This window comes from Aquarana catesbeiana, linkage group LG01 (assembly GCF_042186555.1).
Source record: "Aquarana catesbeiana isolate 2022-GZ linkage group LG01, ASM4218655v1, whole genome shotgun sequence".
In the NCBI taxonomy this organism is placed as follows: domain Eukaryota; kingdom Metazoa; phylum Chordata; class Amphibia; order Anura; family Ranidae; genus Aquarana; species Aquarana catesbeiana.
The window spans coordinates 726,279,565-726,351,653 of NC_133324.1; the positions used below are offsets into that span (position 1 = coordinate 726,279,565).

Genomic DNA, 72,089 nt, shown 5'->3' on the forward strand with positions numbered 1-72,089 from the left:
CTATGGAATGTAGCCATTATTTTGTCTGGATTTTGGGTGAGGGTGTCTGTGGGGGTGCGTATTTTGGGGAATGAAAAGGAACAAGGTTTAGGTATTAGTCTGTTGGCAAGTCTCGGACCTACCCTATCTTTCAGTAGGTAGTGCCGGGCGTTAGCCCAGCGCAGGTCCTTTTCAACGTGAGTGTTGTGTGCAATATTGAGGGAGAGTCTCGCTGCTTCTAGTTGTACTGTTGAGGAAGCTGTTGGGTTACATTTATGGTTTCTGGCTATTAGAAGGAATTATTTTTCAAGATTGTTAATTTCGGCTCTTTTGTCATGTTTGTGCTGTGAGGTAATCTGTATGAGCTTACCCCTAATGACAGCCTTGTGAGCAGCCCAAAGTGTTGTGGGAGAAAGTCCCTCTGTGTCATTCAAGTCAAAAAAGGACTTGATCTCTTTGGATAATCCAGTAGCCTGTATTGGGTTGCTTAGTAGGGCTTCATTGATGCGCTATCTAAAGGGGCCGCGATGATCTTGGAGTTTCACGACATCCATCAAGACCATGGCGTGGTCTGATAATCTAGAGTCTCTGACAAGTGATTTAGAAATGCATGGGATCGCAGCGGCAAAAAGAAAAATGTGATTTATCCTGGCGTAGGAGCTATGCCGGGCAGAGAAGTGTGTATAGTCTTTTGTGGAAGAGTTTATTTCCCTCCATATGTCTATTAAACTGTGGGTGTTGACTAGTTTAGCTATGCGAGTGCTAAATTTCGGGGGACGGCATAGTCGGGCTCGGCCGTTGTCCGACTTATCGAGAGTCTGGTCCAGGGCCACATTCGAGTCACCTCCCATGATCACTGTACCCGAGAAGTGTCGGGAGAGAGTTTCTAGCATGGAGGGAAAAAATTCTGCCTGCCTCGGTTTGGGGCATAATATGAAATCAGTGTAAATGTGGAGCCAAGGATGGTACCCTCTAACAGTAGAAATCTACCATTGGGATCTGATATCTCCTTAGAGAGGGTGAATTAGGTATGTTTAGAGAAAAAGATTCCAACCCCTTTAGTTGACTCCTCCGCATTAGGGCCCTTTCACACTGGGGCGGGGGCGGCGTTGGCGGTAAAGCGCTGCTATTGTAAGCGGCGCTTTACCGTCGGTATTTCGGCCGCTAGCGGGGCGGTTTTACCCCCGCTAGTGGCCGAGAAAGGGTTAAAAACCACCGGAAAGCGGCGCTGCAGAGGCGCTTTGCCGGCGGTATAGCCGCGCTGTCCCATTGATTTCAATGGGCAGGAGCGGTGAAGGAGCGGTATATACTCCGCTCCTTCACCGCTCCGAAGATGCTACTAGCAGGACTTTTTCTCCCGTCCTGCTAGCGCAACGCTCCAGTGTGAAAGCCCTCAGGGGTTTCACACTGGAGAGACAGCAGCGGCTGTTTCGGGTCGGTTTGCAGGCGCTATTATTAGCGCAATAGCGCCTGCAAACCGCCCCAGTGTGAAAGGGCCCTAAGAGAGGTAAAACTGAGGATATTTGTGGTGGATATACGAGGGTTTGTAACTTTTAGGGAAGTGCGTTTCCTGTAAGAGAAGCGCATCTAAGTGCTGGGAGTGGTAGGTTTGGAATAATTTGTGTCTTTTTAGAGCTTTATTTTGGTGGTATGTGATCACCTCTGCAGTTTTTCTTTTTTTTTTTTTAACTGTAAACAAAAAAGCAACAATTTTGAAAAAAAAACCTTACTTTCTGCTATAAAATGTATCCAATAAAAATCCCAATAAGCGTATATTGATTGGTTTGCGCAAAAGTTATCGCATCTACAAACTATGGGATAGATTTAGGGACTTTGTTTTTACTAGTAATGGCGGCGATCTGCGTTTTTTAGCGGGACTGCAACATTGCGACGGACAAATTAGACACTGATGCCGCGTACACACGATCGGAATTTCCGTCAGAAAAAACTTGAATGGTTTTTCTGACGGAATTCCGCTCAAGCTTGTCTTCCATACACACGGTCACACAAAAGTTCTCTGAACTTTTGACCGCTAAGAACGCGGTGACGTACAACACTACAACGAGCCGAGAAAATTAAGTTCAATGCTTCCAAGTATGCATCAAATTGTTTCCGAGCATGCGTGTTTTTTTTCGTGTCCGAATGCACGAACCCATTTTCGGATAGGAACTTTTCCCAACCGAAAAATAGAGAATATGTTCTCAATCTTTTGCTGGCTGGAATTCCGCCAGCAAAAGATCGATGGAGCATACACACGGTCGCATTTTCCGACAAAAAGCTCTCATCGGAGTTTTGCTGGCGGCATTTACGATCGTGTGTATGCGGCAAAGGTTACACTTTTTGGGGACCAGTGACACCAATACCGCAATAAGTGCTAAAAAAAAATCTTTAGTTGGATGAGGTACAACTGTATAAAAGACACTGGCAGGGGAGGGGTTAACATCAGGGGCAATCAAAGGGTTAAATGTGTTCCCTATGTGTGCTTTCTTACTGTATGGGGGATGCTGACACTAGACAGAGAGATCCCTGATCTGCAGCTGCACAGATCAGGAAATGTCTCACTGCCTGTGATTAGCGATGTGGAGTGTAAGCTTCCTGGCGGGCATGTGGAGTTGCGAACACTCCTGAGCTCATCCTTACTGATTAGTAGGAATCACAGATCTCTCTTCGTCTGTGATAGAACAACAGTCTGCCTTGTTTACATTGGCAGACCCACCGTTCTGTCATTCCCCAAATGGTCGCGGCTGGCCCGGCGGGCCCGCTGATTGGCTACCGCTGTGTCCAATCACAGCGAGCCCGAGACCAGGAAGCACGAACAACGTACAGGTACGTTGCTTCACGCAGCCAGGCCGCCCTGCCGCAGTATATGTATGGTGTGGGCAGTCCAGAAGTAGCTAAACTAAGTAAATCAAGCCGAGTGTTCTAAATGAGGTCCAGCTAAAGATCTGTATGGAGGAATCAGATTTCCCTAGATGTATTATTTTGCATATAAGACACAATTTTTTTTTTTAAAGTGTAAAAATAAAAAATAAAATGTAAAATAAATAAGAAAAAAAACATTTTAAATGCGCTTCGTCCCGACGAGCTCGCGTGCAGAAGCAAACGTATACAGGATTAGCACCCACATATGTAAAGGGTGTTCAAACCACACATGTGAGGTATCACCGCGATTGGTAGAGTGAGAGCAATAATTCTAGCCCTAGACTTCCCCTGTTACTCAAAACATGCAACCTGTAGAATTTTTTAAACGTTGCCTATGGAGATTTTTAAGGGTAAAAGTTTGTCGCCATTCCAGGAGCGGGCGCAATCAATTTCAAAGCGTGACATGTTGGGTATCAATTTACTCGGTGTAACATTATCTTTCACAATATAAAAAAAAAATCAGGCTAACTTTACTGCTGTTTTATTTTTTAATTAAAAAAAGTGTATTTTTTCCAAAAAAAGTGCACTTGTAAGACCGCTGTGCAAATACGGTGTGACAGAAAGTATTGCAACGACCGTAATTTTATTCTCTAGGGTGTTAGAAAAAAAATGTATAATGTTTGGGGGTTCTAAGTAATTTTCTAGTAAAAGAAAAAACCTTCCCGACGGCCTCACGCAGATATACTGCGGCAGAAGGGCACGTACAGGCAGATTAACGTACCTGTACGTTGCCCTTTAAGAGGCGGCTCGCGGGGAGCTCCGTGACCGCGAGTCCCGTGGATCCGATGTCCGCGGGGATACCCGCAATCATCTCACAGTGAGGAAGAACGGGGAGATGCTAATGTAAACATGCATCTCCCCGTTCTGCCTAATGACACTGTCACGGATCACAGCTCCCTGTAATCGGGAGCCGCGATCAGTGTAGCGTCACACACAGCCCCTTCCACCCACAGTTAGAAACACTCCCTAGGACACACTTAACCCCTACAGCGCCACCTAGTGGTTAACCTCTTCACTGCCAGTAACATTTTTACAGTAATCAATGCAATTTTTTAGCATTGATTGCTGTATTAATGCCAATGGTCCCAAAAATGTGTCAAAATTGTCCGATGTGTCCGCCATAATTTCGAAGTCACAATAAAATTTGCAGATCGCCACAATTACTAGTAAAAAAAAAATAATCAATAAAAATGCCATAAAACTATCCCCTATTTTGTAAATGCTATAACTTTTGCGCAAACCAATCAATAAACGCTTATTGCTATTTTTTTTACCAAAAATATGCAGAAGAATACGTATCGGCCTAAACTGAGGAAAAAAAAACGTTTTTTTAAATATTTTTGGGGGATATTTATTAAAGCAAAAAGTAAAAAATAATGCGTTTTTTTTTAAATTGTTGCTATTTTTTTGTTTATAGCGAAAGAATAAAAACCGCAGAGGTGATCAAATACCATCAAAAGAAAGCTCTATTTGTGGGGAAAAGAGGACGTCAATTTTGTTTTGGGAGCCATGTCATACGACGGCGCAATTGTCAGTTAAAGCGACGCAGTGCCGAATCGCAAAAAGTGCTCTGGTCAGGAAGGGGGTAAATTCTTCCGGGGCTGAAGTGGTTAACTTGTAAACAACAAATCTCAGAAAGAGGCTCGGTCCTTAAGTGCTTAAAGGAGAATTGTAAAAAAAACAAAAAAAAAAACAAGATTGGTTAAACCCACAAGTGCTTTTTTTAACCACTACAATTCCTTTATATTAGCTTTTGGAATTTACTAATGCAGCAATTTAGAAATCAGATGAAAGGTTTAGCACTGGGAAACACTTTTTAATAGATAAAAGTGCATTTTATATACATCTAAATAGATCAGACCAAAATGAGGGACAAATGAGGAGGGAGGAGGAAAGAGGGACATTGTCACAAATCAAGGACAGTCCCTCGAAATCAGGGACAGTTGGGAGCTATGGTTCCAGGAAGAAATCTGTACATGATGTACATAACATCACAGCTACCATATCTGCTTCCCACCTTCCCGATTACGTCAGTGGGCTTACGCCGCAATGTGGGCGGGCCAGTTCCCTTTGTTTTTCGTTTTACCCTTTGGCAACGATCCAATTGGCTGCCACAGACAAAGTAATGAAGCCGCGTCAGCCATCTTTTTTCCGTGCGCTCTATTACTGCGATTGCCGTAAAACGCGAGACTCGAAAAACCACCGAGTAAAGCCACAACCCCCGATATACTCAACGGTTCACCGGCAACGGCTAGAAGGCTAAGCTTACGAAGGAATAGCTCGTGACGGGACAACGGCTTTGTTTTGCCCATAGTAAAGATGTCCGCTCAGTGGATCACGTGATGAGGGTCTAAGCGACTGCTGTAGAGGGATGTTTATGGCAACGGGAGCTGAGAGAGAGGACTGCAGGGCAGCCGCTGAGCCGTCCACCAATCACTGAGCGCTAGGCGAAGCTCCGCCTGGAGAGCCCGGCTGGGAAGGAGCAATATGGCGGCGCTGTGTGTGGGATCGCAGAGAGGTGGCGCTTACAGAGGATAGGAAAGGAGGAGACTCCATAGACATAGGAAGAGAGAGCGGCCGGCGTACCTTGTGACTGCTCAGTAAGTGTGTGTTTGTGTGTGTGGGGCAGAGAAGCGGGTATGTGATAGACTGAGGGAGCTGTGTGTACTAATAGCCGGGCCGCACGTTTCCCGGCATGCTGCGCGGTGGACAACCCTAAATCTGTCCAGTCATGGTGTGTGTGCCATTGTCACCATGGAGGAGGCTGTGACCAGTCTGTGAGGGCCACACAATACACATGGATGACAGAGTGAGGGGGAAGGGGAGCCTCAGTAGAAGAGGAAAGCTCCTCTTCCAATCCCCCATCCCTCACTCTAATTCCATTACTTTATGTTTGAGGAGCAGCTGGCACCTTTTTTTTTTTTTTTTTCCTCGGGTACCCTCTTCCACTTCCTTACTCGGCGAAGATGACATCACACCTTTTATGACATAACGACACATCCCAGGAGCTCAGGGGATTTAGTCTTCCTGTGTGCTGGGGAATGCGGAAGCCGGTCATCTGTCAAAATAGCCAATGCATCAAGATCTCCAATGACGTCACTCCCGGATACTGTAAACTGCCAGTAATTGGAAATTTAGATGACTTGCTGCTTTGACACAACACTGCCAAGCGTATACACTCCAGGACACATTATGAGCAGATATTGTTAGTCCGCTCCGATACTAACCAACAAAATGGCCGCCTCTGTGGAAACAACAACTTTTTTCCTCGTTACGTGCTGTTGTGTCAAAACAGCAAAGTCTTCATGTATCGGAATGTGCACATTTGCTTGTGTTGTGTCAAAACGGCAAGTCATCGAAAGCTCCAATTTAAAAGTGGAACTTCCGCTCATTTGTCTCCTCTCCCCCTCCGGTGCCACAATTGTCACTGGAGGGGGAGAGGAGAACAGGATGAAGAGAAGGGGGGGGGGGGGTAGGATACCTGTCTTTGACAGGTATCCTGTTCCCACTTCCGGGAGCCACAGCCGCGGCCCATGACATCACCGCTGTCACCGGGCCACTAGGAGAGAGGAGCGGGGCCTCGCGCATGTGCAGTAGGGTTCCCAGCTTGAAGCTGTAATGCTACATTGCCGGGTACCCTTACCCGCAATGGCGGTGGCAGCACCTGACAGCTGATGGAAACATCAGCTGCGGTGCCGACATCACTGGACTCCAGGACGGGGTAAGTTAAAAGTGCTATGTGAGTGGATGCGCTGCTCCCATCTGTGCTCTCTATATTGCCTGTGTATGTGCTATCTCAATAGCCTAATTTGGTTCACCATCCACCTAACAGGTTATATCTCATTTATACAATAATCATATGTTTGTATAATTCATCACATGTGAACAACAACTTAATCCAAATACTTTAAATCATATAAAAAGTCCAGTGACATATGTCACATCATGATAGACTCTTCTTCATATGTGTTGCGAATCATCCGTTATAATTGCCGTGGGCGGCGTGCTCTTGTGTGTGGTATCAGATTAAAAGTGACTTAGTGCTTCACCACCACCTGTGAGATTTGCCACTCACCAGATTAATCTTTAAAACTGCACCTTTGGTTCATTAACAGGGATAACCACTCCACTCAAAGGAAACTTTTCTCCAATATCTATACCAGGTCCTCAATGTTCCTCATGCAAACGGATAAAAAACCATCATCGCGCAATAACGTTTAAAACCTTTATTCCATACATAAAAAACACTTTGCACTCACATTTCCAGGACGGGGTAAGTGTCCGATTTATTTAAAGTCAGCTCCTGCAGTAAATGTAGCTGCTGGCTTTTTTTGTTTTGGCGGAACAGCACTTTAAAGACAGTTTACACTAACCGGAAGTGACGTAATTGGAGATTTTGATTAATTGGCTATTTTGACAGAACACCGGCTCCCAAATCCAAGATGGCAGCACCGGGAACCCACAGTCCTCAGATGAATCAGCTGCAGGGAAGACAGCGGCGGACTCTGTGCTGGTAAATGCTGCATTTTATCTTGTACCCACAGGTAAGCCTATAATAAGGCTTATCTGTAAGTACTATAAATATCTCCTAAACGTGGACCATTTAGGAGATATTTACATATATACAGCCGGTGACATCACCGGTACACTGCGCTCTCAATGGATGAGATGCCACCCATTGAGACAGCTGTGCCGTGACCCCTGCACTGACGTTGTCACATCTTGGCCATTCAAAAGGCCTACATGCCCAGAAGGAAGACTGGGTGAAGATCTATTCCCTGTTAGTGGGGACTGCATGCTACTGGAGGGATCTGTTGTTTAGGCAATGTGCTAGTAAGCGGTGCATACTAGCACATTATAACATAAGGCTGCGAGAGGATCATTTTTTTTTTTTTTTTGCGTGGTTTACTACTGCTTTAATTTTCACATGCCGGGCTAAAGTTCCTCTTTAACCATTTGCTGACCGCCCACCTGTAATGTACTACTGCTAGAGCTGCACGATTAATCATTAAAAAAAAAAAATGTGATTTCGGTTCAAACCCCCCCCTGCACACGATCTCTATGCAGAATTTCCAGATTCATTCATGTAACAAGTGTAGAGAGTTCTCTGCTCACTCAGCTGTCAAAAGAAAAAAAGTCAGCCTGCCAAGTTTTTCACAACATTGTTGCTTGTAGATAACTATAAACATTGTAACTTTTTAGTCTGTAAATAAGGGAAGTTTAAACACTTAACCCCCTTCCTGACCAGTGCACTTTTTACAATTCGGCACTGCGTCGCTTTAACTGCTAATTGCGCGGTCATGCAATGCTGTACCCAAACTAAATTTGCGTCCTTTTCTTCCCACAAATAGAGCTTTCTTTTGATGGTATTTGATCACCTCTGCAGTTTTTATTTTTTGCGCTATAAACGGAAAAAGACCGAAAATTTTGAAAAAAAATGATATTTTCTACTTTTTGTTATAAAAAAAATCCAATAAACTAAATTTTAGTCATACATTTAGGCCAAAATGTATTCGGCCACATGTCTTTGGTAAAAAAAAATGTCAATAAGCGTATATTTATTGGTTTGCGCAAAAGTTATAGCGTCTACAAACTAGGGTACATTTTCTGGAATTTGCACAGCTTTTAGTTTATGACTGCCTATGTCATTTCTTGAGGTGCTAAAATGGCAGGGCAGTACAAAACCCCCCCAAATGACCCCATTTTGGAAAGTAGACACCCCAAGGAAATTGCTGAGAGGCATGTTGAGCCCATTGAATATTTATTTTTTTGTCCCAAGTGATTGAATAATGACAAAAAAAAAAAAAAAATTTACAAAAAGTTGTCACTAAATGATATATTGCTCACACAGGCCATGGGCATATGTGGAATTGCACCCCAAAATACATTCAGCTGCTTCTCCTGAGTATGGGGATACCACATGTGTGGGACTTTTTGGGAGCCTAGCCGCGTACGGGGCCCCCGAAAGCCAATCACTGACTTCAGGATTTCTAAGGGCATAAATTTTTGATTTCACTCCTCGCTGCCTATCACAGTTTTGAAGGCCATAAAATGCCATGATGGCACAACCCCCCCCCCCCCAAATGACCCCATTTTGGAAAGTAGACACCCCAAGCTATTTGCTAAGAGGCATGGTGAGTATTTTGCAGCTCTCATTTGTTTTTGAAAATGAAGAAAGACCAGAAAAAATTTTTTTTTTTTTTCTTTTTTCAATTTTCAAAACTTTGTGACAAAAAGTGAGGTCTGCAAAATACTCACTATACCTCTCAGCAAATAGCTTGGGGTGTCTACTTTCCAAAATGGGGTCATTTGGGGGGGGTTTGTGCCACCTGGGCTTTCCATGGCCTCCGAAACTGTGATGGGCAGTGAAGAGTGAAATCAAAAATTTACGCCCTTAGAAAGCCTGAAGGCGGTGTGGTTTTCGGGGTCCCGTGCGCGGCTAGGCTCCCAAAAAGTCCCACACATGTGGTATCCCTATACTCAGGAGAAGCAACAGAATGTATTTTGGGGTGTAATTTCACATATCCCCATGGCATGTTTGAGCAATATATCATTTAGTGACAACTTTGTGCAAAAAAAAAAAAAAATTTGTCTCTTTCCTGCAACTTGTGTCACAATATAAAATATTCCATGGACTCGACATGCCTCTCAGCAAATAGCTTGGGGTGTCTACTTTCCAAAATGGGGTCATTTGGGGGGGTTTTGAACTGTCTTGGGATTTTATGCACAACATTTAGAAGCTTATGTCACACATCACCCACTCTTCTAAACACTTGAAGACAAAGCCCTTTCTGACACTTTTTGATTACATGAAAAAATTATTTTTTTTTGCAAGAAAATTACTTTGAACCCCCAAACATTATATATTTTTTTTAAAGCAAATGCCCTACAGATTAAAATGGTGGGTGTTTCATTTTTTTTTTTTTCACACAGTATTTGCGCAGCGATTTTTCAAACGCATTTTTTGTGGAAAAAACACACTTTTTTAAATTTTAATGCACTAAAACACACTATATTGCCCAAATGTTTGATGTAATAAAAAAGATGATCTTAGGCCGAGTACATGGATACCAAACATGACATGCTTTAAAATTGCGCACAAACGTGCAGTGGCAACAAAATTAATACATTTTTAAAAGCCTTTACAGGTTACCACTTTAGATTTACAGAGGTCTACTGCTAAAATTACTGCCCTCGATCTGACGTTCGCGGTGACACCTCACATGCATGGTGCAATTGCTGTTTACATTTGACGCCAGACCGACGCTTGCGTTCGCCTTAGCGCGAGAGCAGGGGGGACAGGGGTGCTTTTTTTTTTTTTTATTTATTTTTTTTTGCTTTTTTATCTTATTTTTAAACTGTTCCTTTCATTTTTTTTTTTTAATCATTTTTATTATCTCAGGGAATGTAAATATCCCCTATGATAGCAATAGGTAGTGACAGGTACTCTTTTTTTTGAAAAAATTGGGGTCTATTAGACCCTAGATCTCTCCTCTGCCCTCAAAGCATCTGACCACACCAAGATCGGTGTGAAAAAATGCTTCCCCAATTTCCCAATGGCGCTGTTTACATCCGGCGAAATCTAAGTCATAAAATGCTCGTAGCTTCCGGTTTCTTAGGCCATAGAGATGTTTGGAGCCACTCTGGTCTCTGATCAGCTCTATGGTCAGCTGGCTGAATCACCGGCTGCATTCTCAGGTTCCCTGTTGAGACAGGAGAGCCAGAGAAAAACACGGAAGACGGTGGGGGGCGGCATTCCCTCCCACTGCTTGTAAAAGCAGTCTAGAGGCTAATTAGCTGCTAGGATTGCTTTTACATGAAAGCCGACCGCTGGCTGAAAAGAATGATACCAAGATGATACCTAAACCTGCAGGCATCATTCTGGTATAACCACTCAAAGTCTTGAATGGCGTACCTGAAGACAAAAAAATGGTTAACAATAAAGCACAGTAAACGGTAAAGTATAAAAAATTGCATACCTGAAAAGCAAACATGATAAAACATAATAACAATAAAACATTGCAGAATAGAATACAGTAAAAAAAGAGCAGAACAATAGAGAGAGAGAATAGAGAGAGAACAATAAAACGACAACTATTTATTTTTTTTTATTTTTGTTTGTGGTTTTTTTTTTTTTTTTTTTTTTTTTTTTTTTTTTACACTTTTTTTTGTAACTGTAACTTTTATAACTGTAACCGGTTCCAGGTTCGGGTCTCTCAAAATGCGATGGCATCTTGGGAGACCCTGTGAAAGTGTGCCTAGTCTGTGCAATGCTGTACCCTACGCTAATACTCAACTAGTGAATGGTAGCGTTCAAAACATTCACCAATGCAAAGACCAGGATTGTCAGGACAGGAGGGACAATAATAGCGGGTGTCACGCCTATATCCGCGCTTGCTGCAGACACGACATCTTTTTTGGGGGGGTTCGTTGGGTAGGGGTACTCGGGAGGACATAAAGAAAATGCCTCTCATGCAGCCGACTGCATTTGGTTGGGGATGTGAATGGGGGAAGTACGGGTGCTGCAGAAGTGGTGGGTTCCCAATTAGGATTGGCGAATGCAGCAGGAAGGGCATTATGGGCACAACGGGCCTGTGTTTGTCTTCTTGGTGGCAGCGTGACACTATTTGAGCTTGCCACCTCACCAGCTTGAACTGCACTTATGGGACTCGCCACGTCACCAAGTGTTACTGCAGTGCTGGTTTGACTACGACCGGGGTGTACTAGGCCGCTGGCGCTTGCCAGTTCACCAAAACGCTACAAAAAAAACTGTTAGTGATCGCAGGGATCAGGCCTGACTCTGCGAACACTGCAGTTATGTGTTTAGTGTTTTGTAAGTGACAGTGATCGATCGATACTGCACTTGGGTGGGCTGGGCTGGGCCGGGCGGAGGGGCAAAACGCAGGTGCTAGCAGGTATCTGGGCTGATCCCGCTAACACTGCGTTTTTGGGAATCCTAAACTGCTGGGGACGCTAGTATAGATCTGATCGGATCAGATATTGATGCGTTCAGATACTATACCTCTAAGGGAGGTGTACGGTGCGTGCGTGGGTGTTAGCGGTACTGGCACTAACCTGACGCTGCCTGGGGCTGGTGCTTGCCATTTCACCAAAACGCTACCAAAAAAACTGTTAGCGATCGCAGGGATCAGGCCTGACTCTGCGAACGCTGCAGTTATGCGTTTAGTGTTTTGTAAGTGACAGTGATCGATCGATACTGCACTTGGGTGGGCTGGGCCGAGCCGGGCGGAGGGGCAAAATGCAGGTGCTAGCAGGTATCTGGGCTGATCCCGCTAACACTGCGTTTTTGGGAATCCTAAACTGCTGGGGACGCTAGTATAGATCTGATTGGATCAGATATTGATCCGATCAGATACTATACCACTAAGGGAGGCGTATGCTGCGTGCGTGGGTGTTAGCGGTACTGGCGCTAATCTGACGCTGCCTGGGGCGACGCAGATCACCGCCGGGCGATCAGGGGGCTAAACCTTTATTCGGTAATAAACGGCGGGTGCCCTGACACTATAAAAAATAAACAAACTAACCAGCGTCACCAGTAACGGTTATACAGTGATCAGTGGTGAAAGGGTTAACTAGGGGGCAATCAAGGGGTTAAAACATTTATTAGATAGTATATGGGGGTCCCTGTCGCTATAAAACGCTGACGGCGAACCTAAATATTTACCTCACTAACTAGCGTCACCAGCGACACTAATACAGCGATCAGAAAAATGATCGCTTAGCGACACTGGTGACGGGGGGGGTGATCAAGGGGTTAAAACTTTATTAGGGGGGGTTAGGGGGGTATCCTAGACCTACAGTGGGCTAATACTAACTGCCCTACCACTTCTAACTGTCACAAACTGACACCAATCTCAGTAATCAGGAAAAAAAAAAAAAAAAAACAGCTTGGTGTCAGTTTGTGACGGGGGGGGGGGGGGAATCGGGGGGCGATCGGGGGTGTTTAGTGTGCCTGGCATGTTCTACTGTGTTGTGTAGTGTTTTACACTTACTCGGATGTCTTCTCTCCTCGGCGTCGGAACGGAAACTGCCAAGCCGAGGAGAGATGACATCACATCCTCTGCCTGTGTGTACTATACACAGGCAGGGGATGTTTCTCATTGGCTGGGAGCGATCGCGAGGGGGGGGCCACGATCGGATGGCCTCCCCCTCATCTCTGATCGCTCCTAGACAAATGCCGACCGCCGCTGGCACCGGGAGGGGGGTCCGATTGGACCCCCGCCCGCGGGAAGGCAATCACGTACCAGGTACGTGATTTTGCCTGCCCGTGCCGCTCTGTTCACGTATATATGCGTGAGGCGGTCGGCAAGTGGTTAAAGTGACACTAAGACCCCTTTCACACTGAGGTGCTTTTCAGGAGCTTTCACGCTAAAAAAAAGCGTCTGAAAATCTCATGAAAACCTATTTTCATTAAAATCAATGAATGCTTTCACACTGGGGCAGTGTGCTGGCAGGGAGGTGAAAAAAACGCCCCTCTCCATTGAAATTAATGGAAAGCACTTCAAAAGCGCCTGAAAAGCTCTTCAGAAGTGCTCAGTGTTTTACTGGCAGTTAACAAGCGCCTCAGTGTGAAAGGGGCCTAAAGCTTTGTTTTTTGTTTTGTTTTTTTAAATAACAAACATGTCATACTTACCTCCACTGTGCAGCTCGTTTTGAGTGGCCCTGAACATCCTCTTCTGGGGGCTCTCACGGCTCCTCCCCGCATTAGGTAACCCCTAGGAGAAGTGCGCTCCCGAGGGAGTTACCTTGCGGGCGCGCTCCCGAGTCATTCATTTAGCGTCCATAGAAGCCGAATGTATGACTCGGCCCCGGCGCCCGAGTCATTGGATTTGATTGACGGGAGCCAATGGCTGTGCTGCTATCAATCCATCCAATCAGGACCCGAGACACCGGCTTTTGCTGGTGTGCTCATCCCTGGGACGAGATAGAGGGGGTACAGGTAAGTAAAACAGGGGCTTGGGGGTGGGGGGGGCCTGAAGAATTACAGGAGGTTTTTCACCTCAATGCAAAAAACCACGAAGGTTTACAACCCCTTTAACCACTTTCCGTCCGCCATATAGCAGAATGACGGCGGCAAAGTGGTTGTGATATCCTGACCGGACGTGATCAGGATATCACAGCTGGCGCGCGCCCAGCACGGCGATCGGAGGTGCTGTGTGTCAGTCTGACACACCGCAACTCAGATCGTGGTATGAAGCTTCTGACAGAGGCCTCTTACCACGTGATCAGCTGTGACCAATCACAGCTGATCACAGCGTGAACCAGGAAGTGCCGGTAAACGGCTTTCCTCGGTTCATGCTGACAGGGAGAGCCGATCGGCGGCTCTCCCTGTCGGGGGGGGGGGGGGGGGGTCTGTGCTGGTAATCAGCACATTGATTATCAGCGCAGCCCCCATCAAAAGGTGCCAATCAGTGCCCAACACCTGCCAGCCTGTCCCCATCAGTAATGCCTGTCGTTGCCCCATCAAAGTGCCACTCAATAATGCCTGTCAGTAGCTGCCTATTCAGTGCCCATCAGTTTTTTGTTTTTTTTTAATTGACGGCCTTTTTTTGTTTAGCGCAAAAATTTAAAAACGCAGAGATGATCAAATACCACCAAAAGAAAGCTCTATTTGTGGGAAGAAAATGATAAAAATTTAGTTTGGGTGCAGTGTTGAACAGCGCTGAAAGCTAAAAATTGTCCTGGGCAGGAAGGGGGGAAAGTGCCTGGTATGGAAGTGGTTAAAGACTAAACCTTTTTCTGACACTTGTTTCTTTCAAAGTTAAAATCAGTATTTTTTGCTAGACAATTACTTGGAACCCCCAAACATTATATATATTTTTAGCAGAGAACAGGAATGAGAAACCGAGATCTTTAGTAAAAAGTAGCACACATTACATATTATTAGACACACTTTGAACCCCTTGATCGCCCTAGATGCTAACCCCTTCCCAGACATTGTGTGTCAATACAGTGACAGTGTATAGCCCCTTCCCGCCGACCGTACGCATATGTGCGTACTCGGCTTTTGGGGGTTATACCGGGATGATGCCCGCAGCTGCAGGCATCATCCCGGTACCGTTGTTTCGAGCGGGCGATCAGCTACCCGTATATAACAACCGATGTGGCTAAAAGCCGCTCGGCTGTTATACCGGAGGAGCGGGACGTCCCCGCCGCTCTTACACGGCCTCCCGTGCGATCGGGAGGCCCGGTGTCCAATCGGCTGCCTCCGGCGGCTGTGGGCGGGCTGGAACGAAGCTGTGGGCGGCTTCGTTCCAGCCTTCTCAATGTAAACACGGAAGCGACATCACTTCCCGTTTACTCGGCTGCCAATGGCGCTGAATTTTAAAAAATACACAGTATTCAGAATCGCCGTTTTCGGCAATCTGAATACTTTGAAGTGCAGAGGAGGGATCGAGGGTCTTTTAGACCCCCGATCCCTCCATAAAGAGTACCTGTCACCACCTATTACTGTCACAAGGGATGTTTACATTCCTTGTGACAGCAATAAAAGTAAAAAAAAAAAAATTTTTTTTTAAAACACAATTTATAAGTCTAAAAATAAATAAAATAAAATAAATAAAAAAAAAAATAAATACATTTTAAAGCGCCCCCGTCCCCGCGAGCTCGCGCAGCGAAGAAAACGCATACGGAAGTCGCGCCCGCATATGTAAACGGTGTTCAAATCACACGTGAGGTATCGCCGCGATCGTCGGAGCGAGAGCAATAATTCTATCCCTAGACCTCCTCTGTAACTCTGACCTGGTAACCGTAAAAAAAATTTAAAGTGTCGCCTATGGAAATTCATAGCTACCATAGTTTGTCGCCATTCCACGACTGCGTGCCATTATAAAGCGTGACATGTTTGGTATCTATTTACTCGGCGTAACATCATCTTTCACATTATACAAAAAAATTGGGGTAACTTTACTTTTTGGATTTTTTAAAATTCATGGAAGTGTCCCTTTTCCAAAAATTTGCGTTTAAAACACCGCTGCACAAATACCGTGTGATATAAAATATTGCAACAATCTCCATTTTATTCTCTAGATTCTCTGCTAAAAAAATATCTATAATGTTTGGGGGTTCTAAGTAATTTTCTAGCAAAAAATATGGATTTTAACTTGTAAACACCAAATGTCAAAAATAGGTTTAGTCATGAAAGGGATAGTATTGTATTGTATTATGGTAATGTCAGTGGCAGTTAGTTTTCCCCCCAGCGTAATTAGTGTCTGACCGCCGGACTATAAGTCGCTGATCGCAGTCATTAGTAGTAAAAAAAAAAATAATTAAAAATTCCAGTATATATCTCATAGTTTGTAGGCGCTATAACTTTCACGCAAACCAATCAATATACACTTGGGATTTTTTTTTTTTAAATCAAAAACATGTAGCAGAATACATTTTGGACAAAATTTATGAAGAAATTTAATTTGTTATGGGATGTGTTTTATAACATAAATAAATTATATATATATATATATATATATATATATATATATATATATATATATATATATATATATATATATATATATATATATATATGGTCTTTTTTTGTTTATATCGCAAAAAATAAAAAACCCAGTAGTGATCAAATTACACCAAAAGAAAGCTGTATTTGTGTGAAAAAGAGAGAGATTTTGTTTGGGTTCAGCGTAGTATGACCCCACAATTACCAGTTAAAGTAGTGCAGTGCAAAATAATGGCCTGTTCATGAAGGTTAAAACCTTTCCAGTTAAGGCTTGGTTCACACCTAAGGGTGCAACTATGTGTGTGTTCTGCACGACACCTCTAGGGCAGGCCATTCATTTCAATAACCTGCCTTGCATGCCAGAAACGTGGGGAAAAGAAGATTTTCCCAAAAATTCGCTATTCTGAATGGCATGGCGCTGCGGAACCAGGTGGTTTGCAGATGCATGGGGATGCCATTAATAATAGAACATTTCTGTGCGTGTCAGGAAAGCGCAAGATTTTGTGCACATTCAGTCCACACTAGTGTGGACTGAAGAGAATTTCACTCACCAACACAATTTTTTGTTTTATTTAATCCCTTTAATTTTTTAAGCTGTGTTGTCTTCAATTCACATCAGCAAATCCAGCCTCATCCTTCTGCGTTCCTCTGATCGGGTGCCACAGATCAACTCCAGAATGAACTCTTTAAAGCGGAACTTCATCCACATTTGGCACTTTTTGTAGGGGGGAGCAGGTACCTGATGGATATGTTCCGCAACGATCTGAGCCAGAAGTTTGCCCCCACCCCCCTCCTTACTCTGCAGTTGTCTGAGACACATCACAGGTCCCTGAAGACTATGGGACTATTCACAAGGTGCAGCTCACGGATGTGCAGTGGGCGTGAGATACTGGCGCCTGCACCCGAAACCGATTGAAGAATCAGCTTGGGTGAGGACATCACTGGATCCCTGGACAGGTAGGTGTCCTTATATTAAAAGTCAGCAGCTACAGTATTTGTAGCTGCTAACTTTAATTTTTTTTTTTTTTTTTTTTGTCGGGGGGGGGGGGGGGGGGGGAGGGGGAGCCTGGAGCTCCTCTTTAAAATCACAAGACACCTGGAGTTGTGCTTTAGACACTTTCACACTGAGGCAGTTGGGGCATCGGCGGTAAAGTGCTGTTATTTTTAGCGGCGCAATACCATAGTTTTAGCGGCGCTTTTCGGCTGCTAGTGGGACACTTTTAACCCCTGCTAGCGGGCGATGAAGGGGTTAATGGTCGCCAGTGTAGCTTTGCAGGTACTTTGGCGGCGCTGCCCATTGATTTCAATGGGCAGGGGCGCTTTACTGTACAAAATAAGGTCCGTTGGCATGAACCATAGGGTGAGTACATGGATTGAAAACTGGCTACAAGGGCGAGTTCATAGGGTGGTGATAAATGGGGAGTACTTGGAATGGTCAGGGGGGGTGGGTAGTGGGGTCCCCCACGGTTCTGTGGTACCAATCCTATTTCATTTGGTCATAAACGACCTGGAGGATGGGATAAACAGTTCAATCTCTGTATTTGCAGACAATACTAAGCTAAGCAGGGCAATAACTTCTCCGCAGGATGTGGAAACCTTGCAAAAAGATCTGAACAAATTAATGGGGTGGGCAACTACATGGCAAATGAGGTTCAGTGTAGAAAAATGTAAAATAATGCATTTGGGTGGCAAAAATATGAATGCAATCTATACACTGGGGGAATCTAGGATGGAAAAGGACCTGGGGGTCCTAGTAGATGATAGGCTCAGCAATGGCATTCAATGCCAAGGTGCTGCTAACAAAGCAAACAGAATATTAGCATGCATTAAAAAGGGGATCAACTCCAGAGATAAAATAATTCTCCCGCTCTACAAGACTCTGGTCCGGCCGCACCTAGAGTATGCTGTCTAGTTCTGGGCACCAGTCCTCAGGAGGGATGTACTGGAAATGGAGCGAGTACAAAGAAAGGCAACAAAGCTAATAAAGGGTCTGGAGGATCTTAGTTACGAGGAAAGGTTGCGAGCGCTGAACTTATTCTGTCTGGAGAAGAGACACTTGAGAGGGTGATAGGGTGGGTGAAGATATGATTTCAATATACAAATACCATACTGATGACCCCACAATAGGGATAAACCTTTTTCGCAGAAGGAAGTTTAACAAGACTTGTGGCCACTCATTAAAATTAGAAGAAAAGAGGTTTAACCTTAAACTACGTAGAGGGTTCTTTACTGTAAGAGCGGCAAGGATGTGGAATTCCCTTCCTTTCCACAGGCGGTGGTCTTAGCGGGGAGCATTGATAGTTTCAAGAAACTATTAGATAAGCACCTGAACAACCACAACATACAGAGATATACAAGGTAATACTGACATGTAATCACACACATAGGTTGGACTTGATGGACTTGTCTCTTTTTCAACCTCGCCAACTATGTAACTATGTAAGGATCGGTGTATATACTGCTCCTGAAGCGCCCCAAAGATGCTGCTTGCAGGACTTGTATTAACGTCCCGCAAGCACACCGCTCCAGTGTGAAAGCACTCGGGACAAGAGAGGCGCTTTGCAGGTGCTTTTTTTAGCGCTAAAACACCTGTGAAGCCCCTCAGTGTGAAAGTTAGCCTTGAAGTGATTCCAAAGTCTAAATCTATTTTGCCTTATTGCATTAGGCCCCATTCACACCTGGGTGTTTACAATTGCACGATCCCAAAATGCTCTGCAAAACTGACAAACTCGCGCCACGCTTGTTCCGGTCCATTCATTTTCAATGGCACCTAAACATTGGTGCGATTTCTGCCAAGATAAATCGTATCACGTGAAGCTTGTTGCCCAAAAGAAGTTTCTGCTCCTTTTTGCGTGACAAGCTTTGCGATGCTGTTGCAACACGATTTATCACGGCAAAATCGCACCCGAGTTTTGGTGCCATTGAAAATGAATGTCGCCTGAACAAGCGTGGCGCGATTTGTCAGTTTTACAGAGCGTTTTGGGTTCACGGGCAGAATCGTGGTGATTCTGCTTGCGATTGACTGGGGCCTTAAGATAAAAGATGTTCCACTATTTTTTTTTTTTTTTTTTTTTTATTAATTGAAAAAAATTCCTTTACAATCATTTTACCATTGGGTGCATTTCATTGACCATTAATATAAGGTGTCATTTCACAGACTGCTAGGAGAACAATACCATTTAACTGTCTGTGTTTGTTTTCTGGCTGCTGCGTTTGTTTAAATTCATTGGTGATACCAAAATTCTAGTTTTGTCATATAGACCGGATGTCAAATACTCCAAGTATGCGACATTCCCTATTCCTTTGTTTTTGCGTCTCAATTTACTGTCCAACTTTCGTCCAACAAATGTTGGTTAGCAGGCTAGTAAATTTTCGGCGGACAATGGTCTGTTGTTCAGATTTTCTTATAGTGTGTACACAAGTCCGTCACACAAAAGTCCAAAGTACAAACATGCATGCTCAGAATCAATGCTCACCAAACATGACATTAGCAGAAGGTGCCCAAAGGGTGGTGCTCAAGTGCTGAAATTCCACATAGTTGGCTGACACTTGTGTGCCATTAGTATGCGAGACAAAATCCAGGCACACGCCCTTCCGACAAAAGTCTGACGCTTTGTCTGCCGAAAATCTGATCGTGTGTACGAGGCTTAAGGCTCATTTCACATGGACACTTTGTTCTGTTCCAGCAGACTGATCCCTTATTTAGTTGGATCAGAATAAAAACGAATGTCACATATGTGACATCCAAGTCCATTCTATATTTTCCTTCATCTTGTGATGGAGTAAAAACTGACCCATGTTCTCCCTATGGGTGGCCAAATGGAAGCCGACTTGCATCTGCCTATGTCTGGTCAGGTTAAAAAAAGCAGAGTTGGATGAGTTTAGTCCAACAAACCTAAATGGCCCCCGGTGAAAGCAGTATTAAAGACACACACAACCGCTTAAATCCAGCTCCCCAGGCAGATTGTAGTCTGTTTTGACCTGGGGTTAGACAAATGAAAACCAGACTGGTGGAATGCCTGTGTGACAGGGGCCTAAGGCTGGGGTCACACCTATGCAAATTGGATGCGGGTTTCCCCCGCATCCAATTCGCATAACAGGAGAATAGGGAGCCAGTTCACATGTCTCGGGGGTGGCTGCAGAGTGCACTGCACAGAAACGCTGTGCGTCTTTGGCTCAGTTTCAGGGCCGAATTCAGACATAGATTCAGCCCTGATTCGTTCCTGAAATGGGGAACAAGGACGCACAGCGCTCCTGTGTGATCCGCAACCGGTTCCAGTGTGAACCGAGCCTAAATGTAGTTATAATGTAGTTATATAATGTAGATATAACATCATCAGAAACAACTGCCACTTTTTTTTTTTTTTAACAGAATACCTGCTTTTAACTTGTTTTCATACTTTGTTGTGTCTCAGTGCTGCTGATCTTCTGCAGCCTCTTTGCAACCACTTCATGTCTTTATGCAATGCATGGTATTTCTCTGCATGCTGTGTGTTGAAATGGCCACTTGTAGTTTCAACTGGAAGGCTGTTTGACAGGTGATGATGCAGTCGTATAATTGGGAGACAAAGACGGTGTCTCTGTTTAACAGGAACAAGGTCTTTTATGCCAGCATCACCATGTATTATTTTAATGAAAGCTGCAGATTGAATGTATTGAAAACTACATTTGAAAATACTTTAACCCTTTTATTGGCAGATTCATGCGCTGTACGAACCTGACCACTCCCCTGTAACACCCACCCCCTTTTTTAGATCACTAGTGTCTCATTAAACCAAAAATCAAAGTTACACCCAAGCACATAAAATCTCCCCCCACCCCAATGCCTCCACGCTGTAGCTCTAAACTGATGACCTGTAGGGGCTTTTAAATTGACACCCATAGAAAATATAGGGTATTGAAGTTCGTCACTATTTCACCGACGCATGCAATTTTAAAGGATAACCAAAGGTTCCTTCTTTATTTAAAAAACAAAAACAAACATGTCATACTTGCCTCCTCTGCAGTTGGTTTTGCACAGAGTGGCCCCGATCCTACTCTTCTGGGGTCCCTCAGTGGCGCTCCTGGCTCCTCTTCCTTGAGTGCCCCGTCGGAGAAGCGCTCTCCCTCTGGGGAACACGTGTGGGTGCGCTCCCGTGTTTTTATGCATTGAGGTGAAAAACCGCAAGGGTTTACAGCCCCTTTAACCGCTTCCCGACCAACCCCTGCGCGGGCTGTCGTGGCTATATGCCCGCTTGCGGGGTCGGGATAGCGGGGGTGCTGATGGGCGCGATGAACGCCGGCCACGAGTGATCGTGAGGAGGAGAGACAGAACAGGGACGAGTGTGTAAACGCACATTTCCCTGTTCTGTTCTGACAGGAATGACAGATCGTGTGTTCCTATTAGCTAGTAACCACGATCCGTCACTTCCTCCAGTCAGTCCCCTCCCTCTTCAGTTAGAATCACCTCCCAGGGAACACAGTTAACCCTTCGATCGCCCCCTAGTGTTAACCCCTTCACTGCCAGTGACATTTTTACAGTAATCAATGCATTTTTATAGCATTGATCGCTGTATTAATGCCAATGGTCCCAAAAATGTGTCAAAATTGTCCGATGTGTCCACCATAATGTCGCAGTCCCAATAAAAATCACAGATCGCCGCCATTACTAGTAAAAAAAATAAAAAATAGAAAAAAATAAAAATGCTATAGATCTATCCCCTAGACGCTATAACTTTTGCGCAAACCAATCAATATACGCTTATTGAGATTATTTTTTATTTTTTTTTTTCCAAAAAATATGTAGAAGAATACATATTGGCCTAAACTGAGGAAAAATGGAAAAAAAATAGCCATTTATTATAGCAAAAAGTGCAAAATATTGTGGTTTTTTTTTTTTTTTTTTTTTTTTTTTTCAAAATTGTTGCTCTTTTTTTGTTTATAGCGCAAAAAATAAAAACCGCAGAGATGATCAAATATCACCAAAAGAAAGCTGTATTTGTGGGAAAAAAAGGACGTCAATTTTGTTTGGGTGCAACGTCACATGACCGCGCAATTGTCAGTTAAAGCGCCGCAGGGCCGAATCGCAAAAAGTGCTCTGGTCAGGAAGGGGGTAAATTCTTCCGGGGCTGAAGTGGTTAAGGTTTGACAGGTTTGGTATCTGTTTAGTCAATGCAACCTCATCTTTTCTGTTTTACCAAAAAAATTGGGTAATTTATTGCGCTTGTGTGCCCAAAATCATATTTACACACAGTCTACTGCACAGCAGAGAACGGGCAGAGTGAAAGGTTTTTCTTGAGGGCAAATTTATAAAATCACCGTATTTATCGGCGTATAACACGCACCCCAAGTTTAGGAGGGAAGTTTAAGGAAAAAAAACTTACATTAAAATGCCCATCAATGCAGCCTTGCCCCAGTGTCCGTCTGCAGCCTTGCCCCAGTGTCCGTGTGCAGCTTTGCCCCAGTGCAGCCTTGCCCCAGTGGTCAGTGCAGCCTTGCCCCAGTGGTCAGTTCAGCCTTGTCATTTCAGCCTTGCCCCCAGTGTCCATTACAGATTTAAATATGGCGCCGCAGAGTTCGCAGGGACTCGGCGGAGCTGAATGAGCGCCGCCGAGATCAGAGACTGGACGGAGCCGAGATACACATAGCCGAGTGTACTCGGCTCTTCTCGGCGCCGCTCACAGTCACGCCCAGTCCCGCCCTATGATGGACATAACACAGGTCCAATGGCGGGACTGGGCGTGACTGTGAGCGGTGCCGAGAAGAGCCAAGTACACTCGGCTATGTGTATCTCGGCTCCGCCCAGTCACTGTGATCTCAGCGGCGATCGTTCCGCTCCGCCGAGTCCCTGCTAACTCTGCAACGCCATTTTAAAATCTACACGCTATGTGTATGTCGGCGGCGATCGCCCCGATCGATCAAAATTAGCAGGGATCGGCGTATAACACGCACCCGCGATTTTCCCCTGGGGAAAAAAGTGCGTGTTATATGCCGATAAATACGGTACTTCATAACATTATGAGCAATCTGTTCTATTCACATACATTTACCAACATTTATTTTTAAAATGAAAGGGGTGGTTACTATTACATCCATTCTGTTTACATTCCCTATACAATGGCTAGTCAGTTTAAATGAAAAGGTTCGCCAGGGCTGAAATGGCAAATCATTACCTACAAAAAGAGTGTTGAACGTGTGTTCATAAAACAGATTTAAAACTTTTAAGGCCCGCTAACACTTCTGCCAACGCACATTACCTGCATTGGTGTGACACTGATGGAAGTGTGTTGCATTGCAATTTTTCCCTCAAGTATCCCCCTATCCTCCTTTCAGGTGCCCCTACTTATCTCAGGTGTCCCCCTTTTCCCGCTCTCTCTCCCGCTCTCTAGTGATCTCCCTTTCCCTGTCAGGTGCCCCCAATCCCAGGAACCCCCCCTCTATGTTAGGTATCCCCCTTGCTCTCTCTATCACCCAGGAGACCCCCCCCGTCTCTTCCTCTGTCATGTGTCCCCCCCTCCCCCTTTGTCAGGTGTCCCCTCACCTGCTGTTGGATCTTTCCGTACTCTGTCCCCACCGAGTGTATTGTGGCCCCGGAGGGACACCCCTGGCACAGCAGGCAGAGCACCCCAAGCAGAGAGACCCCCATCCGGGGATCTGGGCGGTGCCAGTCAGGGCGCCGGTCAGGGCTCTGGTCTTCGGGGGGGGGGGGGGGGGCTGTACGGCCCGCTCCTGCTCTCCGGCATGTTTCCCGCTGACATCACACGTCAGACGAATCGTGCTCCAACAGCTCCCCCTCGAAACAAGCGCATACTTTGAATGGTCAGAATCAAAGAATCGTTGAAATCCGGAGTTGCAATCGTGACAGGTGGAGAATCGCGATAACGATTCTCCGCGATTAATTGTTCAGCTCTAACCATCAGTCTTATTTATTTATTTTTTAAGGGGGGTTCTGTGGTAACAAAATACACTTTCATTTTGACAAGCTCATATAAGCTCACTTTAAATATGTCCTTTCATGTTATGAGTGCTGCTTGCCTGCTGGCCACCTCTTTCCACAGAGGAAAGATTCCTGGTTTCCCTGCATGCTTTGCAGCTTCTATATGGCTGTTCAAAGGACTATATATATATCCCATGGTACCCCGTGATTCCTGTATTGACTCTGCCTCCTCTCAGCACCTCTGTAGTTCAGAAGGCAGGCTCTGTGAAATGTGTGACACAGCAGTGCCTACTCACAGGACATAAATGTGTGAGGAGCTTCACAAAGTTTACAAACTTCAAGATCATTTGGATTAAATAGAAGTCTAGAAGTAATTGAAATTGTATGTAGAAATAAAAATATGATTTTAAATTTTGAGCACCCTGCCAGAGCCGTTTTTTGTACATGTTTAAAAAAAATAATTTTAAGCCTAAAGATTGCATAAAAATGGTGTTCCAATTTATGTTACACAAAGGTCTAGAAAATGCAACATTTCAGTAAAAAAAATACATTAAAAGTTAAATTTTGGGCACACAAGCGCAATAAATTACTCAATTTTTTTGGTAAATTATAAAAGATGAGGTTGCATTGACTAAACCGATACCCAACATGTCAAACCTTAACCACTTCAGCCCCGGAAGAATTTACTCCCTTCCTGACCAGAGCACTTTTTGCGATTCGGCACTGCGTTGCTTTAACTGACAATTGCGCGGTCGTGCGACGTTGCACCCAAACAAAATTGACGTCCTTTTTTTCCCCACAAATAGAACTTTCTTTTGGTGATATTTGATCATCTCTGTGGTTTTTTTTGAAAAAAAACAATATTTTGCACTTTTTGCTATAATAAATATCCCCATTTTTTAAAAAAAAAAAGCTAATTTTTTTTATCAGTTTAGGCCGATATGTATTCTTCTACATATTTTTGGTAAAAAAAAAATCGCAATAAGCGTATATTGATTGGTTTGCGCAAAAGTTAGTATCTACAAAATAGGGGATAGATTTATAGCATTTTTATTATTATTTTTTTTTTTTTTTACTAGTAATGGTGGTGATCTGCGTTTTTTGTTTGTTTGTTTTTGTTTTTTTGTTTTTTTTTATCGTGACTGCGACATTATGGCGGACACATCGGACAATTTTGACACATTTTTGGGACCATTGGCATTAATACAACGAACAATGCTATAAAAATGCATTGATTACTGTAAAAATGTCACTGGCAGTAAAGGGGTTAACACTAGGGGGCGATTGACGGGTTAACTGTGTTCCCTGGGAGGTGTATGTGAATAGAACAGGTTGCTTATAATGTTATAACGTAATTATTTTATAAATTTGCCCCTCAAGAAAAACCTTTCACTCTGCCCGTTCTCTGCTAAATATGATATTGGCAAGTTATAAAAGTCCCATTTAAAGCGAAACTAAAGTTTCGCTGTCACAAAATGCAAGCAAGCAGGCCCTTTAAAGACATGCTTTTCTGCAATAAAGTGCACCTGCTTGCTGTCTGCTCGAGCATGTAAACTGAACTGCACATGTGCAACTCAGCTTACATTGCTGGCACTGTCTCTGTGTGTGGGAATGACTGACTTTTGTGCAGGAGCAACATCATCCCATGCCGGCCTACTAGCACCCAGCAGAAGGTTCCGGCAAGGGACAGGGACTGTTGAAGGAAAGTTAAGTTTTTTTTTAGCCCTGCTTTTAATACTGATATTTAAAGTGGTTGTAAACCCTTTACAATAACTTTTTGCTACAGGTAAGCCTATAATTGGGCTTACCTGTAGCTACATTGGATATCTCCTAAATCTGCACGGTTTAGGAGATACCCCCTTTATTTACCGACGTCATCGGCACAGTTTGACTGTGCCGTCACCAGTGGCCTTCAGGCGCATGCGCGGGAGTGACGTCTTTGCGGCTCCGGCCAATCACAGCGCCGGAGGCCGCGATACCCGGAAGTAACTCCAGGAGCGATGACGGCCGCCGGAGCGGGGTATGAGGACAGCTGCAGGGGCTTCGATCTCAGGTAAGTAATTCGTAATGAGCTAGTATGCTATGCATACTAGCTCATTATGGCTTTGTCTTGCAGGGTTTTTTTTATTTTGTTTGTTTTTTTTTTTTCCTAGGGTTTACAACCACTTTAATGAACACATTGCAACACTAAATGGAGGTTTTTGGACTTCGCTATAATAGCCATTTTATTTCTATTTTAGATGTGGAACTAGCTATCTGGAGTCAGAATGGACAAGATTTTGGAAGGCTTGGTGACTTCTAACCATCCTCTGAATTTGAAGAAAGTTATTGTTAAAAAAGTTGTTGAGTCTGCTGAAAATTCTATCAATGAGGAACAATGCAAAGCTATGTTCAGTCTCACCACTCGCTTGATACTAGAAGGAGATGACTACTTTCAAAAGCAAGTCGGGCACCAAGTTTTGGAAGCCTATGCAAGATATCACCGTGCTGAATTTGACATTTTTTTCAACAGAACCTTCGTTCTAAACCTCTTGCAAGAAGGCTATGGATCTTTAGACCGGAAAGATGTAGCTATTATTGACTATATTCACAGTGGGCTGAAGTTGATTATGAGTTGTCCATCTGTTTTAGACATTTTTGCTGTTTTGCAAGTAGAAGTATTAAGAATAGTATGTGAAAGGCCAGAGCCTTTGTTATCTGCTAGGTTAAGTGAACTATTAAGTGACTTTGTGCAATGTGTGCCCAAAGGTAAAATGTCCATTGCATTTTGCCAGCAGCTTGTTAGGACAATTGGACATTTTCAGTGCATCTCTACACTGGAAAAGGAGTTAAGGGAGTATGTTTCTCAAGTTACCAAAGTTAGTGGTTTGCTGCAAAATATCTGGAAAGCTGAGCCATGCACATTACTTCCATCTTTGCAGGAAGTGTTTGCAATTATTTCTTCCACAGGTAAGTGGAGTTAAGTTTCATATGTCTGCTAAATTATTTACTTTTCTTTTTTTAAAATATATATACAAGGCTAGCCCAATCCTAGAAACCATGAAGCCAGTTCAGCAAAGGTCAGTGGTAGCACATGTTCTGATGGCTCCTGGTCTCACCCGACTGATTCCTGACTATTACATTAAGGTGGATCTTTACCCTTTCAATTGACTTTGCTCCTCTCCATCCCACCCACTACCTTCCCCTACCCCCAGGCTGCACATATATTGTTTTTTCTTTTTTTTTTTTTTTTTTTTTTTTTTTTTATGTTAGGTTTTTTCCTGCCCACCATCCTCTGTCATTTAAGAGGTGCCTTCTGGAATTTGTAATGTCCCAGGAGGCATCGGGAGATCTGCGCATCACACCATTCACTAACGGAGAAGGGGCGTGGTCCTAGTGGTGCATCATCGGGAGGCTGTGCTAGAACCCATTAGAGCTGGTGTAGCCTACCAATGATGTCCCAAGGGAACATGGCACCAGGGGACCCAGGGGTGGTTGAAGAAATAAGGATTCCGAACAATGCTGGATCTGCTGTGTGGGTGAGTATCTGAACTGTAGCCGTCCCAGCATCAGATAAGTAGGGGAGGAAAGAAAATGAGGGGGCAGGGTGAAGTTCTCTTTAAAGATAATATAAAGGAAGATACAAAAGACACATTAAGCTCTTCTCGCACGCGCTATAGCCGAAAGATGGCTACAGCGCAGGCCTAAATTGCCCGGAGGGCATCAATGTACGTTCCTCCCGAGCATGTTCTGCCTGCATGCCCCCTGCGGGGCACGGGCAGCGCGCTCTGTCATCAGCAGGTCTGAGACTCGGCCGATCACAGATCGGAGTAAGGGACTGATCTAGGGCCCTTACTACATGATCAGCTGTGGGCCAATGACAGCTGATCATGTGACGTAAACAGAAGCTGGTAAAAAAAGCTGATTACCGACTTGTGTAAACGGGACATCAGTCCCGCACACGGAGAGCCACTGCCGCCTCATCAGTGCCAGTACTGCTAGACAGTGCAGCCTCATCAGTGCCTCCTGATCAGTGCCCACCAGGGCAGCCTCATCAGCGCACATCAGTGAAGGAGAAAAATTACCTGTTTGCAAAATTTTATAACAAATTATGAAAACTTTGTATTTTTTTTTTTTTTTTTTTTTTTTTAATTTTCGGTATATTGTTTTGTTTAGCAAGTTAATAAAACCCCCAGTAGTGTTTTAAATACCACCAAAAGAAAGCTCTATTTGTGTGGAAAAAAATTGTAAAAATTTAATTTGGGTACAGTGTAGCATGACTGCGCAAATGTCATTCAAAGAGTGTGAGCGCCTAAAGCTCAAAATTGGCCTGGGCAGGAAGGGGGTTTAGATGGAACCGCAGCACATAAATGTGAAAGAGGAGACCCAGTAGGGATGTTTTTGCTGCAAAGGTTGTACAGCATCAAGCAGGGTCAAAGAGTAAGGATTGCTTGATTGTGCAAGAAGGTAGTCAGACTGCACTTTGAAGATGATGAGGGAGGTTACATAAAATACTGTAGGAACTATACTAAGGGTACAGTTGTCCTTTTAAGTTTCATAGTCCTTACATTGAACTAAGCTAGGAGCAGCATGCTTGTCCAGAGCCCACAGAAGACTGCCTTTGATATTTTTCCTGTGTTGGAAGACTTTGAAGATGTCCTTATCAGACAGGAGATTTGATAAGAAACCATGTACAGCTTTCAAAGTAAAAAAGTAAAAAAAAAAAAAAAAAAATCATGAACTTGTTTAATCTCTTTAAATATATAAAGTAAGCTAAGTTTAAGTGTTCCTGAAACCCAACTCCTTGTGAAATTCAAAATCATCATGTGTATCGGTAATATCATGCCTTCTGTAAATAATCTTAATCTCCCCTTACTACACGCTAAAGTGAATTTGTATAAAAACAAAATAATATGGATGTATTCTCTAAATGAAAAATATCTGAATACATTTTTTTTACATATCTCAAAAAATAAATAAAAATATTCTCTTTATCACTGCTGCTATATTAATAAAACTGCAGAAATGTTAGAAGAATTTAGAACCACGTTGTGCAAAATATAAATGTGCAAAACAAAAAAGTGTTCCTCTGCACCGCTGTGATGTAATAAACCAAGAAGCGATGTGAAAAGTGTCCAAATAAAAGTCCAAAATATCCACACAGTGTATACTTCCAAATGAACTGTGCCACATAATCTTCCACAATTCCACCAGTGCCCCAAGTGATTCACCTCTCCCAGTGGATGGGAAACTCACCATAAATATATGCCTCTCATTTTTTTTTTTTTTTTTTATTATCAGACAGGCATATATCACTTTAAAATGAAGATCATAAGGTACTGCCGGCCCCAGAGTGCATTTACTCCTCCTTTTCTCAATCGCACTTAGTACACCGATACCCACATTAGAAGAATGCACAAAAATTTATCTTAATAGTGAAGAACGCTTAGGCAAAATTGATTTTTTTTTAAATAATTCTACTTTCAAAACAAGGTAAAATATACGGGCATATTGCAATGTACAAAGTAACTCTCCCAATCGGGTCTCGCTACACAGGTCCGTGTCCGTTTGGCATCGCTTCCGGTTTGCCACTATGTTGCGACCCAACGTGTTTCTTCATACTGACTTTTTCAAAGCTATGGCAGGGCGGCACACCACTGTGGCCTATATCTACTCACCCAAAAACTATTAACTCTCACAATCTCAGTCTGCTCAAACAGACCAGTGGGCTTTTCACATTGTTTCTTAATTTTATTTATCAAAGCGTAACGAGGAAAACCTTTTTGTTTTGCACATTTTCATTTTGCCCAATAGGGTTCTAAATTCTTTGATGCCTTCTGTAAACATATAATTGTGACCCATATAGTGATATCTTTTTTTCAAAGTCTCTCTATTCTTGTCATCCTTATTTCTTGTCCCAGGACCAGACACTCGCTATCTGCATACTGACTGGGCCCCCTCCCATATAGTGCTTGCTCATGCTAATGAAAACATGTCGCTGTAAACAGTAATGTTCATGGGATTATTAAAGTACTGATATGTGCAGCCCATCTGCCCCTTTCCCATTCCGCCTACATTTTGGTGTCAATGCCAAGCTCCATTTGTAGTTATCACTTAAAGGAAATGAATTATAGCACACAAGAAACTTCTCCACTCATTATTTAAGGGGGGATTGGTGTGACCAAAAGATACCAGATCTAAAACGATTGATCTACACTGACACGTTTATCTTGTCGGCCCAAAAACTCCAGCTAGCTCTCCAGGGCAGAAAAAGACCACTATCCAAGGAATCCAAAGTGTACCCAGAGCAGAACAAACATTATGAAGCCAGCATATCAGAAGGAATAAACATGATGTGCCTCATATAATGTAAGGACAATCTGTTCCACACTTGTTAATATTACCTGTCACTATGAGAACTCTTGTTTGCCAGCATTAGCAGTCCTCCTTTAGCAGTAGTCTGGTACTAAGTAACCTGGCTTGCCAGGCTACTGCTGAAAGAGGACTCATAATGCAAGCAATCAGAAGCTCTCATACTGATAGATAAAGTTGCAAATGTGGAACTGTTTTACGTTATATATGGCACTTTATTAATTCTGATACGCTGGCTTCATACTGTTCTGCTCTGGGTACTGTTTATTTTTTCTCGGATGGTGTTCTTTTCTAGAAAGCTGGTCTGAGGTCTGTAAATCCATCAACAACTCTGCAACAAATTACTTACAAGGACAGGCAACAGAGACCCGGAATCGTGGGACATGTAGTTCAAACACAGGAGGAAATGATGGGACACTGCTGCAAAAAACCTCCAAGCACCAGACTATGACTTAAAAAGTGGCTTCAGCATGATAACATCACAATTGGTAAAATAGTTTTTTTCTCTTCTTTGAAGCTATTTATTACAAAATTGGATTTATGGATGAGCATAAGTACTATATAAGATAAGGCAGTAATCTCAGAGTTAAGCATTAATGATTATTAAACCAATGTAGACCATAATTTACATGACTATATGTCAAATACAACGTATCATATTTATTATAGGAGCATTTTAGAAAGTAACAACATTCATGCCAAAAATATGTATTGGAGGCCTTCCAGTTATGTTCTTAATGCTTAAGAATTAACATTTTGTTTTCTTGTGTTTTTTTTTTTTTTTTAATATAATAATAGCCAAATCTTTATGTAATCTAACCTTATATGGCTAAAAACTGACAACTTAAATTCTGTTTCAGATGTTTCATTTGAACCATCTGTTGCTTTGGCGAGCCTTGTGCAGCACATTCCCTTACAGATGATTACTGTTCTCATCAGAAGTTTGACCACCGATCCTAATGTGAAAGATGCAAGCATGACTCGGGCTCTCTGCAGGTATATTATGCCATACTGGCTACAAAAGTACTATTTCCACACTGCTTGTGGACAAAGGAAATCACTGTGGAGAAGTCTTAAGCAACCGATATAGACATTGTCTAGACTCTAATGGCTACACACACTGTTAGTGTTAACATGATTAGTTTTGCACAAATTTAAAGTCGGCAGCTAAAAAAACTGTAGTTGCTGACTTTTAATAAACAGACACTCACTCCTCCTTCGGTTTCCAGATCCTCATCTCCGACATGTTAATTGTGTGCCAGCCAACTGTGACTCCTGCAGCTTCACCGCAGTTGTGGTGCATTAGTCAGCAAAAATGGGGTTAAAAGAGCCATTGAAGGAGGCATCACTTCCTTGCCACCTATCATTAGCCTCTGAAACATTATCTGAACGCGGATCATGCTTCAGAGGAAAGGGTGATTTAGATGCACATATAAATCTGCCCTAAAATTATGACCATAAAAAACTGTGAAAAATTTACAAAGCTGCACAGTATCTACTGGTGCCTCTCAACTTCATAAGCTATTTTCTGAAAAAGGTGAACTAAAGAAGCACATTTTTTTTGGACACTTTAGCATCTAGTTACACTATTGCTGGTCATTTCCTTCAAACCTCAATCTGTAGTGTGCAAACTAGGGATGCACCCAGAGTACCAACACTTTTTTTCATGTCTTCGCCAATACCAATTGCCCTTTTTTTAGTTTCGTGACAGTTTTTTAGGGCTTGTTCACACCATACGTGCATGAAAACTGCACAGATTTCACTTGCAGAGACCTCAGTTTTACCTCAGTTTACATCAGTTTTCATGTGCATTTCAATGAGTTTTTACAGCCTGTTCACATGAGTATGGGCCGGCCACAGTGCAATTTGAAGAAAAGTCCTGTGCATTTTCAGTCCGATTCAGATGTGATTTATAATTTCATATGCTACAATTTGCATTGGAATCACACCTGAACCGCACTGGACCGGGCTTTTGAATCGCAATGCAAACCGGCCCGCACATATCTGAATTAAGTCTGAAGGTATCGGTTTCCGTATCAAAGCATTTGCACAAGTACAAGTACTCCATGCAAATGCTTAGTATCGGTACCAATATTGGTATCTGTGCAATGCTAGTGCAAACCAATCAGATGCTCCAGAGTGCTCCATAATTTGGTTCCTTCTATTTCTCTCCAGCTTACTTGCACTAAAGTATCAGAGAAATTGCCCCTTCACCAGGACTATGAGTTATAAATTACAGACAATTTACCAGTGCAGCACCCCCACTAACATGAATATTCCAATTATTAGGCAACTCGCCAAAGTTACATTATTAGTGCTCGAGCTGCACTATTTCACTGACAGGGAAGGGGAATACTGAGTGGCTCATCCCTCCCCATATTTCCAACTGACCCATAAATCTAGGACCACACCAACTATCTTTTGATCTTTGATTTGACATATTGGATATTCAACTGCTACACATGTGCTGGTGACTTAAGCTTTGACGTATGGATGAGGCCCTTTCTGAACCACCTCATCAATCAAGGGAGTGGGCAACAGGTGGTTGTAGAAAATGTTTGACACGGTTTATGCTGATGTTTATATACACTGAAAACTTGACTGTAAATTGCTTTCCTGAAGAAGCAGGCAGCAACCCCTGAAACACAACTGCGTCGGAAGTCGTAGCAAGCCATTCATCACCTAATTTCAATAGGGTTGATGAATTTTATACTGTGTAGCACAAAATAGATGGAATTGTGTGTTATGTTATATCTTGAATATATGTTTCAGTGATTTTAAATTTTGTGCAATACATTTTTGACACTTTTTAATTAAGTGGTACCGTCAAATTTCTTAATACCAGTCTTTAGGGTTTTTTTGTGATAGGATGTGGTATGGATGGTTTTATCCAAACTTTAGAGGGCCCTCCTGGGTGGTCTCTCCTCCCCACTTTTTTCTTTTTCCGTGTATTACTGCGATGTCTGTCTGCTTAAAGTCCCAGTAGAGAGACTGCTTCTCAGAAACTTTGACGCAAGCATGCTGCTGGTTTTTAGATGGAGCCAAGGTTTAGAGTTTGCGTATCCCAGAAGTTTGTGTCGGTGCTTTCTGGTTCATGGATGTTTGCAGAATGCCTGTAGTGTGAATGGATGTTAGAGCGGAACCCATAACAACTTGATAAAAAAAATGTTCTTTAGCAAGGAACATACATTCCACATTAATAGTTATTTTACTAGAATTAGTCTGCTGAAAAATTGCCCCAGCATTGCTCCTGTTTCTTCTTGTTGGAGGCTGCCATTTTGCTAAAGCTCAGAGCCCCTCAGCAGCATTAAATCTTTAGGCTGTAAGCAGATCGGCAAAACAGGTCCAGCCCGAAGTGATCTAGCAGGACTCAATTTTCTGACTAAAGTTCCACTTTAAAGCTGACGGGAGTTTACAAAAAGTAAAGGCAGTTCCATACTGGTATAGTCTGTTTTGTCTAAAGTTTCACTTGTGTGGGATCCATGAGAGAACAAGTGTGGACCTTTTGACTAGAAAGTACTTTGGCACTGCACTTGCACTAGTGGAATCAATAGACCTTCACTTGAAGATGTTCATGTTGGTCATACTCTCATCAAATATCAGTTAAATTAACCTATTACTCAGATTCAATTGCTTCCTAGTTCTGAGTTACCAATTAACCAGATTGCGACATAAAACTATTGATTTCAAATGATCACCTGGCTTTATAATTGTTGACATGCACAATAGCTGCAAAAATGCGATTGCCTAAAACTGGGAAACAAATGAAACCGTGGATGCCGTATTGCAATAAAATTGTGAGGAATAAGGCCAACATTTGACTTTTCCCACGTTGGCTATCCTACATCCCACCCAATGGTCATCTGGCAATGCATCTAGGAACATACTTGTGTAAGCAGATGCTCACTTGCTGAGGTTGTAGCATACTTTCTTGCATATTCTAATTTTTCTTACCTTGTTGCTTCTGGCTGCCATCACTTTTAGGTGCAAATTACTTGGGAATTTATCTACGTGATGAATGCTTATGGGATGTTCGCAATTCACTGTATGGCAATGTTCAAGGGATACAAAACCATGTTTACTTTTACCACATGGCTCATTAGTACTTCTATCATTAGAAAAAAACGTCTCATTAGTTATTGAATCTCTTGTGGCTAGGGAAGCTCAGTGCTTAGAACATGATGTCCCTTCTCTTTCAGGATGATTGACTGGCTTTCCTGGCCTCTAGCACAGCATGTGGAGACCTGGGTGATCGCTCTGCTGAAGGGACTGGCAGCGGTCCAGAAATTTACTATTCTAATTGATGTTACTTTGCTTAAAATTGAACTGGTATGTAAGTTAATATTTCTTTTAATTGATTTCAGCTATAGATGTATTTTTATTTTTTTATTGCAGTTCCTGAAGAGCAAAGATCTTTATCTTCTGTATAAAAATTAATAGTACTTGCGAACAACATCTGTAATCCTGATAATTGCACACACACACACACACACACACACACACACACACACACACACACACACACACACACACACACACACACACACACACACACACACACACACACACATATATATATTTGGAGAATTCTAAAACCAAGTTTCAGCGTTTTCACAAATTTGAACATCAAGCTATCAATTTTGTAAATATACCGAAATTTTTAATATAATTATCTGAAATCTAACAGGAGTTCTGGCCGTCCCTACTGATTGACTCTCACACACACACACACACACACACACACACTGTATTCAGACCCCCTTAAATTTTTCTCTCTTTGTTATATTGCAGCCATTTGTTAAAATCATTTAAGTTCATTTTTTTTTCCTCATTAATGTACACACAGCACCCCATATTGACAGAAAAACACTTTTTGTTGACATTTTTGCAGATTTATTAAAAAAGAAAAACTGAAATATCACATGGTCCTAAGTATTCAGACCCTTTGCTGTGACACTCATATATTTAACTCAGGTGCTGTCCATTTCTTCTGATCATCCTTGAGATGGTTCTACACCTTCATTTGAGTCCAGCTGTGTTTGATTATACTGATTGGACTTGATTAGGAAAGCCACACACCTGTCTATATAAGACCTTACAGCTCACAGTGCATGTCAGAGCATGCACTGTGAGCTGTAACACAGGACAGGAAGTTTCCTCCCACTCCACAGGCTGCACAGTGGCTCATACTGTGAAGGTGAAATACCTCCTTGTGGGGTGAATAATAGCGGTGAGTGCGTTTCTTATGGGGCACTGTCTTCCAAGAAGCACAGAACAATTTGAAGGAGCACATTGTCACTTTATTGGACTTTTTTTTTATACACCAGGGTTTAAGGCTGGTATATGCATTTCTGAACCCAGTTTCACAGCAACAATATACACCAGTCATATATGTTGGATTTTTTTGCACAGAAATGTCACTTTGAATTGCAGGTTTTGCACAGGATTGTTTTCGTTTGAACTTAACAATATGCATTATATATAAGCGGTTAGGTAGTTTAAACAGTAGGATTTTTTTGTGGATTTTTGTGAATATACAAATATTTATTTTCTGCACTTTTATTGTCACTTTTTGCACTAAATGCACCCATGACACACACCCCTTGAGTATTTAGGTTGTAGGTCACCTCTTAATAAGAGCAGCGCCATACCTATCCCCTCTTTTTCACATTTCTTCTAAATTCACCTTAGGGTGAATTTATTGATAGAGGCTGCAGCTCCTCATTTTTAATTTTCACCATAAGCGCGGGGGGTCTAATAATTTTTTCATTCATCCTGGACAAAAACCTTCTCCAGAGTGCTCAGGACCTCAGATTGGGTCAAAGGTTTACCTTCCAACAAGACAATGACCCTAAGCACACAGCTAAAATAACGAAGGAATGGCTTCACAACAACTCCGTGACTGTTCTTGAATGGCCCAGCCAGAGCCCTGACTTAAACCCAATTGTGCATCTCTGGAGAGACCTACAAATGGCTGTCCACCAACGTTTACCATCCAACCTGACAGAACTGGAAAGGATCTGCGAGGAGGAATGGCAGAGGATCCCCAAATCCAGGTGTGAAAAACTTGTTGCATCTTTCCCAAAAAGACTCATGGCTGTATTAGATCAAAAGGGTGCTTCTACTAAATACTGAGCAAAGGGTCTGAATACTTAGGACCATGTGATATTTCAGTTTTTCTTTTTTAATAAGTTGCAAAAATGTCAACAATTCTGTGTTTTTCTGTCAATATGGGGTGCTGTGTGTACATTAATGAGGAAAAAATAAACTTAAATGATTTTAGCAAATGGCTGCAATATAACAAAGAGTGAAAAATTTAAGGGGGTCTGAATACTTATATATATGTTAATATAGGGTTCATATAAACTTAGATTTTTAGGGTTTTACATATACTTCAAATCTGATTGTTGCTTTTATGTATCCCTGCTGCAATTGAAATGTGGTTTTCAGTATTCTCATATAATAATGGCATAACATGAATTTGTTCTTATAATAGTTGGAGTACAAGCAGTATTTACAAATACAGTATATGATATACATGATCACATATTTAATATATATATAATATTTTTTCTAATATCGTTCCAGGTATTCAACAGGCTATGGTTTCCACTGGTAAGACCTGGAGCATTGGCCGTGCTTTCTCACATGCTGCTTAGCTTTCAGCATTCTCCAGAGGCTTTCCATATGGTATGTTTTAAGAAAAATGTATATGAGCATCATTACTTCACCATTCAAATTCAGTAATAAGTGTTCAATAAAACATTTTTTCACCTCACCTAACACAAATTGTTTCATAAGCATTGTTTTGGTTATTACTCAAGATATGTGTTCTATTTTGCACATGATATGTCTCATTTATGGTGGAATTCTTGCAATCCTGTATCAGTCTTCTCAGTCATAATGTTTTTAAAGCAACCCTATTGCTATTTCAAACATAAAATGGTAACTTGTACCGGTGTAGAGTATATACTGTATACAGTGCATCCGGAAAGTATTCACAGCGCTTCACTTTTTCCACTTTTTGTTATGTTACAGCCTTATTCCAAAATGGATTAAATTCATTATTTTGCTAAAAATTCCACAAACAATACCCCATAATGACAACGTGAAAGAAGTTTGTTTTTGAAATCTTTGCAAATTTATTAAAAATAAAAAAACGAAAAAAATCACACTTACATAAGTATTCACAGCATTTGCCATGACACTCAAAATTGAGCTCAGGTGCATCGTGTTTGCACTGATAATCCTTGAGATATTTCTATAACTTGATTGGAGTCCACCTGTGGTAAATTCAGTTGAATTTACACCTGTCTATATAAGGTCCCAATAGTTAACGGTGCATGTCAGAGCACAAACCAAGCCATGAAGTCCAAGAAATTGGAGGCACAGATCTGGGGAAGGGTACAGAAAAATGTCTGCAGCATTGAAGGTCCCAATGAGCACAGTGGCCTCCATTATCCGTAAGTGGAAGAAGTTTGGAACCACCAGGACTCTTCCAAGAGCGGGCCGCCTGGCCAAACTGAGCGTTCGGGGGAAAAGGGCCTTTGTGAGGGAGGTGACCAAGAACCCTATGGTCACTCTGACAGAGCTTCAGCGTTTCTCTGTGGAGAGAAGAGAATCTCTTCCTGAAGAACAACCATCTCTGCAGCACTCCACCAATCAGGTCTGTACGGTAGAGTGGCTAGACGGAAACCACTGCTCCAGTAAAAGGCACATGACAGCCTGTCTGGAGTTTGCCAGTTTGACTCTCAGACCACAAGAAACAAAATTCTCTGGTCAGATAAAACAAAGGATCCATCTACAATAGCCGGGCCCACGGTCAAAATCGTTGGTAAAGTTGGGTCCACTAATGGCACGATTGTCGTACGATCTTTCCAAAAAACTGTTTCGGACAAAATTCTGTACTTGTATGGCCAGCATTAGTCTGCAGTTCTTCAGCCTGACATCTATGTCACTACTGTATCCTGTAACAATGTATGCTGAAGGAATTTAGAGCAGCAGAGGGACCCAGGAGAATGATCTCTCTGGAAGTGTTGGTTTCCCAGTGGACTTTGGTGGGCATTTTCTTAGGATTAGCGTAGTAATCAGGGGCATGGGCAACAGGAGAGTTATATACTTCATTTATTTGTATAGTTTGCTTTGCCTTGTTTATTATAGTGACAGAATCTCATTCAATGCAGTATGGGTTTTACACAAAGCATAATATAGTATTTCCTTATGTGTACTTACAAAAATAAGGTATCCAGTTCTACTTAACATTTCTCACCTCTAGCATGAGTTAAACGTACAGCATGTCAAATTTTATTTTTCAGACAGAACGTGGCGCCCTATTACTCCTTTATTTGTTTCCAGATTACATTTAACTGCTGTATTGAGTAAAGTTTGATTTACAAAGCCCAGTAGCTGAAGCTCCAGTTTACACATATGGCTTAATGAACACGAGTGAACCGTCTTCCTCTATCACTGTCTGCTCAACTCATAAAGGCTTTGAAGTTTTCAGTTGGGAGACAGAGGGGTTTATTTACTAAAGGCAAATCCACTTTGCAGTACAAGTGTACTGCTAATGCACTTGGAAGTGCAGTCGTTGTAGATCTGAGGGAGACATGCAAGGAAAATAAACAGCATTTTTGCATGTACATGATTGGATTATAGAAATCAGCAGAGCTTCCCTTCATTTCAGATCTACAACGACTGTACTTCCAAGTGCATTAGCAGTACACTTCTAGTGAAAAGTGGATTTGCCTTTAGTAAATCAACCTCAGAGTGTCTGAAAGTAAACGGCTTCTGCTGTGTTCTCTTTGTAGAAAATGCATTGTGTTGGGGAAGATATAAAAAAAAACAAAAATTACAAGACAAAGATTTCATGCAAATATCAAAAACATTATAGTTTCTCTAGAAGATGATCTACAAACTACTAAAAAAAAAAAAGAAATTTAAAAAGAGTGCAGGTTCAGGTTTATTGTTTACCTTTGCAGCATATGCAGTGGTGTATTTAGGTTTTGTGCTGCCCTAGGCCTGACTAAACGCGTGCACCCCCCTAATTTAAATACGACCCACCCCATCCTGCCGAGGCCACACCCCTTTCTGTTTAAGACCCACCCTATCGTCTGTAAACAACACCCCTTCCTCTTTAGGCTTATTTGGCACCTTTCAGGGGGGGAACGGGTACCTGTTTCTGACAGGTACCCTTCCCCACTTCCGGGAGACTGCACAGTCCCCTCTGAAGTTTGCCCCCCCCCCCTCCTCCTTCCTCCACTGGGCCATTCAGAAAGTGCAACGCGCTTCGCACATGTGCAGTAGGGAACCGGTCGCTTTCCCTTACCATGAATGATAGTGGCAAAACCCGAGAGCCAATCCGAAAATCGGCTGAGGTGTCGACATCGCTGGATCCCTGGACAGGTAAGTGTCCTAATATTAAAAGTCAGCAGCTACAGTATTTTTAGCTGCTGAGTTTTAATGCTATCACGGGGGGGGGGGGGGTCTCACTGTGCCCATCAATTGCAGCCTCACTGTGCCCCATCAAACACAGTCACTGTGCCCATCAAATGCAGCCACAGTGTCCATCAAATGCTGCCACTGTGCCCATCAAATGCTGCCACTGTGCCCATCAAACGCAGCCGCTGTGCCCCATCAAACGCAGCCGCTGTGCCCCATCAAACGCAGCCGCTGTGCCCCATCAAACGCAGCCGCTGTGCCCCATCAAACGCAGCCGCTGTGCCCCATCAAACGCAGCCGCTGTGCCCCATCAAACGCAGCCGCTGTGCCCATAACACTGATATACTTTATTTAATCATTGTACCTGCTGTCCTGGGGGTTTCCCTTGTGCTCCTCTCTCTCCTCCTGACGTCACAGCTAGATCCTGCCCCAGGGCCGAGGAGAAGATTCACTGCAGGGGAGGGTAGGTGGAGCTTAAGGCTCCACCTATTACCTGCTGCTTATGGGGGCGCGAGTGACACACGCGCCCCCCCCCCCCCCGTCATGAGCTAAAGCCCCCCCCACCCGTCTTGACGATTCCCGGGTCCCTCTGCCGCCTCCCGCACACTTGCAGCCCACGGCGGCTGGCTTTCTGTAGCGGCACCGTGGTGTATGGGCGTGCTTGTCAGAGAGTAGGGGGGCATGAGATACACGCCTCCACCCTCTGCCAAGCACGCCCATACACAGTGGCGCCGCTACAGAAAGCCGGCCGCCGTGGGCTGCAAGTATGCGGGAGGTGGCAGAGGGAGCCGGGAATCGACAAGACGGGTGGGGGGGCTTTATCTCATGCGGGGGGGCGGCCCTTTTTGCCTCCCCCCGCAAAGTGCCGCCCTAGGCCTAGGCCTTGTCGGCCTAGGCCAAAACACAGCCCTGAGCATATGTGAAATGTGGATTTTGTCAGGATTACATATTAAGTGAACAGATAGAATACATTTACATAATTTAATTATACAATCTAACGCTTTAATATGGGCCAAAGAAATCGTCAACAAAAAGAACACTGTCCTTCGGCACTACACGATTGATTGGTTTCTATGCAGAGCTGCACTCTTTAGTTTTAGTAAATAATCCCCAGTATATCTGAGAACCTATCAGCTTCCAGGATTTTTTTGTCAAACTTAATTGAACAAGCTGAAGTTAGAAGCTGATTGGCTACCATGCACAGCTGCACCAAATTGAGTGCACTAGGTTTAGTAAATCTCCCCCCACAGGGTGCTGTTATTCACTCTCTTTATTTCTCAAAGGTTTAGTTTTATTTGGATGGTGTTGAAATATCCTTTATCTCAACTTCTAGGTGGGAGCGGTTGTGTTTTGTTTTGTTTTTTTGTTTTTTTTGTTTTTTTAATTGACATGACCATATGGCAATCTTTTATTGCATATTTAGATTTTTGCTTGTTGTCATAGATGCGTTCTTTGTATCTAGTTTCTTAGTATTAATGAGGTTCTACTGGGAGGTGCACAAGTTCCAGCTGTTCTTTAGAAAGAGACCTGCTAGCAAAGTCGGGTTGCAAAGTAGAGGTGAAACCAATTTATTGCAGAAGATTTTAGTAAAGTCTCTTATAAATCTAGGAGTTTGTACTCGTTTATATTCAAAAAACGAAATGTGTATAAAATGTAAATAGCTTGCACAGGTTAATGGATATTGACAATTGTGTTAATATTACTAATTGACTCTCCAATTTACTGTGTAGCTGTCATTTGTCAGCATGTGTTTCAAAACAACTAGTATAATACGAAGCTCATGAAGTTTGCCAACTACAGTGAGAAATGTATTTGCCTAGCGGTACCCACGTAAAACGTGCCAACTCTGCATCAGCTTGGTTTCCCTTTAAAATTCCAGAAACTCCTATAGTAAGATCAGCCACATATGATTCACTAACGCTGTAAATAGTTGCCCAACACTCAAGGATAGGAGGATTGAGGACTAAACCAAAGGTTAGAGGAGAGTAAAACCCAGGAATCTCAAACCTTGATTCACCTAAATGTATCCATGTAGACTTATCCAATCTGTGGAGAAAAATATAACCTAATAACAATAATTGTATAAATTCCAAGATGTGTGATTCTCCAGACAGCAGACAGATATGCAATGATGTTTCAGGTGAAACTAAATGTGCAAGTTTAGTTTTAATCATCACTAGTGCTGGGATGCCAGTAAGGGTTTACCATCAGTGGTATATTACTGTGGGGGGGAAGAAATATAAGGAGGAGAAAGAAGGCAGGTGCAAGGATGAAGTCTCCACCAGCTTTATTATAAAGGCTATGGCTCTCCAAGATTAATCCCAAACATTGGGGTGGGTTCTCTAGTACGTCATAAACTTGCTAACTTAATGCACAGTAGTGAGTTTGCCTCTTAGAGCTAAATGGATGAGAAGAGAGAGTTAATCCTTGGACCTGTTTGGGATATGCACATATAATTTGTGTGTTCTTGTTCATTCTTTTGGAACCATGGGTTTACACACTCTAATGTAGTTTAAACTAGTTTGGTTCTTTTTAGGTGCAACATGTATATAGTTATGTTTTTCCTATTTATTTGTGTTTTCTTTCAGATTGTGCCACATGTTGTAAATCTGGTCCAGTCTTTTAAAAGTGATGGCCTCCCATCCAGTTCAGCATTCCTTGTTCAGTTTTCTGAACTGATGCATTGCATGATCTATCACTATTCTGGATTCCCAGACCTTTATGAACCTATCTTGGAAGCGCTTAAGGTAAAAGCCCTTTTTTATTTATTTATTTTTATTTATTTTTTTATTTTTATTTTTTCACGCTTTCGCAAACTTTTCCTCAGGGGCCCCTAGCAGGCCATGTTTTCTAGATCTCCCCATTTGAATGGGGGAAATGCTTAGAGTGTTTAACTTTAAATATTACAAATGTTTGAGTGCCCTGAAGTCTGGGGAAAAAAATAACTAGGTTTAGGAAACATTGACTTAGGGAATACAGGTGTTACAATGCCTTTCCCACAGAGCATTTGAAATGTGGAATGTTCGCATACTTTTTACTTAGCACATACAATCTGTCTTTTGTGCTTGCATCTAACTTTGTTGCATGGAATTTATATTACCAGTAGTTTTATATTTGCGGTGTTGTGAGATAAATACTGCAAAAAATGCAGGATAAAGTCTGCCCATCTGAGAGCACAGTAAATAAAGGTGTTAAGAGTACCAGCAGTTTTACTCCTCACAGCTGCAGCAGAAGGGGCTTCCATTTCTGAACTATACTTTATTCTAGATCTTAAATACAAATGTCACGTGGTGCAAAGGACGGAGTTAGCATTTAAAATTTTTTACATTTAATGCATAGTTTTACTCAAAGGGTGCTGATTGCAAATTTAGACAAATTGAGAAGCTTGGTCTAATATAAAAGTAGAACAGAATCTGAAAATTCTTTTTTTTTGTTTGTTTTTATTTTTTAACCTCATTTATAGGCCACAAAAATGTGTAATTTGATCACGCAGAATGTGAAAAAACAAAGCATGAGACTGATTTAAAAAAAGAACTCCCTAGTACAAAACACACAGTACCCTAAAATGCTTCATTGTGTAAGCTGTACACTCTAGAACAATGGTAAATCCACACAATGCATGTAACACCGAACAATGGCACTTTGTGAAAAGAACGTGCACAGGACAAGCCGAAAGTGCAGCCTATAGAATGCAGTGAAAACAAGACTAACCATTTTATTTCAGGGACTAACCCCTTGTCAGATTCCATTTAGTGTGTACACCTACATTTAGCACATCACATTCATAATTTATATTTAAAATGATGGAGTTGCACTGTTTCCCCTTTAAAGAAAAAGTGGGCATTACTGTTTAGTAATGCAAATATATCCCTCTACAACTCTTGCATAGATATAATACATACAGTATATAAAGGAGGAAGATGGTATCTGCTCAAGCTAAGGTCACCACTGCCTTGGTGCTCTGGGAACAAAATGTAATAAAGTGAAGACTCTAGGCACTCTGAGAGCTTCATATAATAGCAAAATGGCAGATAGAATGTTTAATCCGACCTAATGTTTCACTGGCACACACTTTGAGCAACTGATTTAAATCTAGTACAGTAGTAGTTATTGACATTGAGCTGGACATGTTCTGTAATGTTGAATGCATTTTGTAGCTTCTCAGTAGCTTTTCAGTTGTAAAGAGTGTCAGGAAGATACCTCAGCATCTATATTAGTTTTGTATACAAACATTTTATCTGCCATTTATCTCCTCCTTTCACGCCCTCTGATTGCCCAGAGCTGTCAAAATGTATATATTTGAATTTGTGCATTATGCATACACACTTTATCTACCCTGCATTCAGCTTTAAATGTTCACAATTAAGTCTTCGCAATTTTGTTTCACTTTATATATAGGCAACCAAAACCAGCTGGTTTGTCACGCAAAGATCTTCAATATTCATTCATTCACCGGGCATGCAGCTTATATGGCTACCACTAGTATCGAACGAGTTAATCGTTACAGAGCAGTACTGGAAATGGCTGATGTCTTTCTGTGCCTCTGTCCCCATTGCTCAGGGTCTACCAACCATCAGACGCCTGTAATTCAATACAGAATTCAAGTGCCATGTAAGTCCTACAGAGGTAAGAGTTGTTGCAGGTGACTCAGGGCAGGGCAATATAAGCCAGTAAGAGCCCTGGCCTGCCACAGCTTACCTCAAATTTCCATGTTTGATGTACACAATCACAAGCTATGCAAGTATGGCAGTTAGCAGTGAGGCCGGCCTGTTGATCTGGCATTGCCCCTGGTGTCTAAATGACCTGTAAACAGTCTAGCAAAGGTAGTGGATAACTGAAAAGCAGCAGGTTGAGTAGGACATCCATGACAAGTGCAGGAAAATGGCAACCCATCAATATCGGAGCACATAATACAGCAAATAGTTAAACTACACATAAACAATGTGCTAATAAAAAATTGCTTGCTTAACACACATTACTATGCAATAATAATGAAACAGAATGATAAAATGACAACATTGAAATATAAGTCCTAAGTCAATTACTAGGGCTTAATGTAATTAAATACAAAAATACTATTATAAAAATTGCGTAATACGAAAAAACTTGCGTTTCATAATGAATATTATATATGTATATGAAAATATATGTATGAAGTAACAAATCGCAAATGGGGTGCAAAGACAGAGGCATAACATTTTCTGCCAGCTCTTAGTGTGTTGTAATCTATAAGATAACTCCTCCAAAATGATATGTTAATCACTTCCATACTGGGCCAATTCTGGCATTCCTCTTCTACATGTAAAAATCATAATTTTTTTGCTAAAAAATTACTCAAAACCTCCAAATATATATATATATATATATATATATATATATATATATATATATATATATATATATATATATATATATATATATATATATATATATATTCATTCATTCATTTTTAGCAGAGACCTTAGGGAATAAAATAGTGGTCATTGTGCACAGTATTTGAATTAAAAAAAAAAAACAGTAAAGTTAGCCCAATCTTTTTGTATAATGTGAAAGATGTTACGCCGAATAAATGGATACCTAACATGTCACACTTAAACATTGTGCACACTCGTGGCATGGCACCGAACTTCAGTACTTAAAAATCTCCCTAGGCTACTCTTAAAAATTCTTTACAAGTTACCAGTTTAGCGTTACAGAGGAGGTCTTGCGCTAGAATTATTGCTCTCGCTCCATTGTTCGCAGCAATACTGCACATGTGGTTTGAACGTTGTTTACATATTCGGACGCGACCTACATATGCGTTCGCTTCTGCATGCAAGCACGAGGGGACGGGTCACTTTATTTTTTTAATTTGTTTAACCATCCCCTGTAATAGGAATAGGGCATGACAGGTCCTCTTTACAGCAAGATCTGGGGTCTAGAAGCCCCAAGATCTTGCCTCTAGGCTGAAAAGCCTGAGATCAGAAAAAAAAGCGATCTCTGCTTCCTAGCCGAAAAAAACGGCAGTGTTTACATCTGCCGGGGGCCATCTGGTGAACGTCCTCTCATGCCGTTGAACAGCCGCTATGATTGTTTTTACTGTGCAGGGAATCGCCAGCAGGAAAGTCCACTCAAAGTCCAGGACGTCATATTGACTGCCTGTGGTATGGAAGTGGTTTGAAAAAAATGAATGTTAAAGATTTCTTTTTTCTATTAAGTGTTTAACCACTTGCCGACCGGCTCACGCCGATATACGTTGCAAAAGTGGCACGGGTGCGCAAAACGATGTACCTGTTTGCCGATGCATCACCGCCTTCGGACTCTGCCCGCCGGTGGCCGCGATCGTGACATGGAGAGGCAGAACGGGGAGATGCCTATGTAAACAGGGCATTTCCCTGTTCTACCTAGCAACATGACAGGGATCTACTGCTCCCAGTGATCGGGGGCAGTGATCTGTCCTGTTCTAGTGAGCCCATCCCCCTACAGTTAGAACACGCCCAGGAAACACGCTTAACCCCATGATCGCCCCCTAGTGTTTAACCCCTTCCCTGCCAGTGACATTTACACAGTAATCAGTGCATTTTTTATAGCACTGATCGCTATATAAATGCCGATAGTCCTAAAAGAGTGTCAAAAGTATCCGATCTGTCCACCGCAATGTCGCAGTCACGATAAAAATCGCAGATCACCGCCATTACTAATAAAAAAAAAATTATAATTAAAATGGCATAAATCTAAAAAACGCAGTGCCGTTTTGCAAAAAAGGGCTTGGTCAGGAAGGGGGTAAATCCTTCCTGAGTTGAAGTGGTTAACGCAGTGCTGTATTAGGTCCTCTGATAATGAAATAAATTATGGTTTACTGTTTTCCTTCGTTTGTGACAAACATCATTTGCAATATGCTGCTTTTCTTCTACCTTTCCTAGATTGTTTACAGGTTGCTTGGACAACTATGTGTGTATAGCAAGGGATAGTACCACATTACCAGGCTAGCCCTGTTGCTAATTGCCAGACTTGCGCCATTCAGGACTGTGTACACGTTACTATGAAAACCAGATGTAAGCTATGTTGGGCCTCTGCTTTTATTGGCTGCTACTTGCAGCTTCTAAACACCACTTACCTTTTGCGGGACTTATATGGTGCTCGAATTTGTATGGAATTGCTCACGTCTACGGCTGGGTACAAACAGACCTAATATCAACCGGTTTCTGTCGAACAGTGTATACAGCTTTCTTTCTGACAAGCTGGTCTAACAACCAGCTTTTGTCGAAGGGACATGCTGGAAAACCAGTATCTGATCAGCGCTTGCAGTGCTAATCAGTGTGTTCTGGCGGGATGGCAGTCCCTCGGTCAGAACACAAAGGAACAGTGGAAGACATTGCTGCATTGATATTGTGTGTTTTAGTCCAGCCATCTATCAGTTTATTTGTTTTGTTTTTTTCAGCCCACTGGGTTGAGCAAAAAAAAAAAAAACTTTACATGTGTACTGTACTAGGGTTTAGGGGTTGGTTCTGGCCAGCAAGAGTTTCTGATATAACCATCACTGGGGGTGGGGCCCCAGAAATACATCAGCCATTTCCAGCTGTTGGTTAACTCTCTTCTTGCCTGATGGATGATATTTATATGCTGATACACATGTAAGTTGTATCTATTTTTTTATCAAATAAATAAGCTTCACAAGGCCACTGTGCTCTGTTTTTTTTTTTAAGTCTGTCAGAACTTGTATTATGGAAATGCTTATACGTGGAAAGAAAAATGATTTTGATAAAATATTTGTGCACACGTGAGTTTTGGAATGCAAGTCACAGTCTTTAGCCTAGGCTTATCACATCATGCACAACTGTCTCTGACTCTCGTGAGAGTTTGCCAGGAAGGGAGGGGGGGGGGATGAGTTATACGAGGGTCAATGAGAGCTGCAGAGCTTAGTGATGTGTGTCTGTGTAAATCCAGGAAGTGAACAGGCAGCAGATTCAGCTGCCCACAGTTAAAATGGATGCAGCCAGACTTGGTGGAGGGAGATTTCTGGCAAGTACAGAATCACAGTATATATAAAATAATATGCAAAGTATTTGGAGGGAAACTTTAGAATGGCAAAGATGGGTTTTATTACAGATTATGTAAGCAGACTGCAGTTCCTCTTTAAGGAATTTTTGTTTGCATGTTATTCAAAGTTAATAAAGGGTTTTATTTCTACAAGCGATGTTAACATGGGGCAATTCCATGATTTTCTGAAGCTTTTATTAAAATGAAATGCAAAGATCCGCTGACTGCATGTCTTTCTTTTATTCTTATACATTCAGGACTTGCCAAAGCCCCCTGAAGAGAAAGTAAAACTCATATTAAACCAAAGTGCCTGGACGTCACAATCCAATGCTTTGGCATCATGTCTACCCAGGCTATCAGGGAAATCTGAAACTGGAAAAACTGGTCTCATTAATCTAGGGAATACCTGTTATATGAATAGTGTCCTACAAGCACTTTTTATGGCTACGGAGTAAGTGCTATCATGTTTATTTTACATATTGTACACTTTTATACAGTGGGTAAAATAAGTATTGAACAAATCACCATTTTTCTTGGTAAATCTATTTCTGAAGGTGCTATTGACAAGAAATTTTCACCACACGTCAGTAACAACCCATGCAATCCATCCATACAAAGAAACCAAAACAAATCAGTTCAGACATGAAGTTATGGTTAATATAATGGAATGAAACAGGGAAAAAGTATTGAATACACAAAGGGAGGTGAAAAAAGGCAGGCAAAGTCCAAGACACCAGCTTAAATCTATCAGTAATTAGAAAGCAATCCTGCCCAATGTCAGTGCAAATGAAGATCAACTGGTTCAATCTCAACTGATGGCCTTCAAAAAGGTGTAACACAAGAAACCTCTCATGATGAGTAAAAGCAAAGAGCTCATTCAAGACCTTCTCAACCTTATTGTTACAAAACATACTTGTGGCATTGGTTACAGAAGGGCTTCTAAACTTCTGAATGTGACAGTGAGCACTGTTGAGGCCATAATCCAGAAGTGGAAAAAACATAATTTCACCATAAACTGGCCACTACCATGTGCTCCTCGAAAGATTTCTGACAGAAGTGAAAAGAATTATCAGAAGAGTTGTCCAAGAGCTATGGACAACTTGTGGAGAGAGCTTCAGAAAGACCTGGAATTAACAGGTACAATTGTTTCAAAGAAAACAATAAGTAATGCACTCAACTGCTGTGGCTTGTATGCACGCTCACAACGCAAAACTTCATTGCTGAAGAAAAAGCATGTTGAAGCTTGCGGCACAACATTTAGACAAGCCTGTGAAATGCTGTGATAATAAGTCTGGTCAGATGAGAACAAAAATTGAACTGTTTGGATGCCATAATACACACCATGTTTGGAGGTCAAATGGCACTGCACGTCACCCCAAAAACACCCCCATACCAACAGAGAAATTTTGAGGTGAGAACGTCATGGTGTGGTGGTTTTCAGCGTACGGTACTGGCAAACTTCATATCATTTGAAGAAAGGATGAATGGAAAAATGTACCAAGATGTTCTTGATAAACAATCTGCTGCCATCTACCAGGATGATGAAGATGAAACGAGGATGGACATTTCAACAACAGCATGATCCCAAACACAAAGCCAAGAAAACTCTCAATCAGTTTCAAAGAAAATAAAGTTGCTAGAATAGCCCAGCCAATCACCTGCCTTGAATCCAGTAGAAAATCTATGAAAAGAACTATAGATCAGAGTTCATGGAAGAGGCCCACGGAACCTTCAAGATTTAAAGACTGTGTGGAACAATGGGCCAAAATCACACCTGAGCAATGCATGCGATTAGTTTCTCCATACAGGAGGCGTCTTGAAGCTGTCATTACCAACAAAGGATTTTGTACGAAGTATTACATTTCAGTTAGTGTGTTCAATACTTTTTCTGTGTCATTCCATTTTATTATACATAACCTAATTTCTGAACATATTTGTTTTGGTTTCTTTGTATAAATTTCATGGGTTGTTACCGACATGTGGTGAAAATTTAATGTCAATGTCACCTTTAGAAATATATTTACCTAGAAAAATGATGACGTGTTCAATACTTATTTTCCCTGCTGTACATATATACAGCACTGTGCAAAATTTTTAGGCAGGTGTGTAAAAATTCTGTAAATTAAGAATGTGTTCAGAAATAGAAGTGTGAATAGTTTTATTTTTTATCAATTAACAAAATAGAAAGTAAATGAACAGAAGAGAAATCCAAATCAAATCAATATTTGGTGTGACCACCCTTTGCCTTCAAAACAGCATCAATTCTTCTTGGTACACTTGCACAGTTTTTGAAGGAACTTGGCAGGTAGGTTATTCCAAACATTTTGGAGAACTAACCCCAGATTGTCTGTGGATGTAGGCTGCCTTAAATCCTTATGTCTCTTCATGTAATCCCAGGCAGATGCAATGTTGAGATCAGGACTCTGTGGGGGCCAAACCATCATTTCCAGGACTCCTTGTTTACACTGAAGATGATTTTTACCCTATTAAAAGTCAGCAGCTACAAAAATTGTAGCTGCTGACTTTTAATGATCGGACACTCACCTGTCCCACGGTCCAGCGATGCGGGCGAGTGAAGCCCCCCTCCTTTCCCTCTCCTCGGTGCCGGCATTGTGACTGTGGGCCCCTGTCTGCGCGCTGTGCCTGGCTGGGCAATCTAAAAAATGACATGTAATCCCAGGCAAATGCAATGTTGAGATCAGGACTCTGTGGGGGCCAAACCATCATTTCCAGGACTCCTTGTTTACACTGAAGATGATTTTTACCCTATTAAAAGTCAGCAGCTACAAAAATTGTAGCTGCTGACTTTTAATGATCGGACACTCACCTGTCCCACGGTCCAGCGATGCGGGCGAGTGAAGCCCCCCTCCTTTCCCTCTCCTCGGTGCCGGCATTGTGACTGTGGGCCCTGTCTGCGCGTTGTGCCTGGCTGGGCAATCTAAAAAATGACATGCCAAATGTGGCATGTCAGTTCCATTTTTGGGTGGAACTCCACTTTAATGACATTGGCTGTATGTTTTGGGGTGGTTGTCCTGCTGTAGAATAAATTTCAGGCTAATTGCACGCCTCCCCGATGGTATGGCATGATGGATAAGTATCTGCCTTTTTTTTCTCAGCTTTGAGGACACCATTGATCCTGACCAAATCTCTGCACCCCAGTTCCTATGTTTTTGTGCATAGGATATGGGGGAATAAAGGCTAAGTGACTCAAAGGGTAAATGTTGCTCATTAAACAATTAGTGCAAAGCAAGAAAAGATGATTGCATGGAGGTTTTATTCTTTATGTAAGGGGGTATTCAAAATATTTTAGGGAGACACTCTTTGAGCAGACTGCAGTAAGAACATAGGGTGTAATTCTTCCCCCATGCCATCCAAAAAAAAAAGTTATGCCTAGTAATGCACTTTTTAATTCTCAGTGAAGTTTGATCAAATGTAACTGATTGTACTGTATGATAATGGCTTGATTTTGTAATATAAATCTATATTTAGTTTCAGGAGGCACGTGTTGTCACTGAATTTGAACGGGTGCAATTTACTAATGAAAAAACTGCAACATCTCTTTGCTTTTTTAGCACACACTCAGGTACCCTTTTATCATTCTAGACCTTGACCATTGCCTTTTATCAGTCATGACTAGCAAGAAAAATCTAATTTTATTTCTCTTTGTGCAGAGGGAAGCTTATGCTCCTCAGATTTTCTTTGAGTCTTCTAGGCCACCTTGGTTCACACCACGATCCCAGCAGGACTGCTCAGAGTACCTCCGCTTTCTTTTAGACAGGTAGCTTTATTTTCTTCCTTTTTTGTTTTGCTGTTAATATATAGCTTATGGCAAGAAAACACTATGTTTATATAATTTTGTTTTCAAATTGATAAGTGCACTAACTGTTTAAAAATAATAGTTGTCTCTCTAGCACATGCTGGAAAATTTTACATTACATTTTTTATATGCCTCTTTTAAGTCAAAATAACATTACAAATGGACTGTGGATTCTTGTGGTCTTTAGATGGGTATTGCAAAGTGCCCGTAGCAACTAGTCTGATTTTCACTTTACTGTACTCGCAAGAAGAAAAAGGCTACCATTGGTCACTATACCCTACATATAAACACTACTCTTTACACTGCTTTGTTGAATAAGATCAGTTCTATATTTACGGGAAAGGATTTTATAGGAAGGAGTAAAGACATAGCCTGCCATTTGTCAGGCAACAGTGATTTTAGAGCTGAGTTCTGGGCTGGAATTTTTTTTTTTTTTTTTTTTTTTTTTTTTATGGCTGGTTAATTCAAGGGGTACAGTTATAGGGAGTAACACTTGCCTTATCTCCAGCTGTAGTAAGCTTCCTTCATCCGTGTAACTGGTCCAATTTCAGTTCAGCTTTAAAGCGGTAGTTAAACCCAGCTCGGTATTTTTTACCTACAGGTAAGCCTATAATAAGGCTAATCTGTAGGTAAAAGGAATATCTCTCCTAAACGTGCACCATTTAGGAGATATTCACCCTGCATGCAGCCAGTGACATTGGTGCATGTGCTCTAAATGTCTGGCATACTTTGCGGGAACTTCAGAGCTTCGTATCGGAACCAGAACCAAGTGATGTCGTTGCGGCTTCAGCCAGTTACATAGCCAGAACCTGCGAACCCATAAGAAAGTCAGGGGCAACATGTCAGTCCTCTCAGCAGTGATATTGCAGCACTGGAGGGCTTTGTTTTAAGGTAAGTTCTAAGATGAATACTAGCACATTATGCCTTTACCTTGCAGGTTTTTGGGTGATTTTTTTGCCACATCCACAGTTTACTGCTTTATCTGCTTTAACTTCATATCTGTCAAACTTGCAGATGGTAATAGAGTTGTTTTAAGATTTTGGAATGGTCATACAGTACATGATGTCTGTAATTGGTAAAACAGTGCATTAATGTATATCCTTATTTATAGACTACATGAAGAAGAGAAATCCTTCAGAGCTCTGTCCTCCTCAATGCCTGCTGCTGATCCAATGGTTGCTGATGGTGGTTTGCAATCGTCACAATCTGGAGGGACAGATGCCCTTCCCCGAGTGCAGAACACAGGATGGGGTCTTGAAGAGAAGACTTTAATAGAGGGTATGTTTGGAGGGAAGCTACAAACTACCATTTGCTGCCTGAACTGTAGAAGCACTTCTCAGAAGATGGAAGCCTTCACTGACCTTTCTCTGGCCTTTTGTCCGTCATCTGATAAACCTGTCCAAAGCATGATCTGCTCCCCGAAAGAGAAAGATGATGATTGCATAGAAATAGATGTTGCCCCATCTGGCGAAACGCAGAGCGTTTTTGTTCTTTCAGCACAAGATGATTGTGGAAAGTCCACTGAACTACAGTCTGCTGTCAGCGGTCTTCAGTCCAGTAGTAAGAACATCTCTGTGGATGCACCAGCATGTGACAACGCATTGTCGCCTAACAGTGACCTGTGTAGAAAGGCTGATAAGGATGAAACGCCTTCTGTTACAGACTTGTTGAGCTATTTCCTAGCACCAGAGATACTCGATGGAGAAAATCGATATCATTGTGAAAAATGTGCTTCCCTTCAGAATGCTGAAAAGACTATGCATATAATAGAAGAACCAGAATACCTCATTTTAACTCTGTTAAGGTTTTCATATGACCCTAAATGTCACGTGAGACGGAAAATCCTGGATAATGTGTCCATTCCACTGGCACTTGAATTGCCAGTTGAAAGGTCTACCTCAGTGGCTTGTTCTGAAGATAGAACTCAAGATGCAGATGTTCCTGATGTCAGTGAGAACCTGGCTAAAAAGCTGAAACCATCTGGTATTGAAGATCTATGCTGCACAAAGCTTGTCCCTTATGTTCTAAGCTCTATTGTGGTCCATTCTGGTACCTCTTCAGAAAGTGGCCATTACTATTCATATGCAAGGAATGTCACCAGTACATCACGATATCTCTGCCATGAGAAACCTTACCAAGGTCCTTTAGTGAGCAAAGACACTTCAAACTCAGTTGTTGAAAATGACACTGCATGTAATGACATGTCTAAAGAATGGTTTCTGTTTAATGATAGCCGAGTGACATTTACTTCATTTCAGTCTGTTTTAAATATCACCAATCGGTTTCCAAAGGACACAGCTTATGTGCTGTTATATAAAAAGCACAGTTGTAGTGATACCAGTAATGTGCACCCTAGTGCAGTAAATGGACTTTGGGTAAATGGGGAACCACCACTTCAGAAGGAGCTGATGGATGCCATTACCAAGGACAATAAGCTCTACTTACAGGTACAATTACATCTACATCTTCTGGTTGTTTTTACCTCACATGCCTGACCAGCAATTCAAAGAAACAATTTCTAAAACCTGTTAAATGTTGCTTGTATCTAAGCCAGAACTTTTCTTATGTTTCGAATAGACAGAAGCCGAGTTAGAACATCTGGCAGATTTGTGTCTGTTCTGGGGTGATTTGCCCTTTCTTGTCCTGGGACCATTATTGCTAGAACTGTGAGGGAAAGCCTAAAATTTTAGGTTGTTACTGAAACTGTAATGGAGGGGAAATCTCTAAGTGAGGCCATTTGTTTTAGTGACCGTTATCAAACACAGCGCACAGTGGTGTTGTGGATAGCACTTTCGCCTAGCAATAAGAAGGGTCGCTGGTTCGCATCCCAGCCACGCCATAACACTACCTGCCTGGAGTTTGCATGTTCTCCCTGTGCGAGTTTCCTCCGGGTACTCCGGTTTCCTCCCACACTCCAAAGACATGCTGGTAGGTTAATTGGATCCTGTCTAAATTGTCCCTAGTATGTATGAATGTGAGTTAGGGACCCTAGATTGTAAGCTCCTTGAGGGTAGGGACTGATGTGAATGTACAATGTATATGTAAAGTGCTATTATAAAAAGGCAGTACAGCGCTTCAAAATTAATACTAATAAAAAAAGTCCATAGTCTGATAGGAAAGCACAGACAAGCTTCCAGTGTTGAAAGTGAAGAGATGCACAATATATGGTGACTTCCGTGACACCCTCCACCAACGTAAGGATTGGCCCCTCACCTCATGACATGGACCCCTGACTTTATCAGTCAGGTCTATTACAGCATTCCCATTACTGGGTCATTAAGCACACATCATGACTTGCAGTGTGGGGGCAGTCAGTTTGAAAGATCTTCTTCAGCTCCAGTCATACACATGTAATAGAATAAGCAATATCTAGTGCTCTCTGTATTTCAAATCTTATATCTTGTTTATTAAAATAGGATAAAAACTCACAAGCAAGGCACTGTACCCCAGTGCTAAGGATCGGCAGCAAACAAAAACACAGCGTGTCTGCAGGAATCAGCATCGGGACGTGGGTGACGTCACAAATGTATCATGTGATGTCCGTATGCGTTACGTCCCATAAAGTAGGCGGGACTTCATCAGCGGCCCTGATGAAGTCCCGCCTACTTTATGGGACGTAACGCGTACGGACATCACATGATACGTTCGTGACGTCACCCACGTCCCGATGCTGATTCCTGCAGACACGCTGTGTTTTTGTTTGCTGCCGATCCTTAGCACTGGGGTACAGTGCCTTGCTTGTGAGTTTTTATTCTATTTTAATAAACAAGATATAAGATTTGAAATACAGAGAGCACTAGATATTGCTTATTCTATTACATGTATATGACTGGAGCTGAAGAAGATCTTTCAAACTGACTGCCCCCACACTGCAAGTCATGATGTGTGCTTAATGACCCAGTAATGGGAATGCTGTAATGGACCGGACTGATAAACTCAGGGGTCCATGTCATGAGGTGAGGGGCCAATCCTTACGTTGGTGGAGGGTGTCACGGAAGTCACCATATATTGTACATCTCTTCACTTTCAACACTGGAAGCTTGTCTGTGCTTTCCTATCAGACTATGGACTTTTTTTATTAGTATTAATTTTGAAGCGCTGTACTGCCTTTTTATAATTCTGTTGTATGGGATTTGATATTTTGACCCTCGGTATTTCAGCTGCTTTTGCTCTAGTGATTACTGTTGCGCTGGTTGATTTTTCTCTTTTGAGATATGTAAAGCACTGCGTGAATTGACGGCGCTATATAGAAGTACCTGAAATAAATAAAACAAGGGGCTTTGAGATATACTTTAAAGTAGAATTCTAAATAAATCCTAACTAGTATTGAAAATGCCCTCTCCCCTCTCCCAGCACTTACCTGAGTAAAAAAGATGCAGTTGTTGTCAAGCGTCCCTCGCCATTTCCTTGCGACTGGAAAAAGATGTTAGGAAATGGAAAGTAAGACTAGTCTGGCTTTAGTTGGAATTCTACTTTAATTATGTCCGTAGTTTACATTGTTAGGGACTCAAGTGGTTAATCAATGTGAATGGCAGCAGTCATATTTGCTCCATTACATACTTCAGCTCTGCTTCCTGCTTTGCGGTTGTTGAACACCGTAATTGTACTGAGAAATCTGTTAATACACTAAATACAGAAGGATGAACAAAATTTACAGCAGGCTTGTGCTTTGCCAGTTTAAGGCAAAGCAAAATGTGTGCTTTAATGTATATGTTGAGCCTATAGTGGGGATTGATTAGAACGCCTGTTGGGCTTTTACGGTTATTCAGGATTCCTTTAGAGCAGAGATTGACAACCCATCAATTGTGATCCCACTGTCGACCACCGGCTACTGGTAGATCGCGTTCGAATCCCCGCTCTGCCAGCTCTCAAGTGCTCTTCCCCACCATGATCCCCCCAGGTGGCAAAGCACAAAAGCAATGAGCTCAGACGTCTTACCTGAGCTCTCAGGCCAGGAAGCAGTCAAAGCGAGTCCTAGGTAGCGGAGCCATTCCCCCACCCCACAGCCTCATGTGCAAGGGGCATGCTGCAAGGCAGGGAATGCCTCGGCCACCTAGGATTTGCTGTTGGATTTGACAGAACTTGGGCAAGTTTGGGCTCATGTCTCCGTGTGTGGCAGTGTTCTGATCCCCGCCAGCCCTTCTCTCCAGTTTGTTCAATGTGCTTATGCATAACATCATGTGACGAGAGACAAGGCCCGGTGGGGATCAGCACACCAGAACAGGTAGATCTGCCCTAGCAGCTTCCATGCACTGCTCTGCTTCGGGAAACCACTTATGAACCCTCCTGACACCTCTGTAATTTGCCCTCCTGACCCCTTAGAACTGTACCTTCTTAACCACCAGTACCGTGCACTCCTGACCCCCTCTTTAATGACGTGCCCTCCAGACTACCCTGACCCCCTGTACCATGCCCTCCACAGCCACCTGTACCAGGCTCTTCTGATCCCCTGTAGCAGTCCCTTCTGACCCTTCTGTAATGTGCCTTCCTGAAGACCCCCTTACATTGCCCTGTTAACTCCCTGTTCTTTGCCCTGCTAACCCCCCCTGTCCTGCTCAACCCTGTCATCTACCCTAGTGATCCCTGTACACAGCTTTATATTCTATTAACCTCTGTACACTACCCTGCTCTGGTGACTTGCTAGTTAACGTCTAAAAAAAAAAAAAAAAAAAAGGCTAAGGCACCCCAGTGATCTTTGCTCTCTTCTGTGTTGTCATGGAAGATCTTCACCTTTCAAAGGTTGCCTACCCCTACTTTAGAGAGGTTTACCCCCACTTCTTATCATATGGGCAATGTGTGCACCAGACAGGAAATCTAGCCTTCACCTACTACATAGTTAGTAAGGTTGAATAAAGACACCAGACCATCCAGTTCAACCTGAGTGAGTGTGGGTGTGTGTCCACAACTGTACATTGTGTCTCATCAAGATGCTCCTCCATTATATATTATTTATTTAAGGTACCCATATAGCGCCATCAATTTACGCAGCGCTCCACACATACATCGCACACTCACATCCTCAAGGAGCCCACAATCCAAGGTCCCCTTTCATGTACTAGGGCCAATTTTGGACAGAAGCCAATTAACCTACCAGCATGTCTTTGGAGTGTGGGAAGAAACCCACGCAGGCATAGGGAGAACATGCAAACTCCACCCAGGTAGTGTCATGGTTGGGATTCAAAGTAGCGACCCTTTTTACTGCTAGGCGAAAGTGCTACCCATTACACCACTGTACCACCCACTAAGGAAAGCTTTTTCATTGTTGCGTTTGTTACCCTCACTTCCTTTCTGGTCGGCAGTACATGATGTGGGGATATATCTAAAAAACCTGATGGGGTTTCTACCTCTTCTCCACTCTCTCCAATACTAAGAAAAACGTTTTGGCTGGACATACAGTTTAATCCACCCATACCCAGCAGCCAATGCTCACCTTTCCTTCATTTTACCACTACTCTGTTAAGTCAGGGGGGCAAACAAAATTCTTGGTACTTCTAGGTATGGAAAAGCGTGTGGCTCACACCATGCAAAACACTGTGAAGTGGCAAGGAATGAAAAGGAAGGTAAGTCAATTCTGCGGGGAGGTCTACACTGCTAACCCCAAGTCCCCCATGATCTGCACAAACCTCCCCTTCCCCAGTTGCTTGCCTACCTTCGTATGACCGTGAAAGCCTCCTCCATTGTTTATTTCTTCTGAAATAAATTCTCCTTCACACTGGCTCTGCTTGCTTCCCGATAGGTATAAATGGGACTGTACACTTAGGAACTCTTGATATCTGGTCACGTTTAAATCTACCCAGCACAGAACATGGCTGGCAATTGGGTTAGTGCAGTTCAATATTTGATGTAGCGTTGATGTTAAAAAATGGCTGCAAAAGAGCAGAAATATTACAAAGAGTTTCTCAAGGGCCATTTAGGTGGTTTGCATATATAAAGATATGTATTCAATAATGAAGGCTCCCTTTTTAATAGTAATTTGTCTGTTTGCACAGGAACAGGAACTTAATGCCCGTGCGCGGGCTCTACAAGCAGCATCTGCTTCCTGCTCGTTCAGACCCAATGGATTTGATGACAATGACCCTCCTGGAAGTTGCGGCCCAAGTGGCGGTGGTGGAGATGGAGGTTTCAGCACCATCAGCAGACTTGTCTTTTAAATAAAAAATCTAAATAGTGTCCATTATGCACTGATGACTAAACCACACTGGACATTGACTTTGTAGTCCAATCTTCTCACTTCAAAGTGTTAACATATCACATTTTTCCTTCAAACACCAATATAATAGGCAGCTTATAATTTATATTTGCAGAGATAATGTGTGTGATTTGATGCACACCAATATTTGTTTCCCATAATGCCTTGAACTGGTTAAGCAAAGATAAATGTATATAGTGGTGCTTCAATGTAAGAACAAGAGTAACATACACAGATGGTTTTTGTTCCCCATACAGAAATGTATCCAGAGATAGTATTGTATTATATATGGAACATGTGGTTTTGTGTTCCATTTTTCCAACATATGAAAGCTTTATGGTGCAACCTATGCGGAAAGCAATAACTGTCTCCTAATGTGATCTAGTTCAGGGTATTTTTTTTTTCCCCCACTAAAGCTTCATTATAAGCATCAGAGGATGTATGTATATAATCTGTGACATCACTTTTTAAAAAGATTGCATGAAATTCTACAGTTTTTAACCAGAAAAAAATGCTAACTTTATAGTATTTCTAAGTTGTCTCAGAATTTTTTAAAAATTCTATTTCAGGGATTACATCTGCCATGTATAAATGAGGGAAAATTATGTATGTGCCTTGCAGTCCTGTAAATGAGAAATGAGATCCCTTTGGAGTGTATTATGTATTCTACATTGTCAATATTAAGAATTGCATCTTGAACTTATTTTATTGCCAGAGAAAAAAAAAAACAGTGGTTCCATAAACTGCTTTAATGAGTCATTATTACAGTTTTTCTGGTCTTTTTAGGTATCGTGTCGGCGTTGCTCAGCAGAATTAAGACTGTTGTGTAAAAGTATATCTAAACCCAAGAACAAAAATGTAATATATTGTAGCTTACCAATCATTAGATGGCTGCATTTGTTTGTCTCTTTCAGGCTAAGAACATTTCTTGCAATTATAGAAAAATATTGGTTTAACCACTTCGCCCACTGTATATATGTAATTACTTTGACATTATTTACCACGGTTATGGCAGCAGATAGCTGCCATAACCCTAGTATATTTTTTTACAGCAGGTGATCCTTTTTCAGATAAAAGTGTTACCGGTGGCAGATTTGCCACGGGATCACTTTTATGGGCAGCGGGAGAGGTGCCCCCCCAGCCACTTTTCCCGCTTACCAGACATGTCGGCATGGGCGAAAACGATCCGATGTGCTGGAGGGATGGGCAGGAAGTCGCGTGAGGGCAAGATGTCCCCCACTCGACTCTATGCCCTTGGAGGACCAGAGCGACGTAAAATGTCACTTCCGGCCTTAAAGGGCCTTTTTGTGTGTGTAAAGTAAAATTACTATTATTAATTACTAATATTTACATTCCTTGTAATAGGATTAACAGAGATCAGCTTTTTTTTTTTTTTAAAGATAGTGTAAAAATAAAATTGTCCCTGGAGCTTGCGCGCAGAAGTGAACGCATACGTAAGTTGCGCCCACATATGTACACTGTGTTCAAAACCACACATGTGATAATTCTAGCACTAGACCTCCTCTGTGACTCTAAACGGGTAACCTGTAAACCTTTTTTAAAGCGTCATCTATGGAGACGTTTAAGTATTGTGGTTTGTCGCCATTCCATGAGCGTGCACAATTTTAAAGCATGACATGTTGGGTATCTATTTACTCCGCGTAACAACTTTCACATTATACAAAAAAAATGAGGCTAACTTTACTGTTTTCTTTTTTTATTCAAAAAAAGTGTTTTGTTTTTTTTTTTTTCCCCAAAAAATTGCATTTGTAAGACCGCTGCGCAAGTACGGTCTGACAAAGTATTGCAATACTCTCCATTTTATTCTCTAGGATCTCTACTAAAAAATATATATTATGTATATGTATGTGTTTGGGGGTTCTAAGTAATTTTCTAGCAAAAAATACTGATTTTACCTTGTAAACAACAAATGTCAGAAATGGGATTGGTCCAGAAGTGGTTAAAACTTGTCACTCTAGATCAATAATTGAGTCAATGGCAGGTTCACCTGGTAAATAACAAGCCAAAAAAAAAAAAAAATCAGGTGATTGACTCCGCCATTGCAGAATATTCCACTTCTTTTCCTTCAAAAGTTCCTGGGCTGCTTTTGCAATGTGTTTTGGATCATTGTCCATCTGTACTGTGAAGCTCCATCCAATCAACTTTGCTACATTTGGCTGAATCTGGGCTGACCCTATATCTCTAAATGCTGCAGAATTCATCCAGCGGCTTTTTGTCTTCTGTCACGTCATCAATAAACACCAATGACCCAGTGCCACTGGAAGCCATGCTTGCCCATGCCATTACACTGCCTCCACCATTTAGTTTACAGATGACGTTGTGTGCTTTGGATCATGAGCTGTTCCAAGCCCTCTCCACACTTTTTTCTTCCCGTTATTCTGGTACAGATTAATCTTCGTTTCATCCGTCCAAAAATTATTTTCCAGAACTGGTCTGGCTTTTTTTTTTTTTTTTTTTTTTTTTTTTTAGATGTTCATTGGTAAAGTCTAATCTGACTTTTCTATTCTTCAGGCTTATCAATGGTTTGCACTTTGTGCTTGATTGATGAAGAAATAATGAGTGAGTAGCCCACACCTGGCCATGAAACAGCTTGTAAATCAATTGTCCAATTACTTTTGGTCTCTTGAAAAAGGGGGGTGGCTATTCATAAGAGCTGTAATTCCTAAACCCTTCCTCTGATTTGGATATACATACCCTCAAATTAAACCCGAGAGTGTGCACTTTAAGCCCATATCCATTATATAACGTTAGCTTAAATATGTTTTGGGAAATACCTGAAAAAAAAAAATTGTGCCCGTGTCCAAATACATATGGACCTAACTGTATTTAGGCAACTTGTATAAACAGGAAAAGAAAAATGATGCTTTAAGTCAGTGGTTCTCAACTCCAGTCCTCAGGACCCACCAACAGGCCAGGTTTGCAAGATAACTGAAATACATCACAGGTGATATCACTTGCTGCTCAGTGATTGCAGTATTCTAGTCTGTAACTCCCCAAGGTAATACTTAAAATCTGACCTGTTGGTGGGTCCCGAGGACTGGAGTTGAGAACCACTGCTTTAAGTCAAGAGCTGGTCCTGTGTGGTGGTGCACTGGAGAGGTGGAGTCCTATCCAAAAACTAGCAGCCTAAACTGTCAAGATGTAGATCCAGGGACCAGCCAGGAAGTAGGAAGCTTGTGGAGAGCACATCAGACCGGATGTGACCTCAAGGGGCCTTGCTACGTGTTTTTAAGGCTGCCCAGGCTCTTTTTCAAGCCAGACCCTTAACCTAGATATCAAAATCTTTATAAAGCTGTGGGACAAAAAGGTGCAGTGGAACCTAATCTTGCAGCACATTAATACACTGTACGTCTGTTATTGCTTTACAATAAAGGACTAATGCTTAGTTGGAAAAAAATGTTTGTTAATACTGTCAAAGGGGTACAAGAGAACTACAGGGCACAGCTGGTACAATGTATGAGAAGGTGGGGGAAATACCAGGCACAGCTAGCATGATACTGTATATCATAGCAAGGGTAGTAAATATGAATGGAAAAAAAAGATTGTTGTCGGATAGAAGCCTGTAGGCCACCTTCAAGTTGCAGGACGTGTCTTGAACAACTATGCCCTTACCCTTATTGACAGGTCAATGGATAGTGTTCTTAAGGCTCTAGTTTACATAGATTTAAAGTTGGAAGATATGTTTATGGATTAGGAGATCTTAGGGTTGTAGATGGCTAACAGATCTGAAAGGTATTATATGGCAGATGGATGCAGAAGACGGCTGGTAGTTTTCAAGGTCAAATGAAGAGCTATCGATGTACAGATTTTCTAGAATATGTAGTGAATCAAGATCCCCTTCATCAAGGCAGATGGTATTATTGGCCTTAGGTTCTGGTGTTTCATTTAGGTTTTGCTTCATATTGTAAAAACATTTGAATGTTAAGTTTCTAATAAATTATTGAGGTCCTTTTAAATATGGTGAAAGTATTTTTAACTTGGTGGATGGAGCAAAATGTAGGCCTTTGGTGTGGGAGGTCTCTTGGTCAGGTAGAATAGGTGTGGAGAGATTGAATATTTTGATTGTATTAGTATAGTTTCTTTCTTCTCTCTTTTTTTTTTTTTTTTTTTTTTTTGAGTTTTTTGAGTTTTTCTGTTCTCCTCTCCTTCCTCATTTGTGTACTTTTCTTTTTAGAAAGTTGGAGAGGGGAACCTTTAAAAATAAGTTCTGACATGGGGGGGGGGGGGAAGACAATGGAAGACAGCAAAACAGTCCTGAGATTGTGAAGGAGTGTTTGGTACAGGAGGTGATGATGGATTAGCCTGTGGTGGCCAAGGGTCATTTTTCTTTGTCAGTTTTCATTATATAAAGCAACCAAAAAAAAAGGTAACATACATCCCAGGTTACATTGTGGGATAAAAAGGAATCCAGAAATCTTCAACAGTTAAAGGAAACAAAGTAGAGGTATAAATTCCATTGAGCATCAAGTTTAACAATGCTGAATATATTCTCCATTAAAGAGGAAGTAAACCCTGATCGGTTTTACTTTCTCTTTATTTCCCTGCAAAAGGTAAAGCATAATGGGCTACTATGCATCGCATAGCCTATTATATGTCACTTACCTGAAACCGAAGCCTGCGATGTCACTGCTGTCCCCACTAGCAGCAAGCGTCCATCTTCACCCCTCTTCTTTCCGGGGCTGCGAACTCTGGCTCTGTGACTGACCGGAGTCGCATGCCGTTGCTTGTGGGTGCTGCCAGTCATGATCTGCCCTTTCTAAAGTGCGCATGTGCCGTAGACATCGGCGCACGGAGTTATTGTACATAACTTCTAAACCATGGAGGTTTAGGAGATATTTCCAGCACCTACAGGTAAGCCTTAATATAGGCTTAATTGTAGGTAAAAGTGGTTGTACAGGGTGTACAACCACTTTAATGCACGTAACAAGATAGAAATCATGGAGGGTCACTGAGGTGGCAAGGCCAGCTTCACATGACAAGGAGAGAGATCCCCTGGGGGTCGAACCTAGGTGTCATCCCCAAGAGCTCTTTGTCTATCACCCCATCTGACCATGAGTCTGTCTTCCCAGAATTAGACACTCAATCCCATAACAAACAAGGAAGAGAGGCACCTCTAAGTGTATAAGTTTAAAACACTTTAATAGTAACAAACAAATGGCAATTCACATGGGTAAAGGTAAAAGGAGCACAGCTGTAGGTAAAAGCATCACAGAAGCAAGATGGATGGCCAGGAATGCTCAGAAACGCATTGAAACTTAGTGCTGTCATTGCCCTACGCTGCTATGCCTTATGCACTCCAAGCCTCGTTTTTGGGACAACTCACCGCACAGCCGTATCCACTATCAGCAGTTCACAGCGAGGACTTCATGCTCTGCAACTCCACGAGCGAGGGCATCTGACAGCTCACCGCGCCTCTCTTCCTTGTTTATTCTCAGCTTCGCTGGAATTTGGCTTCTATTCCTACTTGGTGGCAGCCCTGAGTGTACGGACCTTATTATTTACCCTATGTATTATGGCCTTTTTCAGGGTTACATTAGAGCCACAAGTGATTTGCGCCATTTACTTGTTTAAGGAATTAAATCTCGATGGATAACTACCATGAGAGAACATATATAAGAATCACAACAATGAGATGTCAGATCTGTTCCGCAAAGGATAAGCAAACTTCACCATGCATATGAGAGAAGTAAACATTTTACTAACCCAATTTATGCTAAACAACTACCCCCACTTGTTGGGTATGCATAGAAAAAAGTAAATCACATGATCCTGGACAGTGCACAGAGGGAAGACCAATGGAACCTGAGAAGTAAGGGCTCCAAGAACCCACCTACTCCCCAGGCAAAGGGTCATTTTAGTTACTTTAGTACTGGGATTGGTGATGTTGGCTAAAGACTGGCTCTGGTCATAAGTGCTAATCAGGTTTGAGGTCTTGCCTTTGGCTCGATGTATACTTTAATAACCATAAGCTTATATCATATTGCTCAGCAGACTCTGCTGAACAATTCTATAAATCTGGTCAGCGGATTACAACCCGCTTATCAGAGTTAACTAATGTGACTGCCCCCCACCCATGCAGCTACTTCCCTGTCCCCTGACTCCCCCCACTCTCCTCTCTTATCCCCTTCACCCCTTTCTTCTCCCCCAACACTAATTACCCCCCTCCACCCAATCCGACCCCCCCCAACAAACCCGCTCCCCACAGCCACCATCATTGACCGGCATCCCTCCTCTGCCTCTCCCGCCGGCTTCAGGTTCTGCATGGGGCTTGGAGGATCCAGATGTGTCCCCCCCAATACCTCTGATCACCCCCCCAAATGCCCCCGCACCCCCGATCCATGGCCACTCCGAGCGGCATCCCGCCTTCCCTCCCGCTGCTTGCAGCTTCTCCCTGCACAGATCTCCATCAGCTTGGAGAGCGCGGAGGGGGGAGCTGTGGGGGTGAATTTGTGGCTTGTGGGGGCTTGGTATACATGTGTATACCAAACCCCTCCTGTACAATGGCTATAGGCAGCGATCGCTGCTATATCCACTGACAGCTGATCATTGTAACCGCGAGTGTATGGGCGGCACAGTGGTGTAGTGAGTAGCACTCTCGCCTAGCAGTAAGAAGGGTCGCTGGTTCGAATCCCGACCACGACACTACCTGCCTGGAGTTTGCATGTTCTCCCTGTGGTCTGCGTGGGTTTCCTCCGGGTACTCCGGTTTCCTCCCACACTCCAAAGACATGCTGGTAGGTTAATTGGATCCTGTCTAAATTGGCCCTAGTATGTATGAATGTGAGTTAGGGACCTTAGATTGTAAGCTCCTTGAGGGTGTAGGGACTGACGTGAATGTATAATGTATATGTAAAGCGCTGCGTAAATTGACTGCGCTATATAAGTACCTGAAATAAATAAATAAAAAAATAAAATATATCAGACTGTCATTTCATGAATGAATGGGATCTCTGTTCCATTCATTCATGTAAAGTGTTACAGAGAAAGGGACCATTTTCAGTCCCTTTCTCTGTCTCAAAAAAAGAGATATGGGGGTTTGATATCTCACCAAAGAAAACCCACCCCCCCCAAAAAAAAAAAAAAAAAAACACAAACATAGTAAGACCCCCCGGTCCGCCCGCACTCACCCCTTCATGGCGACGGTCCCCCCACCACACTCACCCCTCCACGGTGACAGTCCCCTCCCTGTACTCACTCCTTCACGGTGACAGTTCCCCCCCCCCCGCACTCACCCCTCCACGGTCACGGTCCCCCCACACTCACCCCTTCATGGTGATGGTCCCCCAAACCCCTCCATGGATTCCCCAGCTTCTCCCGGCCAACCTGATCTGTCCTGATTGGCCAGGAGGAGAAGCCGGAAGACAACAGCTGATATTACTTCGCTATTGTCACAAGTGGGTGGGTTCAGGGTGCAATGCTCTGTGCCCTGAGCCCAACCTTTTTCAAGCCAATTAGAGCTTCAGGCTCTAATCATGCGGCTTGAAAAAAAAAAAATCATACAACCGCCCCTAATGGACCGGCTGCTCCTGGTAAGACCCCTTTCAAATGGAGTGGACTCTGTCAAGCAGATCCGCCTGCTCAGCAGGGGATCTGTCTGCTGATCCCTGCTGAGAAGTCGGATGACAGGTCTGCGTCCTCTCTGCTGATGCAGAGCGGATACGGACACAGCCCGCTATTCTCTATGGCGCGGTCAGATGGAAACGGACCACCTGTCCATTTCCGATCCGATCTCGATCTGCTAGAATGATGGGGAATAGAATCCCCATCCGCCTGTTTTTAGCGGACTGGACTGGATCGGATGCATGCGGGTGTAAACGGACACGTGTCCATTTACAATAGCCTCTCCATAGAGAACAATGGGTGGTCCGATTGGGCCCGCCTGAAAAATGGACACGCAGACCCATTCGGTCTCCTTTTGTGAAAGGGGCCTAAGGCCTTGTCCACATTGGGCATACACAGCGTACCTTTATGGGGATGCACAGGTGTTCCATGCATTTATGTGCAGGCAGTCCCATTGATGTCATTTAGGATGTAGCACCTGCACGATCAGAGCCGTTGCTCCTAATGCCGCGTACACACGGTCGGACTTTTCGTCTACAAAAGTCCGACAGCCTGTCCGACAGACTTCCGGCGGACTTTCGGCGGACTTGCAGCAGACTTTCTAACGAACGGACTTGCCTACACACGACCACACAAAAGTCCGACGGATTCGTACGTGATGACGTACACCGGACTAAAATAAGGAAGTTCATAGCCAGTAGCCAATAGCTGCCCTAGCATGGGTTTTTGTCCGTCGGACTAGCACACAGACGAGCGGATTTCGGGTCCGTCGTAGTTACGACGTAAAGATTTGACGCATGTTTCAAATCTAAAGTCCGTCGGATTTGAGGCTGAAAAAGTCTGCTGAAAGTCCGGAGAAGCCCACACACGAACGGATTACCAGCCAGCTTTAGTCCGTCGGCGTCCGTTGGACTTTTGTAGACGAAAAGTCCGACCGTGTGTACGCGGCATAATTTTACACCAATGTAGGTCCGCATGCATGTCCCTGAGCTCACACCGTCTGCGTTCGGGGTCATGTACCCACACGGATGTCAGATTGGGTACAGCAGCTGTACCTGTGCAGCTGTTGCATCCCAATTGACATAAATGGGACTGCCTTCACGAAAACTCTGTGCATCCCTGTGTGGGTAAACATGGGCGTACACTTTAGTATGCCATATGTGAACGATGCTTTAGTAGCAATTTAGCAGGAATTTTGTTATGTTGTGTTTATGTACAGTATTAATGATTTTGGTGTATTTTTAGCGAAAATATTGATTTGATAAATATTTGCGCAAATATCGCACTGCCTTAAAAATCAGTAACACCTTTATTCTTTTATTCTACTGGCCATGTGCTTTCAAAAAATGTATAATTTGGAGGGTCTTTTACAAATCCTGAAATCTGTAAGTAAAAAATGAAAATTTCCAGATTGTTAGAGAAATTTTTGGGTACGTTTTGATTTTCACCATTTTGCAAAAAGTCACAATTTAACCACTTGCCGACCGCTGCACGCCGATGTATGTCCTAACTTTGCCGGCGGATATCGTTCTAGCAGCAGCTAGCTGCCATAACCCCGGTATCCCATTTTCGTGTGGCAGTTGGCTACAAGATAAAAGTGGTCTCTGCGGCGGATTCGTTGCGAGATCACTTTTATCGGTGGCGGGAGAGGGTCCCCCTCCCACCGTGATCCGGTGCCCTCCGCCGCTTACCGGAGCCGTAGGTAGCGGCGGAGGCGATCGCATCTGTCTCCTTGCTGTGCCTGGAGACGAGTGAGGGGAAGATGGCGCCCACTCGTCTCCATGACACTGCAGGGCAGAAGCGATGTCAAAATATCACTTCCGCCCAGGCATATTTTTTTCAATATCATTTTTTTAAATTACTTTTTTTTAATTGCATTTTAGTGTAAATATGAGATCTGAGGTCTTTTTGACCCCAGATCTCATATTTAAGAGGACGTGTCATGCTTTTTTCTATTACAAAGGATGTTTACATTCCTTGTAATAGGAATAAAAGTGACACAATTTTTTTTTTTTTTAAACAGTGTAAAAATAAATAAAATCATATAAAATTGCGCCCGCCATTCCACGAGTGGGCGCAATTTTGAAGCGTGACATGTTGGGTATCAATTTACTCGGCGTAACATTATCTTTCACAATATAAAAAAAAATTGGGCTAACTTTACTGTTATCGTATTTTTTTATTCAAAAAAGTGAATTTTTTCCAAAAAAAGTGCGCTTGTAAGACCGCGCAAATACAGTGTGAAAAAAAGTATTGCAGTGACCGCCATTTTATTCTCTAGGGTGTTAGAAAAAAACATATAATGTTTGGGGTTCCAAATAATTTTCTAGCAAAAAAAACTGTTTTAAACATGTAAACACCTAAATTCCAAAACGAGACTGGTCCTTAAGTGGTTAAAATTGACAAATATTTGTTATTAACGCCATACAGGTTAAGCTTTTATATTTAGTAGGGATTTAGCAGGAATGTTGTAATATTAACTGTGTTTTCATCTGCTAATAATGGTTTTAGTGTATTTCTTGCGCCTATATTGGTTTGAGCATTTGCGCAAATACCACAGGGTCTAAAAAATCAGTAGCACCTTCTTTTTATTCTAGAGATCATATACTTTAAGAAAAAAATATGATTTTGGGGGTTGTTCATAAATTCTGAAAGCTGAAAGGGAAAAATGAAAACCTTCAGATTTTTAGAGAAATTTGGATATCTACATTTTTGGTACGTTAGATTTTCACCATTTTGCAAAAAGGTGCAATGTAAAAACTACAAATATTTGTTATTTATTAACTCAATACAGATTAAGCTTTTATATTGAGCAGGAATTTTGTAAAATTTGTTGTGTATTTATATGCTAATCATGATTTTAGTGGATTTTTAGTAAAAATATTGTTTGGATACACATTTGCACAAATATAGTGGGACCTTCAAAATCAGTAGCACCGTCTTTTTATTCTACTGGTCATGTGCTTTCAGAAAATATATGGTTTGGGGGTCTTTTACAAACTTTGAAAGCTATAAGTGAAAAATAAAAAAGCAAAAGGAAAAATTGCAAAAATGGCCTGACCACCTGAGGGTAAAAATGGAGCATAGGGTCTGGCAGCAAAAGGGTTAAAGGATCTCTTAACCACTTTAGGACCAGGCTTTTTCTGGTACTTTTTTTTTTTTTTTTTACAAATTTAAATCCATATTTTTTGCTATAAAATAACTTCGAACATTATATATTATTATTTTTATAGCAGAGAAAAAGAAGAATAAAAAATGAATCAGCGCGAAATAGTATATAATAAGATATAATAGGAGCAGCAGCTGAACGCCAGGGTCAAAATTCAAATCCCTCAGCAGACATAACAAAACAAAGTGCAGCGCTAGTAAATGAATGATATGAGAGGACTAAAAGCACAATACATTCCACCACAGAGTGTGAATAATCAGTCCATATATCCGGTCCACATGAATCTTCAAAGTGTGGAAAAATGCATGCTTGCAAAAACGGTGATTCCAGGAGCCCACCACCATGGTAACAAATGGCCTCTCACCTGATGTAGTAGACCCTTTGATTATAGAGGGTCAAAAACGCCTTTATCATAAACCAATGAATATGCAGCACATCGATCAAGGACCAGGTACAGGACACTCCAATACGGCCATATGAAATAAAAATGGTAAAAGGATAGTGCTCTCCGTTTTGGTAAAAGCTTTATTTAATATGTAAAATAGAAACACTCACATATGTAGTACTTGATACAAGCGAAAATGAAGATCCTCCGATCCTCCGAACAGCTTAGCAGATGCGTAGTGGCCGTGGGTGACGTCACGTTCCTCGTTCTGGACGCGTTGCGTCCCAGTGGGTGGGGACTTCATCAGCAGATGAGGAACGTCGTGGGCACCCACGCTATATGCTAGGTACATAGCCATGGCAACAGTACACTGAACGTAATAGACCTTAAGCTCACCCGGAAGCCGATCCGGATGTAACCCCTTAGAGAGGAATGATGAGTGAACGGAAGTTTCACTCTCAAACATCTATAAAAAGAAAACGTATCAATCCTAAAAAGGACATATGCACTAATCCCAAACAGAGATATGTACAAGCCCTAGGAATAAAGAATCAAAATTTATTCCATATTATATAAAAAAATATCCACGTTTAACCCTTCAGGGCAAAGAGCCCTGGTTTCAAAGATCCAATATGATTCTCTTTTGCTCAATTGCCTTATGAAATTCCCCCCCCTCCAGTGTCTCGTGACCCTCTCTATACCCCAAAATCTTAGACTTTTGGGATTCTGATGGTGATGGAGTTTGAAGTGTCTGGAGACATTGTGGGATTTCAGGCCTTTTTTAATATTGTTGACATGCTCAGCGAGCCTCACATGTAGGGGTCTGGATGTTCTTCCAATATACTGGAGCCCGCAACCGCACTCCAGCATATACACGACCCCTACCGTCTCGCAGGTGATTAGCTGTTTAATTTCATATTCCTTACCCGTAGCAGAGGCTAGGAATTTTTTCCTTTTCTTTATGTTCCCTTTAGCATGTTTACACGGGATGCATTTGCCGCATGCGTAGAAGCCACTCAGAAAGGAAAATAGCCTATCCGAGGAAGGTACAGGGGGGTTCAAAACACTAGGGGCCAATCAGTCCCTTAATGATGGAGCCTTCCTATAAATAAACTGAGGGCGATCAGGGAGCACCGGGCCTAAGACTTTATCCTGTTTTAAGATGGGCCAGTTCTTAAGTACTATTTTCTCGAATGTGCGATACTGCACATTATAATCAAGCACCATCTTAAAATTTTGATTATCTCCACCAGTCTCCCTAACAGTGTCAGAGACCAGAGTCCCTCTGTCGAGACCTTTAACTCGAGTGATCTCCTCCTCTAGCTTGGAACGATCGTATCCTTTTTGTTCAAACCTAGTTGTCAGAATGTGTGATTGTGTCATAAAGTCCTCATCAGAGGTGCAATTTCTACGCAGCCTGATGTACTGCCCCCTGGGGATATTGCACAACCACGAATGGTGGTGGCAACTACCCAGGGGGATGTACGAGTTGCGGTCAGTGGGTTTGAAATAATTGGTCATAGTGAAACGGTTGTGTGTAATGTTGATGATCAAATCCAAAAATACAACCTTTTCTTGGTCGATCGTCCAAGTCAAGACAATGTTTTTATGATTGTTATTGAGAGTGTTAATAAACATGTCAAGTTTATCCCTATTACCTCTCCATATCAGGATAAGATCGTCAATAAAGCGACGGTAACAAATGAGCTCAGGGGTCTGTTGGCAAAGACTGTCTCTTCCTCCCAGTGGGCCATAAATATATTGGCCACACTGGGAGCAAAACGGGCCCCCATGGCCACTCCCCTTGTCTGCAAATAAAAATCCCTATTGTACCAAAAATAATTTTTGGTT

General features: G+C 42.3%; 1 protein-coding gene across 1 annotated transcript; it reads left to right on the plus strand.

The window, feature by feature from the left end:
* Positions 1-4,999: 4,999 nt before the first annotated feature.
* USP38 (ubiquitin specific peptidase 38) lies at positions 5,000-59,866 on the plus strand. The gene is made up of 11 exons (XM_073604328.1): positions 5,000-5,501; positions 26,531-27,239; positions 31,502-31,637; positions 34,841-34,970; positions 37,230-37,331; positions 42,668-42,826; positions 48,356-48,549; positions 51,588-51,681; positions 51,770-51,876; positions 53,027-54,362; positions 58,905-59,866. Exons 2-11 carry the CDS (start codon positions 26,558-26,560, stop codon positions 59,064-59,066), a joined length of 3,102 nt encoding a protein of 1,033 aa, XP_073460429.1. The 5' UTR covers positions 5,000-5,501; positions 26,531-26,557; the 3' UTR covers positions 59,067-59,866.
* Positions 59,867-72,089: the final 12,223 nt, after the last annotated feature.

What these genes read in the sequence shown, in the direction of transcription:
- USP38 (XM_073604328.1), top strand. Translation starts at nt 26,558, where the DNA reads ATGGACAAGATTTTGGAAGGCTTGGTGACTTCTAACCATCCTCTGAAT. An exon ending in CTTTTTTAGCACACACTCAG is followed by an intron (nt 51,682 to 51,769) that starts GTACCCTTTTAT and finishes CTCTTTGTGCAG; the next exon opens with AGGGAAGCTTATGCTCCTCA. An exon ending in CTCCGCTTTCTTTTAGACAG is followed by an intron (nt 51,877 to 53,026) that starts GTAGCTTTATTT and finishes CCTTATTTATAG; the next exon opens with ACTACATGAAGAAGAGAAAT.